The following is a 72,089-nucleotide window of genomic DNA, read 5'->3' on the forward strand; positions in this document are numbered from 1 at the left end:
ATTTAACGTTTAGTTCCGGACAGGCTTCTTCTCTCAGCAGGAGAGAAACAGGTGCTCAAAGTTTGAAAGGGGCACATGGATCAAGATCTGAAAACAAATAACTGACATGTGTTTCCTGTTGCTCTGCTTTTTTAAAATTCAGCTTGTGAGCAGATTGTAAAAGCTTGTTCTAATATGTTATTTCTTCTGTAGTAACAACTTACACAGGGACTTGTATAGTGGACATTACACGTAAAGGGATTAAAAATAATATGTGTAATTGTTGCTATGGTGAAACTTTATTTGATGAGACATTTATTTAACGCTAAGGCGGCATTCAAAATCACGTGCTGTGACAGTACTTACTGCATTCGATTCAGGACCAACTGCTCGGCCGTTGATGTAGTACGTACTGATCAGTGTACACTACCGGTCAGAAGTTTTAACACTTGACTGAAGTGTTTTTCATGATCTTAAAAACCTTTTGAACTGAAGGTGTATGATTACACGTTTGAAATCGGTGTTGTAGAGAAAAATATAATTGTGTCAACATATTCACTTCTTTCATTAGAAAACATTTTATTTACAAAAAAAATTCTTTTTAAATAGGTTACTTGGAGCGAAATATTCTGAAAAGCAGCCAATAAGTATCCAGCATAGGCGGGAACTCCTGTAATACTGTTTAAAAAGCATCTCGGGCGGATTCCTCAAGTAATCAGTTGAGAAAATGCCAAGAATACATTTCTGGAAATTCTACACAAAAAGGGTGTCTACTTTAAAGATGCTAAAATATTACATTATTTTGATGTACTTTGGATTTTTTATCACAACATAATTCCCATAATTCAATTTCTGTTATTCCAGAGTTTTGATGACTTTATTATTATTATTATTATTATTATTATTATTATTATTATTATTATTATTAAATGTGGGGGGGAAATAATAAAAATAAAGAATGAGTGTTTCTAAACTTTTGACCGGTAGTGTAAGTGTGTAGCATAGTACTACTACATAGTCACCTACAACTTAAAAAGAACCGACACGCTATCTTCTGTCCATTTTAGATTCTGACAGCTCTCACGCCAGTCCCATTGCCTTATGGGATAGCGTAGTGTCCATTGGTTCCATACTGCAGAATCTCAGCAGAAGCAGTAGGTCATCCAGGTATTTCTCACCTATTGCTTCATGAATACTGAGAATTCGGACATACTACACCTTTGGCGTACTGCTTTTCTCCTACTGTATAGTTGGATAGTAGGGATATTCGGCTGTTTTTTCTCCCCAATTTACCAAATGCCACCCACCAGCCAGCTCTCTCCAATCATACGACAGCTACAGTACCAACCCAGGAGGGTGAAAGCGAACACGTGCTACCTCCAAAAAACATGAAGCCGGCCAATTGCATCTATTTCAACTGCTGCTTATGCTGCATCAAACTCTTTTCTGTTGCATCTTTCTGGAGACCCTAAAGCTGTTTCTTTAAGTTTACTGTCACAGGAAAGTCTTCAAAACAGAATCCTGTAACATGACAAGCTAAATTATTTTGTTTGTTTTTCTCTCATTAAGTTCAAGTGAAAGAAAACAAAGAGAAGCTGGTGAGGGAACGAGGTTTATGAGGTTTGTAGCTGCTGTAACGTAATTTGTGACAACTGGAACTAACTTGTTTTGTGGTCATTCCACGACATTAAAGAGATCAAATCTATGACGTGTAGTATAAAACTGTAAACGTTGGCAAATGACTGTGGCATAAGAGGTATAAAACACTGCGGGATGTATTGTTATTGCGAAATAATCAAATTTGTTGTGGTAATATTAACTAATAGTTGATTATTTTCCTATAACAGCATGCCCCATCATGTTTCATTCTTTACATACTGCATAATTGAAAGAAATATGTGGAAATAAGGGGGCACAGAGACTTAGTGGTTAGTACGTTTGCCTCGCACCTGCGGGGTTGGGGATTTGATTCTCGCCTCTGCACTGTGTGCATGGAGTTCGCATGTTCTCCCCGTGCTTCAGGGGTTTCCTCTGGGTACTCCGGTTTCCTCCCCAAGTCCAAAAACATGTGTCGTAGGCTGATTGGCATCTCTAAATTGTCCGTAGTGTGAGAATGGGTGTGAATGTGTGTGTGATTGTGCCCTGCGATGGATTGGCACCCTGTCCAAGGTGTCCCCCACCTTGTGCCCTGGGATAGGCTCCAAGCTCCCCACAACCCTGTGTAGGATAAGCAGTACAGAAGATGGGTGTGAAAATAAAGTGTGTAATTGATATGCATTTCAAAAATCAAAGCACCAAGGTAAATGTGTGTCAAGAGTTAGCCTATATTAGGAAACCAAAAGTAGAATGTGAGGTTTGAAATATTCAAATGTGGATAGCTTTGCCTTCAAATGCATTAATGTTATGAGAACTTCAATAGTATTGGAAAGGTGAAAATTTGTTCTGACAGTTCTAGCATGCATGAAATGAATACAGATTTATGAATGAAGCGGAGACTCCAGCTCGATCAGTTATTCCATTACTCCCACCACATCTGCCGTTCCAGCACTATTTATCATAATAGGACTGAAGAAAATGCATAAAGAGGTAAACAAACAGAGAACAAATGGATAGAAGGACTGGTTTCAAAGCCTCTCAATTTAATGGGCCTCAGCTCTGAACGCACATGGGGTGAAATAATGAATGAATGCTTATTATAAATTGCCGCATCTTATTAGGCATGAGCGAGGATGCACAGATGAGTTGCTGCAGGTCTGTTTATATACACAGCAGCTCTGAGCAGTGTGCTACATGTGGTGCCAAAATACACACAGAGAAACACACACGTGTACATTTGCCACTAATGCAAATACTTATAGCAGTCCTAATGCATACTATTATAATATACAGTATTCTAACTATTTCAAATTTATATATCCACACACACACACACACACACACACACACACACACACACAGGAAGGAAATATGGTGACTCATTCTCTAGCTGATGGTGTGTGGTATTCATGTGGCACTGAGCCACAGAAATGCACTGCAGCAAAGCTGACTGACAAAACACACACACACACACACACACACACACACACAATTACGAGTACTGTATAAATACAGCGTGAACAGACTTAATGAAAGAGACCCAACAGCTCAACAGATCTTATACAGTTACAGTTTATGGCTGCAGTGTGAGTCGTTAAAGCATATGGCAGTAAGCATGTGTGTGCATGTGTGTGTTTGTGTGTGTGTGTGTGTGTGTGTGTGTGTGTGTGTGTGTGTGTGTGTGGTGTTTTTGATGATGATAGTTACAGATGAACAGATGGCCAGACAGTATCATTGCAGTGTCTGTTTAACACAGCACCGATGAAATACTGTAATAGAGACAGTGACAGAGTTTAGTGTTTGTGTGTGTGTGTGTGTGTGTGTGTGTGTGTGTGTGTCTGTGCGTGTGAGAGAGAGAGAGAGAGAGAGAGAGAGAGAGAGAGAGAGAGATATCTGGAACAGTAAGAGTGAGGGTACACATGTACATGTATGTGTCATATTGCAATAAATATTTTTAAAAAAAATGTTATGAATATAATGTAGATTTGATTAGACATGCATGCACTATATCTCTGAGTGTATGATCAGATTTCTCTCTCTCTCTCTCTCTCTCTCTCTCTCTCTCTCTCTCTCTCTCTCTCTTGTTCGTTCTTTCTTTCTTTGCTTATCTCCTTTCATCATATGGGTGGTCCTTAGACTTTTTGGGGTCAGCAGCAGCAGGTGTGTGTGTGTGTGTTCTAAGGATGTTGATTTGCAGATTGCATCTCTTTGCACATAGAAGAAATGAGTGTAACTGTTTAAGCAATAAGCCCACATTATCACTATCGCTGTGCATACTTGCTGGGTTCAAATACTCTGCCATTTCTCAAGTTCGTCTCCATCTACTGTATCTGTAGCATATCTGTGATTACCACTGACTAGAATTTTGACAGTGTTTCCTGCACTGAATTTAAAAAAAGAGTTAATTCAAAAGTTACATAATGTACAGTAAGTCTAAGGGCAGCTGTTCGATAATAAAAGATTATGCAAAACAAATCTTGTAGAACATTCTCGTCAAAGGCTTTCGTAAATGAAGTTCTAAATCTACTGCTGGAGTATTCCTTTAAAGACTTGTGGCTGTCCATGTTAGGAATAAGTATAACAGTATAAAATCTATCAATATAAATATAACAGTTATATTTAAAAGCCTTTGTTCCTTCATCAACCTGTGAAGTAAAATGCAGTTCCAGAACTTTATAGTGAAACAATAGCAGTGATGCTGCAGTCATTAATCTGCAAACCCTAATACAGAATACTGCACATCCTGCATTAATATACACTGGTAATAAAACATGCCTTTTGTTTCTTAATGAGATTAATATCTCATGATGATGTAATCCATGAATAAAATACATGGTCATGAAGTAAAGCATTTTTCACTTCATTTTGAAAGTTCCTTCCATATTTTTTTTTCTTTAATTAAATAGTATATTAGTCAGTGCTTTAATTGCTTTGGCACCAACCTAATAGTCTGTGAACATTAACAATCAAGAGGTTATAATCCCAATCCAGAAAACCAAGTATATCATGTATGTAGTATGTATTCATTCCAGCAAAAACATTTGCTAGGTGATCACATTAATCTTCATATGTGTGGTGGTCTAGTTTAATAAACATGGTGGTAAAAACAGTCAAGTTGCTCAAGGATAAGTCTAAAATCTTGCAAGTGCGATTTTGTTACACAGTGAATGTCACAGTTGTTGCATTGCTAGATGCCATAACAAACCAGACATAAGACTGATTGAAACAGTTTGAAATGACAATGCGACTGTAAAAATGTTTGTGATGCTCCTGCACCATCACCATCAAAACAAAGAGTGCTTACACATTCTGTACACATGAGACAGCAGACAACGTTTTGAAATGTTTAAATGACCTAATGAATATATGGGAAATGTAACCAACAGAACTCACTGAATTCAATTCAATATTCTTTGTATAGTGCTTTTAACAATGGACATAGTCCCAAAGCAGCTTTACAAAAAATAGAAACTCAGGGTATACATTTTAAATTGATAATTTTATCCCTAATGAGATGCGATGGTGGCAAGGAAAAACTCCCTGAGACGATATGAGGAAGAAATCTTGAGAGGAACCAGACTCAAAAGGGAACCCATCTTCATCTGGTTGACTCCGGATAGTGCAATTATAAATAATTCCCTTCTATAACTGTGTACTATGTGGTCAAAAGTGCAAAACCTGGAAGTTCATTATAGTTTTCACATGAAGTCTTTTTTGTTGAAGTTATCAGCTTTTCACTGATGGAGACTTGAGTGCAAATCTGTTTGTTGCAGTTGCAGTCCTAAAGTTATCATAGCAATTGTACAGTAGTCCTAAGCCATCGTAGCAAAACTGTTCATATCAATTGTAGTCCAATGACATCTTCATGTTTTTTAAGTGGTACCATCCACAGTAATCTCGTCGATTCTTAGGCTGTCCTTGTGGGTCCATTCTCAGCAGCAACGAGTGATTTCCAAGTGATGAGAGCCAGAAGTAGGGCATCAGGATGGATCAGGCAGGTCCAGAGAGCAGAAGGGGTCACGATCACTGGTATCTAAGAAGTAGCATGTGTAGCGTGACAGAGGAAGAGAGGAAGCGAGAGAGAGAGAGAGAGAGAGAGAGAGAGAGAGAGAGAGAGAGAGAGAGAGATTATTGGGAAATAATTAATAACTGAATTAATCAGTGATAAATTTATTTGTATTTGTATATAGTTATCTGTACTGGTGTCTTTTACTGAAACTGAAATGGAAGCTTTAAATACATTTTCTCTTTTGGGGGTAACCACATTTTGAAATGCTATGACTTTACTTGTGGTTGAGATACATGCAAAAGAATAATATGTTTCAGTTCAACGGTTTTCACAATATACAGTATAGTAGAAATTGTAACCATGTGAATTTGCGTTTTTATGACACTGACTGTTCCTTTCTTGTTTATTCAGAATTAGCAATGAGTTCATCACTGTAAAGCCAACAACCTTTCTATACCTTGCTGATACATTCTTAAGGGAACACTTCAGTGTTTTTCAACCTCATCGCTGTCTATTGCATTTGTAGTGTAGGCGTGATTACCACAGGAAAAAAAAAAAAATACATTTTTCCATATTGAGAAAAGAATGGAAAACCCATTTTCTACAGCTTCACTTATAATGGAAGCCTAAGTGCAGTTGCTGAACTTTGTCAATTAATGTTTGAAATATGTCACGGGGAATTCAAAACTAACTGTTACAGTCTGGCAGTAAAGTTCTAGGAGAAAAGCTTACCGATGGTGTTACTGTATTGTTTTATGCTTTTTTGCATAATTAAGTGGGTCCATCTGAAGTGGTCCAAAAATGGTAAAACTGGTTGCTTGATCATTTTTCAAAACATTTTGGAGTGATTACCTCTATGTATTGGCATTGCAAAACCACAATTTGTTTGTTTGTTTTTGTTTGTTTTTACTCGGTTTAACTACGGTGGCCATCTTTGTGTCATGGCACACAAGACATTTTGGTTATACTTCTGTTTATGGAAACCTCAATATCTTGGCTCATGGTGGTCCTAGCTCCATGGAACAAAAACTGATCTCTATAGTGCATTACAAGGTACAGGTACATCTATACACATTTTGCACATACATATTTCTTAGACTTAGAACTTAAGTCCAATGGTAATGCTCAAGATTGTTCACTGTTCCACTTTTAGGGTCAATTTATAATGAGAAGGGTTTCATTTTTTATGGGGTACCTAGGTAAGTATAGTGTACATGCAGAACATGTTCAGGTTTGAGACTTCTCTTATTTTTTACGGGGGTCACAATCTGCGATATTTGTTCATTTTCCCTCACTTTTGGGTTGAATATCTCTGGTGGGGGACCAGACACGCATCTGAAAAGTCCTTCATAGTAGCATTCTGTTGTAAAAATTGTGAGTTTGAGATTCCACTGGTTACACTGTTTGGCTAGTAGAAATCTGGGGAAAAGCCTAATTTATTTATGCATTTTGAGAAATGAACTGATGTAATATAAGCAGAACAAATAAAAATGAACAGTGTTTTACAATAATTATGTTTATGATTGACAAACAGTAGCTTGTGCTTCTCAATGAGGTCTAAAATGGTACTACATTTGATATTGGCAACAGTGAAGCATGATCTATCACAGGGTCCTTCAAATCTGCAGAGTTTAGCTTCAACCTCCAAACGTACTTGCCTGTAATTTTCTACTAATCCTGAAGACCTTGGTTAGCTTCTTCAGGTGTTTGCTTAAGGTTCGAGCTAAACTCTGCAGGACAGTGGACCTCGAGGGCCAGATTTGAAGAAGCCTGAACTATCATGTTGGTACAGGTGTAGAGTTGGTATGCGTGAATAGATTTTATCCAAATATGGAATTACAGTGTTCAGTTGGGTGTTTTACAAATGGATACTGTCATTTGTCAACAGAGCTATGGTATTGTTTCTCCTTATTACAGAGGAAACAACACCACAAAATTAGGAAAATTAAAAATGGTTGAGCAACCTGTATTGGACCACTTGAAATGGAATGACCCTAAGGCAAAATCCATAGTTACTGTGAGCAATGCTGACCATGCATATAAACGAATGTAAACATTCCAAAAAATATGAATGATCCAGATTCACTCATTCATCTACAGTAATCACTTTATTCTGATCAGGGTCAGAATTCATCCGGAGCCAATCCCAGGAACCCTGGCCATGAGGAGGGAATACAGATTGGATCACAGGGCATTATGCACCCACACATATTCATTAACACATAAGGGCAATTTGCATCTCCTGGGATGTTTTTTTTTTTTTTTTTTTTTTTTTTTTTTTCGGAGAAGGGAAGAAGCCAGACATCCCAGAGGAAACCCACAAAAGGAAAACATTCAGAACTTCACACAGGCAGCAATCCAATCTCAGGGTTAAACCGAGGACCCTGGAGCTGTAAAGCGGCAGCACTACCTGTCTGTTATCTAGATTTTAGAGATAACTTTACAAATACCTCTGACTGATCATTTCAACAAAAATCCATGATTCACACACAAGATTGTTGACAGAACTCTGGAGATGCCCTTTCATTTTCATTATAAGTGAGATTGGAGTAAACAGGTTTTCCATTCTTAAAATGTGGTAATTGCACATGTATTATCGATGTGGTAGATAGAGGTTAGCTTGAAAAACACAAGGGTTTCCCCTCTCTGTTCTCTGCTTGTGTCTCACTCAGTGTGTTTCTGTATTTTTTGGTAATCAGATGCATGTGCACAGCTGTAGCAGTGGCATCATTTACCCATTAAGGTTCAATTTTACGCCAGAAATGACCCTTTTGACAACTGCTTTTTATCTTCCCATCTCCGTGCACCACCCACTGTCGCACTGTTTCAGCTGATTAGCTTGATGAAGGGCTTATTATTTGATTAGCAATTCCATTTTGCTGCGATGTTTAGTTTGCCTGCGTAATTTAATTGAAGACACAGACTGTGACAGCTTATCTTTTGTGTGCCAACCGACTGATTCACATCTGGATCTGAGTGGATTTTTCCTAAACTTTCAGGATAGCGCTTGCTTTAGGAATGTGCATGTGTGTGTGTGTGTGTGTGTGTGTGTGTGTGTGTGTGTGTGTGTGTGTGGTTAAAATTAAACACTTACATTTGGGAGATCGGCAGTCGGTAATAGCCGCACTGGACGTGTGGATGCTTCTTTACCTTCTCAGAGCCATAAAGTGAAGGCACTTATGAGTTTCTTTCTTTCTTTTTTTTTGAAGCTCTTGGTGAAATAGGTGACTTTTTTAAATGGATGTGTAATAAAAGTGCACTTTTATTGGGCAGATCTATAAGAAACTAAGTGGCGCATGGATTGCAGTGGGTCAGGGGCCAAGTTCTAATGAAGCATATGGATGTGTTTTGCTATGTGGTTTGGCAAATACTTCCCCCAGCAGTACTCTGTGGTCTTTTTTTTTTTCTTTACCTACTCCGACTTTCCTAAAAGAATTGAAAACAGTTCTTATATCCCCTACAGAGAAAATCAGGTTTGGCAATTAAGGCCAATGACTGGTTGGCCAGTCATAATCAAAGTGATTTTCATTCTGTCATGACACTGTGTTTCAAGACAGATTATTCTATTCTTGTTTTTCTTTTTCTTTAATTGTGTCTTTGATTGACAATGACTGAAATAAATATTAGCTTCCCACTGATCAACTGATGTCCAATCAAGTCATTATAACAACTTCAAACTTGTAAAATCTATCACAGGCTCTTTATGATCCTTTGCATGCTGGTTTTCAGAATGCCCTGGATTTTGAAGGGGAGAAATTTGAACCTCAGCCCATATTGTTTTAAGAGGAAAAACTTATGGCATATTTGCATTAGTGTACACTGGCTGAGAATTGGATTTGGAAGCTGATATTACAAGAATATTTTCATGTTAGTGCTCCTTTCTCTTCAAAAGCCCTTAGTCTCAGAGTGGGATGTTGGTCCTCATCCAGTCCCTGTTTCCCACGCTTCTCACACACTACAGCAATACCAAGTAGCAATTCAACTGCCAATAGCTTTCGCTCATGGACAAGGTTTATTTACTATAACAGTTAACGGTTTGTGTATGGTTGATGTCAGCAATACTGGTTACCACATATTGTGTGGGATTTTATGCCATATTGTTGTCTGGGAAGTGCTAATTTGTGGCTTATTCACTGTTTAGAGAGAAAAAAAAAATCTGCTTGTTTAAGCAATTTTTGTTGTAACTTCTCCTCATTGTGCTAGATGGTTCCTCAAGGGTTTTGGGCTAGTTAAGGGTTCTTAGTGTCTGCTTGAAACAGTAGTTAAATATGAATTCATGGCTTCTGCTGAGAACTTTGGAAAGTTAAAGAGTTTTTATGTTTTACTTGGAACTTTGAATAGTTAGATGTTCTTAGCTATTGCTTAGAATTTTTGATAATTTTGAATAATTAAAGGTTCTTATTTTCCATGTATAAATTGGGGTAGTTAAGAGTTGTTAACTTCCATTTGGAATTTTGCATAGTTAAGGGTTTTACATTTCTACATGAATCCATGGATAGCTAAGAGTGCTTAGCTGTTATTGAAACTTTAACTGGCTAAGTGTTCTTAGTGTCTACATGAAACTTTGGATAATTAAGGGGTTTTAGTTGCTAATTGCAACATTGGATAGCTAAGGGTTCTTAGGTTTATACAGAAATGGGTGTAGATAAGAATTCTTAGTTTCTTTCTGAAACTATGGTTCGTTAAGGGTAGCATCTACTTGAAACACTGGCTAGCTAAAGGTTCTTAATTTCTACATGAAACTTTGGTTAGTTAAGGATTCTGAGCTTCTCCTTGAAACTTTGGTTAGTTTGGTTAGTTAGGTAAGTTCTTTGCGTTTGCTTACAACATTGGATATTCATTATTTTTATTGTATATTTGTATACAAATTTGGGTAGATTCTCATTCTCAGTTTCACTTTGGAAGTTTGGATAGTTACAAGTTCTTAGTTTCCTCTTAAAACATCGGATAGTTAGGGGTTCTTGGTTTATACTTTGGATAGTTTTGAGGGTTCTTACCTTCTACTTGAAATGTTGCATAATTGAGGGTTTTAGTTTCTACTTGTAACTTTGGAGTTAGATGCTTAAATCAGCATAGAATGATTTTGCTTTTAACTTTGGATAGTTAATGGGTAAGGGGCGTTAGCTCATACTTGTAACTTTGATGTTATTGATTATATTTGATAGTTCTACTTAGAACTGTCTTTAATATGGAATTCGCTGTTGCAGGGCTGTATGTAGAATCTATTAGGGACATATCAAATTACGCTAATATGCTCATTCAAAGGGACAGTTCATCTGTATGCTGTAAACAGCCTGACTGTTTCCTTCTCTCATTTCTCTAAATATTGTAAGTATATATCAGCACTTTGAGAACCAAAATTTTGAATGAATTGTCATCATAATATTTCTGCCTTTCACTGTACATGTGTACATTGGAAAAGAATGATTGTGATGGTGGATGTATTCTATATTAACAGTGAATTGTTTTCCTTTATTTCATTTAAGTAATCATGAATCATTGGTGTCTAATGTCGATCTAATCTGTAGCAAAGCTTATCTGTTCAGCCTAAATGAATGGCCAAATATTTCTATAGTTTCATTACTGAGTGGAAATAAAAGAAGAATCAGATGAGACAGGAGCAATCATATTTGGTTTTATTCTATTAGATAACTAATTTGTTTCCTTTGTCATTTACATAAGTGTACTGTCATAACAACTATGTGAAATTTGTCACATTTACACAATGCATTGGAGAATATGGGCTAAGTACAATTAACATTCATCCCCATTAAGGGAGCAGAGACTAATAGAGTGAATTCCCCCTTGAGAATCACCCTTGACATCTTCATCTAAGCATCTTGCCTCTTAAGAGTGTCTCTGTGTCCATCTAAAGCAGGGCAGGGTTTCAAGGGATGTGTCCATAGATTTGGCTTTCCGAACACAAACTCACATCAAGTATTGTCACTTGCCACTGATTTGATATGCAGTACCCATAGTCAAGATTTCTTTGTTAAATCATTGTTGTATTATTCTGTAAATGCATAGAATGATATAATAATAACACAGAAACGTGACAGTAGATGATAGGTTCTGCATTTTACTTCATGATACTAAGAATATATAGCATGTGTAGCTTGTGAATGTTCAAGCCCACTTCTGTTAAACTATAACCCGGATGAAATTTATTTGGATAATGATGTAATGTTCTTTAACCTTCATGACCATCTTCTCTTGACTAAAGACCCAATTAAATGTAGAAAGCATACATACAACTTACATTTTATACAGACCAGACATAAAGGAAAAAAAAAAAAAAAAGTAGAGCAAAGCGATGCAAAATTGAACTTTATGAATGTAGCTCAAAGACACCTGACATAGTCCACAGGCACTTTATGGTGCTGGATACTCTTTGAGTGTACTAATTCAATCAGTTTAAGTGCTACAAAAGTAAACTGTCTTTATAAAATTCTGCTCTGAAAAGGTAATTCTATCAAGAAACGAAACCATGTTTGCTATAAAAGAACAGGACTGGATAAAAATAGAACTGAACACAGGATAGGACAAAGTTAGCTAGCGCAACACATTTTGCATATGAATATTAATCACTAGGCTTGTGTACATTCTATACTCATCCTTGGGTGATAAATGGAAGTAAAAGCTGGTTATTGAGTGAAGACTGTACGCTGAGATGCTGAATATAGAAGTGCTTCATTGTACACTTGGAGCAATTCATAGTGGAAAATCCATGTTAGCTTCTATTCACTGTACTATGATTCTAGGAACACTTTCTTATCCACTTAATCACTTGTATTCCTTTTTAATGGTATGAAAATATCAGTACTCTGGAGACTAAACTGAAGGAACATCATGTCCTGGAAAAATTAGAGCTTCTCTTTCATTTCTCTGTTCATGCAAAGATGACAGCTGTCCTCTGTTGCCTTATGTGTTCACAGAAAAATCAATCAAGAGGGGAAAAAACAATAAAGCGACTTGTCTTTCTTTTTCACCTGTGAGTGCTTTCAGCAAAACTGTGGAGTAGAGCTCCACGCGTGAGGCAATGGACCCATAAAAACGCATTAAACTCCAACACAGCGGCTAGCTGCAGAGGCCAATGATACGCTCCATAGAATGATTTAATGGAAAGCACCCAGCTGAGTGAGGAGGACGGCTCTGAACTATAATGCGCAACAACACACTCTCTATTGCTCTGCCAGACAGGAGGTGAACACCGACTTCAGCTTATCACGCAAAGCCAAAGCTCGTATTAGCCAAATGAAGCAAAACAAAGGAGTAAAGCTATAAGGCAATGGTACACACCAGGTTCTGTCCAACTAACATCCGACCATGAAGGCATCTTTCAGCTGCTCCAAGCCCAGTGCTACAGAAATAAGTAAATGTACAGTCGATTCAGTATGCAGTACTTTTAATGTCAGCTATTTACATTAGATAAGCCTGAGTAAAATAGAAAAAAGTGTCAATACTGTGCTCATTAAACAAAGTTTGATCAATACTACAGTGGTTATTTATTGCAGTTTGAATCCCACCGCCATTCCTCAGTTTGTGCCCAATGACCTGAGAGTGATGCGTTAGATTACAAGCTCCCATTCTGGACTGTGGAGTAAACTACAAAGCCATGCAGTAGACACAGTAAAATTATATGTGTGTGTGTGTGTGTGTGTTTGTGTGTTGATGTGCTCAATGCATGTCTATGCCGCTACCGCTCATTAGGGTAATGGAGGAAGGATGTAATCCTGGGGGAGGGGGGGTAACATTGGTTGGTTTTGGTTGTTCTGTTGTGGTGTGTGGATGGTATGTGAGTTGTGAGTGTTTGCCCACTTTCACACCGCTCATTCTTGATGAGAACTCTTCCTTTCCTGTATGTTATTGATGCACCCCCAGGTCAACTTGAAGCAATTTGATAGTATGTGTAGACATTTTTATTCACTCACCCACTCACAGACTGCTAAACTATTGTTAGAGTTCACATGAAATTAAATTAGCTGTTTTGGACATCCACACACAAGGTGGCACTATACAACTATAACATGAACCAGCAATTCATCAGTGCACTTGAAGAAGAAGAGTAAGCGAGATACTCTGCTCACTTTCTTTGCTGTGATTGCCTAGTAGTTTTTTAATTATAATCAGTCCACCAATTAGACAGTTAGTCTGATTGGAATTTGTCTGATAGGAAAACACTATGTAGACAGGGTTCTACATAAAACCTAATGTAGAAACCTTCTGTTGCAGGGTTCTACATAGAACATTTGAGGGGAACCCAAAAGGGACAAAGAACCTGAAGAACCTTTAAGGGTGCTGGTTAGAAGTAATTTTTTTTAACGGCATTACCACCAGCACAGTGATACAGCACTTACAGCCAGTCATAACCACTCACAGTCCAATGATGCTGAGCTGGCTATGGAGCGCAACCACATTAGAGCATCTAATGGACCCCAGTTTACCACATGTGGCCCACTCACCAACCACGGCATGAATCATTTACCCACGGTTCTCAAAGCTGATTTAGTCAGCCATGGGGTGAAATTGAGAGAGGTAAATGGCGAACAGAAGTCTGAAGATGAATCACTGAATATTGAGCCTGGGAATTACAACAGTGATGTATTAAGCCGACTCCCTCTGATGTGCAGAATTGCAGGATTGCATCCAACTGGCCCGCTATAGTTTGCTCTTAGTGAAACGAGAACCATACAACTCAGCATTGTAACATAAACCTGGGTGGAAGTGAGGTAATAGCGGAGGGAATACAATGCACTTACAGTATGTATGTGTGGAGGAAATGAAGATTGTATGTGGGTATGTCAGAAAAAGATAGCTGCTTAGAGAGAGAGGGAGCGAGAGAGAGAGAGAGAGCGTGCTAAGTATAGATGTGAGTCATTACAAACGTAAAGGTCAGTAAATGTCACCTTTTCAAGATGTCGCCTACACTCACTGATACAGAATTAGCTTCACTTCACAAACCACCATTAGGGGTGAAAACAGCACCACTAACAGGCCTGGACTTTAAAGGGCAACCTTTCACATCTCTATACACTACTTTGAAGGAAGGAATCTGACCAACACCTCAAAGACATGCTTTTTTCTTGCCAGGGGTCAAGAATATAAAGAATATTAAGAATAAAGACTCAAAAACCAAACAAAGGAGGTTAGTGCGATTGAGGCATTCTTGTGGAGTCCATATACGGCCTATATGGGTCATAGGTCCGGATTTAGATCTCTTATTCATCTGAAAGTTTGGTGGGATCAGATCATCAGGAGCAGGAGGCAACGGCTGCAATCAGTCTGAAAAACAGACCTGCTTTCTTAGCTCTAAGAGTGTCTTTAAAACATGAAGTGGCTTTACTTGGGTTGGTGATCTTCAGTTGGTTTGAGTTGACTACCTATATGGATTAGTTTGTTAGGGGAACAAATGCATGGTTTACATACATATATTTTGGCATATACATCATTGATAATACACTGAGGAATGCTATAAGGCCATTTAGATTTGGGTGATGGTGTTAAATGAGCTGTTTTGTTAGATATCAGTGCTATATGAAGCCCAATTTAGATCAAAGTGTCATTACAGATGACAGCTGCTGGTATGATCTGAACTGGGTTTCAGCCTGTAAAGTGTTGACCTTGGGGCATGTGGATAATATGATGGCATTTCTGTAGAAGTGAAGATTGTGGCCCAAAACATCTGATCTCCAAGCTCACAGGACCCAGTGCATCGGGGAAATGTCCATACTGGGTTTATTAGGAGCTGATGGTCACAGTTAGCTAATAACCACCAGAACAGCATGCCACTTTCCTCCTCTCTCTTCCCACCACTTTGCTCTCACTGGAACTTCTTCTCCTTCATCTGCTTGATGGTGTCACCTCCTTCAGAAGCTCCCTTCATGCCTGTGATGGCGGAGAGCCCGACTGAGCCCCTCCATCCACCCTCACCACTGGGAAAAGAGAATGGGAAAGAAAGAGTTTTCTTTTTGTTTTTGACAAAGATGAATGTTACCATACTGTGTTGTATTATACAAGCATCATTCTTATACCATTTTCATAATAACATACACATCATAGATTATGGTTTTTGAAGCCTAGCTTCCACATCCTTCCACATCAGCTTCTACATCAGCCCATTTCTTTTGTATACATGACGTGGAAATAATATTGCATTTTTCTTCATAATGTGACATAGTTACAATAATACAGCATTTCTGTGGGCAATTATGTACGACTGGTTGTTTTATTCATCTGGGTTTGTGTTGTAAAAAGCAGGAGTTCCCCCAAAACATAAAAAACATAACAGTTAGAGTAAACTGGTAATCTCTTAGAAAAAAATGGTTCTTTACAGTTGTTTGTATGATTAATGGTCCTAACATCCTGAAGAAGTCTCTGATAGGGGAACCCTCTGTTGGAGATTTCTGCATAGACATTTTAAGGAACCAAAGAACCCTTTAGGGTTTTAGATTTATCCATTTTCTCCTATAGTCTAGAGTCATGTGGAGGCAGTTGTTAGTAAATTTACAGCACAACTACTTCTAAAAACTGCACAAAAGACCTCAAACTAGTCCAAAATAAAGTTGGGTATTGGAAAGGAACTAACATTTTTCTTCTTTGTCTCAGTCTTTGTATGGCAAACAAGTTCACCATGGTGTGCACACATATTTTTATTATCACCTGGTAGGCCATTATTCAATCTATAATCCCCCTTTGTTTCTCCCAAACATTTCAATACAGCTTATAGAAGAAATGCTTCTTGTACGTCACGGATACGCTGTCTGCATTTACACTTTCTCTTTATTTATTTATCTCTTCTTCTTATATCCTATGTTTGTAGAAACTGATTAGATTTCATTTTAATAATTTGATTTGTTGGCTACAAGCTGCTTAGACTAGTCCAAAAAATACCACCCACAGGCTTGCTTTTTCCACCCACAATACAAGTGCAATTAGGTGTAAAAACCCAAATCCTGGCAACCCTGTGCGAAGGACTGCACTTACAGGTTAATGTTGTTTTTTTCCACACTACCAAATAGATGGTGATAGTCAAAATTCAAAAGATGTTTAGAAGTAAGCATTGCATTTTGATTTCTGTGATCAATATTGATGATTGCTGATGACATAATCTAACACGTAACAATGTTCCTTTTTGATTTCAATTTGTGTTCAATGAAAGTGCAGTAGAAGTATATTTCGTGATTTTAAGCTTATCAGTCTATTCAGCTTTCACCTAATGGGGGCTCTCTCGAGCTGGATGCTCACCCTGGTTCCCCCCCTCACCTCCACCACCACCACCACCACTCTTTAACTGCAATCATTACTACATTCAGTACGACACACAAATGCCCCATTTTCCCACTAAACCCTTCAATCTTCTGTCAATTGTGGGGAGCCATGGAAACGATTCCAGAATGCAGAGAGCGCTCTTTGAATTCTTTGGTTCCATTTTTGTGTCTGAATCGCGGCCGCGCCATGCCGATGCAGTGGTACAACAGCGTTCAGCCATACAACGCCTGTTTATTTATCCTTTTTTTGGCCTGTCAGTGTGTGACATCATAAGTATCTCTCCATTGCATCTTTCTCCTAATGTGAGAAACAAGTGCTAATTCTCAGTTTGCCTGTGCAGCTCAGGCTGTGCATTAACATATCTGTCCAGCTAGTTTGTTAAATGCAAATGTCCCACATCCAATTTTGAGTTTTTATTTGCTTTGAGGGTTCAAACTGGGAAGGTTGAAATGGCTGGTGCATTAAAACTTGTGTAACTTGTTTAACTTTGGTTGTCTCTGTGAAGTTTATAATGGCATTTCCACTCCTAGGGCTCTACTTTAGTCTAAGTGGACAAATCACTAGCCCAGGTGCCTGGGACAAGCAGATTATGAATCCTGGCTATCCCTTTTTCATTCACAGTTGCCTGGCGGACATGCAGGTTGAATAGGCTGTTAATATAACTTTTTACTCTTTACTTCACTGATCCAGTAGCAAGAAAAGGAACTCTTCTGCCTATTGACTTTTGCATTTTTCATATGACGCTTGTTTACACAAACCACACCAATTGGTTCTTATATTTTTGTGTGACACAAAGCAACTTGTGCTGATGCTGTGTTGTGTGCTAATCTTTTCCAAACCATGCCACCTGTTGTACTATGCGCATGAAGGAAGCATGCAGTCTGGTTGCTGGTAGAAGCCATTTTTTACTCTGAAAATGAACTGGCTCAAACGGATGCTAATATTTCCAGAATCAGAATATGTGAAAACAGTGACAAAACAGAAAAATACAGTAAAGTTTAGCACAAACACACAATCACCTCACAAAAACTTCCATCCAGTCATCCATTTTCTCTACCGCTTCGCAGAGAGCTTGGAGCCTATCCAAGGGGACTTAGGGGACAAGGCAGGGGAAACCCTGTGTTTTCGATGGGGATTATCTATTCATTCTTAATCATTAGCGTAATTGGCTACCTATGCAATTCTAATTAAAATCCAAATTCTACTACCACTTATACCAGTTGTTTGGGAATTTAATTTTCTATATGAGAGATGCTTTTTTTGTAGGCTCAACACACAGCAACCATCTATGATGTTCAGTTATGTCTTTTGGCACAGTTTGCACAAGACCCCATTAGGATCTGAAGCCATTTTTGTGTCTCGTTATGGTAGGACGGGGTCCAACATTTATCACCCTTTGAGGAAAACACTGTATTACAGCTAAGAGAGTGTTTATCTAATGTCTGTGTATGAAATGTATTGCTCTATTGTACACTTTTAGTGGTCCAACGCTGTTTTTATCCCTGTTTACACATTAATGTCCAATGAGAAAGAACAACAAAGCTGTAAACGATTGGAAAGAAGTTAGAAGACTAATCGTCACATTAGAGAGGTAGGTGGACAGAATGGCTGAGATGCTGCAATTGTCAATAAGAAAAGAAACAAAGAAAGATGGAGACAGAAATAAAGAGGTTTGTGGGACATAAGAGACTAAAAGCAGAGAAGGAAAGCACTAGATGGAACGGTTAAAATTTAAACAACCCATCCCCCTGTCTGACATCCATTTATCCATCACTCCATTCCTCATGGGTCAGATAGAGCTGCAGAGGATGGAGGGAAGCAGGAGAGAGAGAGAGAGAGAGAGAGGAAGGAAGGAAGAGTGATTACTGTTGATCTTGTTGAGCAGGACTGAAGTGGGATGGTAAAGTTTACCTGAGGGAAATCTTTCCCAGTCTGAGACTAGATCAGATAGTGTGGAGTCTTTCTGCAACTTGATTCTGTCATGGTAGTTTTTTGTGTATATGTGGACAGCCAGAGGGTGTTTAGTAAAATTCTGTTTGAAACTGATATCGATTTGGAATGCAGTGCCCAGTGTTGCCTATAATTACTGTTGTCATTATCAGGACCGCACCATACATCAATTACAGCAACTACAAAACTTATCACATGATCTGTCACATGACCTTGCTCTCACACCCCAGATTTCTAATCACATACACCTGTTCCCATATTACTAGCTTACTACATATACACACTTCAAACCTGTGTTCCTTGTGAAACATTCCTTGTGAAGCATTCCAATGCATCACTAATGATGGTGCCGAGGTTTTATTGTTGTGTGCGTGCTATTCTGGTTTTGACTCTTCTTGTTTAGCGGTCAAGTTTGCTTTGGCTTGTTCTAACCTGTTTGTTGATCACGTAAACAATTGACTCTGTATCAGATTTCAATTTCATCCTGTATCTGACAGTAGGTCTTATCAAGTACTCGTGGTTGGCTAGACTTTAGTTGTCTTGATAGACTTTTTTGCTGGACTGGCTGGGGGGAAGAGGCATTTTCCCTAACTGAGTCTAGTTACACTGAAAAAAAGGTTGACTATCTGGTCAGTTTTAAGAGAACCAGTTTTAGGAGAAGTTTCTAATTACTACAGTAGTTTGAATTATGTAGAGTGAGTGTGATCAATTCAAGTAGTGTTAAGTTAAAGTGATCCAATTACATTATAAAATCTCCTGAGGATATTACTGCTAATGGGAATAAATAACTGATTACGTTTACATGGACAGCAGTAATCTAATTATTGACCTTACTCTGAGTAAGACGATATTGTGATTAAGGTGTTTACATGAGTCGCTTTTAGAATACTCCTCTCATGTACCCGTTTTACATGTTATAGAACATAGAGCGATTAACAGCAGACGTCATTACGTCACCGCGCCAGGCCGTCCGACGTTCCCTCCAGAATTTCACGTATCAACATACAGTTAGTCTTCGTTATGGTACCGTATACAGTTTTGGGTGTTTATATTTGATTTTTTACGAACGCTTCAAGTGCGGTTCATTATTTGTCATGTTGTACGTGCAAATAGACGACTGCTTGAAGCCGTGGGCTGCGTCCCAAACCGTGTACTTACCTTCTATATAGTAGTCGAGATGCATCTATTTGTCCTACTACAGGCCTATAGTAGGCAAGTATGCGGTTTGGGACGCACCTGTGCTCTCTTTTTTGCCGTAAAACGGTTGAGCACTGCCTTGTGTGATCGTGTCCTGTCGCAAAATGCGGTGAAAACTCCCACACGATGTTAATAATGTGATTAAGGTGTTTACATGTCTGTAATACACGTCAATAATGCGACTAAAACAGGAGTACTCCACATGTCTTAATTCGATTTGTGTTTACTTCGAGAATGAGCTTAATCGGATTAAGGTAATTACAAATTGCTGTTTACATGGTAGTTTCTTAATCAGAGTATTGTCTTAATCGGGTTAATAGTGGATTATTATTGTCCATGTAAACGCACTGACTGTAGCATTAAACTAACTTGATTAAAGTATGAGTGGTAAAATTGTGCAGTGATAAATGTCGCTGCCTCCCTACCCCAGTGGCCCGAGTTTGGTACTGTGCTTGGTGAGCAATTTTATTCAGGGCTTGGAAAATACAAGATCACATCATGTTGGATGTACAAGAACAAAATGTTGTTAATGTAACACAATTTATTTATTTATTAAGTAAATTCCAATAGCTTTTTTGCCAGACCGCCTAGCGGGCCACCCTAGAAGAGATGTTTTCGCTCATCTGACTGACTAGACTGACTGACTAACTGACTAACTGGCTGAGTGACTCAGTCACTTCATTGAAACACACATGAGTGAGGAGTCTAGCTCTAGCTAGCTGAATTTCAAACTTACTACTCTTAGCTAGTAAGCAGTGAGCAATACCAGATATCAGTTTACATTTTGTGCTATAAATGCATCTGCTAACACTTGTGTGGCATTTGTTGGTACAGTTGCTGTTCCACTGAAATATATGAAACATTCATTTTGCTTAATTCTATCATAATAAAAATGCATTAGAGTTATACTACATGAATTTCTTCCAAAAAGCATCAAGTATCCCAGTGATGTGAGTATTGTAATATTATACTGTATTAATCCTATACATTTATAGCTGATTAATCCATACAGATAAAATAGTAATTATTGGAGTCATGAGACATCTTTTTGGCTACAGTAGCAACCTTGTTTTTAAAAATGTTAGGAACCACTGCATAGTTGATGAGAGGAACTGAAACTAGACTGGTGAAATGAGACACTAAAAAGGTCTTCAGATTGCCAGGTCTGAGTAACAAAAGCAGCTTAATAGCTGTTCACAACCAGCAAAAAAAACAGACTAATGGTCAGTAAAACAAAACTAATAAAGAGCCAATATTAAAAACATGCAACAATCTTAAGTATTTCTTTTCTCAAGGTCATAAAATGGTCTTGTGTTATTAAACTAGAAGTGGCCATACATTAAAAAAAAAAAAAAAAAGCATTGAGAAGAAATAGATGCACAATATAATACATTTATGAAATAATGAACAAAGCTTGCATGGCCATTGGTGTAGGTTTTAATAGGAAGATAAATAATTATTACAATGTATCCAAAGGGCCTAAAAAAACTAACCTGCAACCACAGTATAAGATTTTTCAGGAAATCTGTGGGCATGGCAACATTGATTTCGGGGGACTGGATCCAAAGCAATCTCTCTCTCTCTCTCTCTCTCTCTCTCTCTCTCTCTCTCTCTCTCTCTCTCTCTCTGTTTCAATTAGATACAGCTATACTTTAGTACTTCAGCTTCCTAAACCCTCTGGTTTCTGTTAAACAAACTCACCTAGATCCCCCCTGACACCCCAGAGTGACTCTGAAAAGAAGGAGAGATAAACAGATCAAGACCTCAGTCAAGGTTTAGACAAGGAAATGTTAATTTTACTGATTTATTGAGTTTTTCCACTTTCTTTAATGAGTTGCCTAAACACAATACACAATCACAGAAAGCATGTAGAAACACTAGGAGTTTTAATAGCTTCTGATATAGCAGCCTATTTTTTGTATTTCTAATTAGCAGCCATTAAACACTGGTGTTGCGGCAAATTTTGAGCTGCCCCCATGAGAGCACTGCAATCCATCACCACACACCTACTAATGAGCCAATAAGGCAAACAAACTGCTGTGTAAAAATACAGTTTGAGACAGCTGAGGAAATGTCAGGGCAACTTGGGTATAGTTAGTGACTTACACATGATAAGTAATGATCAGTTCAGAACATGTTTAGATCTGAGAAATAAGGAAATCACAGCGGAAGCCAAAAAGTATTATTTTTCAGAGGCAATAAAATCTACCATAAATACAGACATTAATCTCAATTCTCATATCAGCTTCAAAGCTGGAGTGGTTACTTTACATACCACAGTGCTACTTTAGGCTAGTTTAATATTTGATTATTGAATATTTGGCTGTGCTGTGGGCAAACTTCACAGACACAAGCTGAAGTACCTGGAGGAAACCCCTAAAGCACGGGGAGAGCATGCAAACTCCATGCACTCAGGGCAGATGTGGAAATCAAACCCCCAGTCCCAAAGGTGCGGGGCAAATGTGCTAACCTCTAAGCCACCATGCCCTCTGGATGCTGAATTCAAGGAACACGAACAACAGGGTGATAAAGGGTTATAAACAGAAGTTCTAGGTACTGAAAATTAAAAGTTACTAATGGTCTTTCTCTCTCTCTCTTTCTGGGCTACTTGAGCATCTACTTTCATGCCTGATGGATCAGAATCCTCCAGTACACTCTCCCATCATGCATTGCTGTGCCCTCTTGGGAATGGAAATATGAAATCTTGATCCAAAAAACTATCCATCTTTCCATTCACTTCCCTCCATATCAGGTGACAGACTGAAAAAAGGTATTTACATCAGGTCCTTCTCGTTATTCTAATTATTAGACTGTAGAAAGTTTGAACATCATAATACAGCCACCCACTCTGTCTTACTTTATCAGAGCTTTGTCAGTGCTGTCAGCACCACTCTTCTCTTTCACACAATTGTCATAGTTGGTCAGAGTAGGCCATTGTGTAGATAAGGGCATGGAATAAGGCTGAAAGATGGAAAGCTTGCCAACCAGTCCTCCTGAACAGGTGTATTCCATATATCTGTGCTGACGCATTGTACACTTTAATGATTTTCTGCCTTTCAAATTCCCAGTAGCCTGGGAAAGCATTTACTTTAAGTAACTGTGTATCAGTGCTTTTTATTTATTCATTAATCATTTGCTTTTCTCCAGTGTCTTATGTAGGCAAGCGATTGGCACACACACACACACACACACACACACACACACACACACACAAACACACACAAAGACAGGAGAGCAGGAAGGTCAGACTGGGCTCTTGCTTTAAAGATAAACTTCAGCATTTTTGCAAGTTTATTTTTTATATTTTTGACCACATCTGTAGTGTATGTGCATTTACCACAGATAAAAATTTAAACACATTTCCATGTACTGAGAAAAGAACAGAAAAGTTATGGGGCAGTTGTTTTCTCAACCTCAGCAGCTGCCCTTAGACTTCCATCGTAAGGCAATTTTGGTTAAACAGGTTTATTAAAAGGTTTTTATATTTAATCTCTATTCTATTCACACATACAATACATATGAAGTGGGTGGAGATTAGATTTGAAAAATCCTGGAGTATTCCTTTACTTTCAGCATGTATTATTCTACATTAATGTACATTATACTACAGTGCTTTCCATCCATCCATCCATCCATTTTCTGTACTGCCTATCCAACACAGGCTCATGGGGAACCTGGAGCCTATCCCAGGGAACTTGGAGCACAAGGCAGTGGATATCACATGGCACAGTCGCATGCACATTCACACACTGCAGACAATTTGGTAATGCCAATCAACCGACAAGGAACTACAGTGCTGCTGAATTCTCAAACCTGGTCAGAAGGTATGAATTCATTTTTAATAACAGCACTCCACAACTCAGACAGCAGTTCCAGCTGTAACATAAATGATAGGTTTATATTGATGTGCTTGTTCTAATACATCATCAATTCTACAGTAAAAGCTCATTAGTGTATTCATTGATGTGGTGTGGGTAGTGTGGTTTCGGGTGTCAGTTAGTTTCCTGACATGGGAGAGTCTTGAAGACCGAGGCGTTTGCATTTTCCTTGTCTCCATAATTGTTTTGTCGAGGCAACGTGTCTCACGGACATTCCATAACATTAAATGTAAACTATAAATGGTTAAAAAGTGTGATGTTCCTTTCATTAATAAGGATTGTAATCATCAAGTTGACGATTCGACCCATACGGTTATAGGAAAGTAATCTACTTTGCATTGGGCCGCATCACACCACCCCAGCATGGATTATTTTTCATTTTTGTGTCCGCTCAATAACTCAGCCCTGAAGTGAATATCAAAATGGGTTTATATGCAGTTTAATTTAGTTTTATAATCCTATTAGTGGCACATAATCTAAATATGCTAATCTGATAATGGCATAGTTGATTCACACAAATTGTGAATCTTATTTTATTAGATTTTATTTTATTGCTTCAGCAGATCCAGTGAATTACTAACAAATAGCTAAAATTTTGGTGCCAAATGTTTTATTTAACCCCTCTTTTTCCATGATGAATCATTTATTATTGTAGGTATTAAATAGAAGTGTTACAACTTTTATGGCACACTGTTTTTTGCTGGCACTTTGATAGCAAACTAAAATATCATGATAATGTATATATGTTTTTAGGTATCCTTATATAATATTTTTGCCATTTTGCCCACACCTACCAGTGAGTGTGTGATTTTTGTGTACTTGTAATTAATACACTTGGGGCTATAGGGACAGGGTTTACACATTATTGCACAGCCTGGAAGGGTGATGCTTGAAATGTTCCTCTCTACTCTGATAGATAGTATCAACATACTCACTCTGTTTTGCGACTCGCTGTCTGTTGCCCATGGCCGTGTGTGTGTGTGTGTGTGTGTGTGTGTGTACTGTGTGGGTGCAATTCAAGGCCACATCCTGTAATTGTTGCATTTACTCGTTAAATATTATTTCGCAGTTCTGAGTGATTCTTCCGTTACTCATATGAGAAGTCAGGTGGCTCATGCCGAGACATATGGGCACGTGTGTGTTCCTGTGTGGTTCCCAACATCTATGGTCTCCTTGACTTCCAGTGGACTGACCATGTACACATGCAATGAAAATGTTTAATGAAGAGGGAGAGAAATGACTGGGTGATGAGGGGCAGAGAGAGCAGGGCATACAGAAGCGTTAAAGAGCTTTAAAGAGAGCGTTAAAGAGAGGCTAAGAGCAGGATAAAAGATGGACTAAGAAGGCACTGAAGAATGAAGCAGCTGAATAACGAAAGAGAGAATGAGAGGAGACACAGGAAAGGGTTGTTTGCAAGTATTTTTTTTTACAAATATTTTGAAGACGAATGACTTGCATTCTGCTTCAGTGTATCCAAGTAATATTACTTTAGTGCAGCTTTCTGAGGATGCCTTTCACTGAACATAAAGACATGAAACAGGAGTCTTTGCCAGACATTAATGGGTTGTTTAGATATTGGCCGAAATTAAAGTTTTTATTTTTAATCCGGCAATCTCGTCAGCACGATGAAACCCCTCTTGTCTTTCAGTGTTGCTAATTCCCTTTTTTTTAACCCAGTTTTCTCCCAAATTTGGTCACATGCCTATTCCCACTCACTAGCTATCTCTCCTCTGTCACATGACACATCACTGTAATTGACAGGAGGGAGAGAGAGTATACCATCCCTCCCTCCCAGACAGCATGGGCAATTTTGCTGTCTTGGACCACAGCTAATATGGCTAATGTTTTTTTTTTTTGTCGCACTACTTGGGAGCACAGTGTTGGTAATTCTTAAATGTTTAAGTGAGATTGATGAAGTTATCATGCTAATTACAGATACCAGGCTAACTAGCTATTCTCAGTCTGTCAATATTTCTGGCACATTTCCATATACCATAGCCAATCAGAATGACTTGCTCAGAAATGTGAAAACTGTAGGTCAATTGTATTAGCTTTGGTTGGGGCATCAAGATGAAGCAAAGTGGCTTCTAACAGGTTTATTCTGTGATGCTACAGTCTGTCTGCAGCTTCAATCGCGCAAATGGTTAAGAATGTGGAAATGACAACTGTTGTGGTACATTAAAATTAATATGGATTTTAAAAAGGATGTACATTATATGGCCAAAAGTTTGTGGACACCTGACCATTGCACCCATATGTGATTGAACACCCACAATTGTATAGAATGTATTTGTACGCATTACGATTACAATTTCCTTTCCAGGAACTAAGGAGTTGAGCCTAAACATGTTCCAGCATGACAATGCCCCTGTGCACAAAGCATGATCCATGAAGGCATGGTTTGCCAAGGTTAGGATAAAAGAACTTGAGTACAGAGCAATGAACTCAACCCTACTGAACACCTTTGGGATGAACTGGAACACTGACTGCACCCCAGGCCTCCTCAAACAACATCACTGCTTGACCTTACTAATGGTCTTGTGGCTCGATGTGCACAAATCCCCACACCTACGCCCCAAAATCTAGTACAAAGACTTCCCAGAAGAGTAGAGGTTTTTATAACAGTAAACAGGGACTAAATCTGGAATGGGGTGTTCAAAAAGCACATGTGCATCTGATGGTCAGGTGTCCACAAACTTTTAGCTACATAGTGTATATTTAAACATGAAGGCAGATTTTGATTATCTCAAACTTGATTAATAACAGTGTTGCAGGCTGAATGCATTCTAGCCAAGCTGGTCTAATAATGAATGTCAGTAAATGTCTTTGTCTCTTGTGGTGCTAATGCTTGTAAGTTGAAGACATTGGACGGCCTATTCAAATGTTTGCTGAAAGTCTTTAAGCAGCCGCTTATCTCGCCTACTTTATCAGTTCTTCCGGCTTCTTGTCTCCAACCAATTTCCTCCCTAATTTCTCTAATTTCACGTCATCATATTGTTTAAGATCAAGATAGAAGTCCTTGCTATGGACTCCAAACCACAACTGTTATATCATCCTGTGCTACTCTAATAATAAGATTTAGGGATGGAACAGTATGAAAAATTCATGAATTGATAACCATATAGCCTAGTATCATTGTTTCAGCATATCATAGTATCGTCTTACATTGTCAGGAGAATGACATTAAATGGCATATAACACTGCAGTACGTATTAAATGATATGGTTATAGGCAGTACTAGATTTCTATACATTTATTGTGAAGATGGTCCCTCTTATTCTTCACTAGGTTATAAAAACAATGTAGAAAAGCTGTTTACTCAGTTGCCTTCATTTTGATTTCACACTATCCTGGCTTTAAAGTCAGACCCTTAATAGATACTCATAAGAATAGATGAACTTATCAAACCTGTATACAAGCTCAGAGGAAAACATCTGTGAGCACTTTGAGGTAAAAAGGCAGTTTCTGGCAGATCTTACCGATCTGTTCAGGCACATGGAGCTGAGTTTGGGTTTGTGTGTGAGCCTCGGCCTGTGTCTGCAGCTGCTGCTGCTCCTGAAGGCTCTGGCTGTCCACAGAGATGCCACTGTCACTGTGGAGCTTCTCTCCTTCCGGAGACGGAGATGTCTGATTGGCCGTGGCCGCTCGGTTGTTGGCCGCCTGTTTGTTCTGCTTGCAGCTGTTCCATCTGAGATACACACACAATCAATAATCACACATATAAAAATGGAGAAAGTAGATTGAGTTCAGATAAGTTGAGTGAATTAATTTTAATACTAATGCTAATTCATTTTAATAGTTTTAAGTGTTAGTTCAGTTTCTTTTCCATTTTTCTTACAAGTATTTATTTTGGATTTGGGAATATATTGTTATTTGTAAGTCATTTATACTTTTTGTAACTTTTTATGTATTTTAAATTTTAATGAATGATTCTTATACATACAGTATTTCACAGAAATTAATTTATACTTGTATTGTGACTTTTATTTGTCTGTTTGCTTATTTGTGATATGGGAACTATATATGTTCCCCTTTCCTGTAAACACCTGAAGTTTATGTTTCTTGACAGGTTATTTATTTGAACATATCTGTATATATTTATTTATTAGGTTTTTATTCTTTATTATTCTTATACATATACACATGTCACAGAAATTAATTTATCATTGTATTGTGACACTTATCCATCCATCCTTCCATTTTCCATACTGCTTATACTACACAGGGTCATGGGGAGCCTGGGGTCTATCCCAGGGGACCTGGGGCACAAGGTGGGGGACACCCTGGATGGGGTGCCAACCCATCGCACACACACTCACACACACTACAGACAATTTAGAGATGCCAATCAGCTTACAAGACAGGTCTTTGGATTAGGGGAGGAAAGCAGAGTACCCATAGGAAACCCCCCGAAGCACAGGGAGAACATACAAACTCCATGGACGCAGGACAGAGGCAGGAATCGAACCCCCAACACTGGAAGTGCGAACATGCAAACATGCTAAGCCACCGTTTATACCTTTATATAAAAAATTCCCACTAAACCCCTGCATATGATAATAGAGAAGAATAACATAACACATAATATGACAAAAGACATGCCATGTCTTTGACAAATACATAACATTTATACAATATAATATCTATACAAATGTATACATGGCTATAATTTTTCAGATCATTTTGAATTACTGTTATTATTACATATTTTTACTATTATTGTAGTTGTTCAAGGTCAATCCATGAACCTGTAAAAATAAAATCATAAAAGTGTCTGTAGATGTATTAGTGATCTACTGTTCCCTGTTTCTCCTTCTGTGTCTCCTTCATCTCCTCGACCCTTCCTCACCTTTTGAAGACGATGTACGCGAGCAGGCCAATGAGCACGGCTGCCAGGGTGGAGCAGTAGATGGGGATGAGATTCTCATTGAGACCCCCACCAATGAAGCGTGGTGAGCTTGGCTTGGCCGTGGTGCTCTCCACATCCGGGCCGGGGCTTCTGAGCTCGTACCACGGCAACTCAGGAGGAGTGCTGGGAGATGCCATGGTGGGAGCCAGCGGATCTGTGGGAGGAGAAGAGAGAGGAAATATGGAGTCAGATTCAAATCCACACTCAGATCCGTGTCTAGCTTTAAGCGGGTTTGAACTTTAAGTGTGTGAATAAATTGTATAGCCGTCATGATTTGTTTTTATAACTGGTGTTCTAGGTGCCTTTCTTGTCACTGCCATTTTCTGACTTCCTATCTTTATTGATTTAATGCATAATTAATACAAGGGCAGGCATCATACATCCTGTCCTCTCTTTTATCTTATCCTATCTTACACATACAGCTAAATATGCACTTGTCTGTGTTGTGTAACATTCTGGAACATGTCCCTGAAAAGATTGCACAGGTTTTCCTGCCTTCAGAGAGACTCTAGACTCTAGAACATGGTCTGATCAACTACAAGCAGAGATGATTTTACACAGCACAGCGGTTTGGAAAGTTTCATGGTGTACAGTACATTCAGTCACAGATGAGAAAAGTCTTCCATAGGCAGTAGCTGAAATCTATTTTAGGCTTTTGCAGCTTTATACACATTTACACACACACACACACACACACACACAAACACACACACACAACCACACATACACGGCCCCTTATCTCAAGAAAACCGCTCGACATGCCAGCCATCTTAAGTCAAAGTGTATCGACCGCACGCCACCAAGAGCCACCGTTTTGTCAGCAGCACACTGTCTGTCTCTCCTTATCGCTCTTTCTCACTCTGCTTCTTCCTGTTACCTGCCATCAGTGTCTCTTTTTTCCTCTTTCTAGTCCCCCTTCCTTCTCTGTTCCTCTCTATTTCTTTTGTTTTGCCCCTTTACTTACCTCATTAAATATTTTGCTTCATTTCATCTATAAACTGCATACTGTCCAAATTCCACTCATAATATGAGTGTAAGGGTGATTTTTTTTAAAAAGCAGAGCAGTGATAGAATTTGAACTCAACCCAATTACTGTGCTTTATTACATTATATTGCACTATAATTGTATAAAAATCTGAGTAGTATAAACGTTCAGGGAGGTGCCTTATTACAGAGCATAGGGCTTCAAAGGGTTCTTCAACTGAGCTGTTTTTTTTAAAAATAGTAATCCTTTTATAGTTACTTTAAAAAAAAATACTGATTTTAATTGGCCTTTTGAATGATGGATTCTGCTTATACAGTTTGGTATTTGGGTCAAATTTCACAGCATAAAAGTAAATTCTTTTTCACTACTTATGTAAAAAAACAAAAAAAAACTGGAGGCGGGGGGGGGAGGGTTAGGGGGCACTGTGGCTTGACACATTTGCCTTGCCCTGTGTGTGTGGAGTTTACATTACATTACAGCATTTAGCAGATGCCCTTATCCAGAGCGACTTACAATTATCTCATGTATACAAGGGAGCAGATGAGGGCGAAGGGCCTTGCTCAAGGGCCCAACAGTGGCAGCTGGAACTCACAAACTTCCGATCAGAAGTCCAGCTTCCCTTTTGCGTGTTCTCCCCATGCTTCAGGGATTTCCTCCGCCAGTCCAAAGATATATGTTATAGGCTGACTAGCAGCTCTAAATTGTCCGTAGTTTGTGAATGTGTGTGTGCTTGTACCCTGCAATGGGTTGGCACTCTGTCCTGGGTGTCCCCCACCTTATGCCTAGAGTTCCCTAGGATAGGCTCCCCAATGATCCTTGTAGGATAAACAGTATAGAAAATGTAGTCTTAAGGTAGTAAATTAAGTCTCAGGTATTGAAATCCTACTTGTGTTGTCCTGTAGTCAAACAGTTATCAGCTAAAACCAATTCTTTGCTGTCCCAGATTAGCCAGCTGGCTATTTTAGCTAAGGTTAGAGTTGCGTATTGTAGTATTATAGAATACTCTGCCAGATCTGGCAACTGTGGTGTGCTGTAACGAATGCAAGCTAGTTTACTAGCAGTTTAAGCTCTAAACTAAAGCACTAGCAAAACCTTTCGTAGATACAAACACACAAATACACATACAAACTTGAATAGTCACAGCAAGTTCCATAAATAAATTATAGAGCACAATCTACACACTCCAAAAATGAATTCATTACTCTTACTTAATTTAATTGAAGAAAGTTTTTACACACAATTTAATTTTGTTCATTTAAAATAAATCAATTTAGTTGGGTCAACACAATTTAGTTGGTTACGGTCAAATTAATTTACTCCAGTATGGTTAATTAACTTTATTACATATGTCAACCTAAATTTTATGCTGGTCCAACTTAATTTTTAAAAAATGTATTTAGTGAGGTTGAATTAATTTTCTTATGTTTAAATAAGCAATTTCATTCATCATTATACACAATGTATATAATGAACAAATAAGAAAAGACCGGTGTCAGTACTGACATTAGTAAAGATCACAGAGTGCACACAGCCTAAGCACTCGCGCCACTCTTCAGCACAACGCTAACCACAAAATTCAAAAACATTACAGAAACTCCTTCAAATGTCCAATATAACTGAACATTTAACACTAACATGTCTTTCTCTTTAGTGAAAAACACATGAAATAACACTTAATCCCTAATTTTACTCTTCCAATGCAGTGCCTTGTAAAGCATGCTGGGAACTACAGATCCACTGCCCAGTTAATTATGTCAACAAAAATGATTCCTGTTCTAAAATTGTATTACTTTCGCTCATTGTACTTAATGAAACTGAACAAGAGGCAAAAAATAACTTTTCGAGTGCAGCATAAACATAATGTAGTACATAAATACCAGCCAAGCTGCTTGTATCTGCAATTTTCTATATGCATATAAATACGTAGCAAAATCATATGTATATTGACATTGACATTTGTGTTTATATGACTGTCAGATTTATTCATGAGCACTCTGACTACCACTTTCATGTTCAAATACTGTATATATGTGATTGATGTGCTGCATTTGTTGATCCTTTTGAGCTTCAGGACTGGGATCCTATGGGACTCAAGAAAAAAGTTACAGGAATGGCCAGTTTCTACTCTTATGTAGGCTGTCAGAAATGAAGCTGGCAGGACAAAGGCCACATTGATCGAACATGTGAGCATACTGGACACCACACGAGTTGCTCCATGATGTGTTTAGTGCATTCGTTCATTTATTCCATTGTCTTCATTAAATGATTTATCCTGCTCAATGCAGTTGTGGTTTAAAATCCTAGCAAACAGAGGCAAATTAGTTCATGGAAGAAATATGACAGGTGAATAAAAATGAGAATGACCGCAGGAGTACAGGACTACAGGAATGCAAATACACAATACAGCCAAATGTTTGTGGACAGTGAAGGAAAACTGTAATGCTACAGCATACAATGGACTTTTGGCCACATGTGAGCTAGATTACTAGCAGTTTACTAGCCAGCTACCATGTTTGGGATAGACATGTGGGCATTTATAAGTTATATGCTCTAGGCCATTTTTAACATTTTTCAGCATTACAAAAAAAGCCATTAAACAATTCAATAATATTTTTTTAAGTGGTTTATTATTACATTTTCATGGGTAATTTAAAGTTTGGTATACACAAAATGAAACAGCTCGTCTGTTTTCAAAAGGCGGGGCCAGAGTGGTTTGGGTGAAAAGCTATTAAATTCTTCTCTCTTTTTTTCATTCTTCCTCTTTCATCCTCAGCTCGATATTTTCAGGGTTCAGTGCCAACTTTTTAAGCGCTTGTTAACCGTGCGTCCCCTTTAATGAGCAGGCTTTATATTCACATCTTTACAGCTCTTCTTACCAAGAGGGGTCTGAGGGCTACAACCTTATAATGCTCCCTTTATCTGCCAGAAAGGATGGCCTGTATCCCTGCATCTCTCTCTCTCTCTCTCTCTCTCTCTCTCTCTCTCTCTCTCTCTCACTCAAACACACACACACACACACACACACACACACACACAGACTCACTGTCCCTTTCACTCTGTCTCACCCTGTGTAAATGCATATGTGTGTGTATGTGTGTGTATGTGTGTGTGTGTGTGTGCGCGTGCGCGCACGATAAGAGTGTAATGAAGGGGATAGAGTGAGAGGGGAGAGCGAGGGGGAGCGGGTGAAGGAGTAAATGAACAGAGGCGCTGCTGTTAAGTGTTCTGATTAGCTGCAGTAATTACGCTGCAGCAGGCATTTAACACACACACACACACACACACACACACACACACGTAGACTCTCTCACAAAGTCTCAGTGATTCATGCATCAGCCCCACTGTCTGCTTAGGCTGAAAGAGAGAATGAAGTGAGGACAGAAAAGACAAAAAGAACGAAGCACTCAATGGCAAGAGGGATAGACAGGAAGTGAGAGCGCTTCACCGAACGCTGGAAACAACAGAGCCAGAAGAAATATGAAGTGTCCGAAAAATGGAGTGGACAAATGTAGAATGAAAAGTCATGAGCATAGCTGAGAAGCACTATGCCGTGCCATGAAATAATACACAATACTACACTGCACTACAGTGACTGATGTAAATTTCTCACAAACACACACTATTAATAGCACATGCTCAAAAGTAGCCTTTTGAGTGTTCGTGTGTGTGTATGTGTGTGTGTGTGTGCACGCACGTGTGTATGCGGCAGTAATGGCCACTGATAGAGGTCACAGATTGAAACCTGATGCTAAGACAGAAACTCCAGCAGCTGTATCGACCCTGCAGTGTGAACAACTCAGCACATCTCTCTCTATTTCTCTATTTCTATCTATCTTCTTTTAAGTCTCTCTTCTGGTTTCCTCTCATTCACCCTCTCGAAAATCATTTTCTTGCCTTCCTTTTCACGCCCCACCAGGTTCATAAATCTAATAGCTGATTTTGATCATTTCGTTTCATTTCTATAGTCCATCCATCCATCCATTTTCCATACCGCTTATCTTACACAGAGTCACAGGGGAGCCTGGAGTCTATCCCAAGGAACTCGTGGCACACACAATCACACACTACGGATGATTTGGAAATGCGAATCAACCTACAACACATGTGTTTGGACTGGGGGAGGAAACTGGAGTACCCGGAAGAAACCCCCGAAGTACATGGGGAGAACATGCAAACTCCATGCACACACGGTGGAGGTAGGAATCGAGCACCCAACCCCCGGAGGTGCAAGGCACATGTACTAACCACTAAGCCATCATACTCCCCGCCCCCATTCCAATAGTCATGAGTACTTAATTAATACAGTAAATAAATCACAGAGTAATATAAGAAAAGAATCAAATCAGTCCTACTGGGAACTTCTACTGGAAATTACAAATAAATTAAAGGAAATATCGAGGTGATGGAGAATACAGTAGTGTGTTAAAATAAGAGCATTTGATTGTAAAATTGTTATTTTCCTACAACTTTAGCATGTGTGGTCAGCTGTATGGTTAAAATAAACAGAGGAAATAGAGCTTCGGGTGTTTCAGAAGTCAATAACTGTGTTCAGGAAAGTGGAATTAAACTTTTAAATTAAATAAGAGAATGTAGGAGGAGATAGATGAGAGACTGCCAGTGGGACTAAAGGCAGAGAGCTAATGTACACACACACACACACACACACACGTTCATTCATTCATTTTAAGGTCCATCACATGTTCGGGTGTGGGTGTGTGTGTGTGCGCATGTGTGCATCCATTGTCACCAACTTGCTATTAAATAAAGCACATGTAGATCAGCAAGCCAGCCAGCATGAGAGAGCGTGAGTGTCCAGACGAGAGTAATTGTAAGAGGAAAAAGAAGAGAAGAGAGAAAAATAAGAATGAAACCAACTGTAAATGTCACATATGAGGTCATCGCTGATGTTTCACTGTATGTATCATTCGGGGTGGTCTTCTGTTCAAAAACATCAGGGACTGTGTGTGTGTGTGTGTGTGTGTGTGTGTGTGTGTGTGTGTGTGTGCATATGGGTTATACAGCCCAATCACAATACTTCATTGTACTGGACTATAAAAGTACATACAGATTGTAAATTAGTCAGAGTGGACCACAGAAAGCACACAATAGTGGTGTGAGCTGATTCATGCTGGTCTAATGATCTCTCCTGACTCATTACATCATGTAAGTGTGAACCTTTGGGGTTGTTCATGTGCAAATTATAGAACATTTAATTGATACAAACTACGTTTATTAGGTACACCTATTTTAATTAGGATGGACAAAGATTTAAAAGAAAAAAGAAAACCTAAAAAGTCACTTAACCAATAAACCAAAAATGTCTTCTCTACTCTACTCTTCTCTTCTTTTCTCTTCTCTACTCTTCTCTTCTTTTCTCTTCTCTACTCTTCTCTAATCTACTCTTCTCTTCTTTTCTCTACTCTTCTCTTCTTTTCTCTTCTCTACTCTTCTCTTCTTTTCTCTTCTCTACTCTTCTCTAATCTACTCTTCTCTTCTTTTCTCTACTCTTCTCTTCTTTTCTCTTCTCTACTCTTCTCTTCTTTTCTCTTCTCTTCTCCACTCTACTCTTCTCCTCTCTTCTCCACTCCTCTCTTCTCTACTCTTCTCCACTCCACTCTTCTCCTCTCTTCTCCACTCCTCTCTTCTCTTCTCTTATCCACTCTTCTCTTCTCTTCTCTCGCAATAATTGTCTCTTCTCTCTCCTGACAGAGACATATGGACTGATGTGATCAAAGGCAAATGAACATCTGCCAATGAAGTGTGTGTGTGTGTGTGTGTGTGTGTGTTTCTTACTGAGCCTCAATAAATTGACTTGCACTTATAGAGCCTCCTTGATTTATGCCCTCCATCTGTACACAGATAACACTTAACATCTCCACTACAAGCAGGTGGCCAAATGCTCACACACACACACACACACACACACACACACTAGCCATGTGGCACAGCTAGCAAATGCAAATCCAATTCAAGCCTTTGCTGGAATGTACCGGAATAGTAGTACTAAATCCAGGAAGTCTCTTCATCCAACACTGGAGCTCACAGCCAAGCTCACTATTGAAACCAAATGCTGCCTCTGCTGTGAAAAATGCTGAAAACGTCTCACTGCAGTGTCAAAGCCAACTACGTAAGCACTTTTGTTCATGGGAATATACCCTATAAGTTAAATATAGAAGAAGATTAACAAAATCAGCAAGTATTTCTACAATTGTTGGCCAGTTCCCAGTAAGAGTACATCTAGGCTCACTATCCCTCTCCATAGAGGCCAAATTAAATCAGCAGCTGATAGTATCCCAGTCCAAGCTCTATATCCCAAAGCACAAAGCTCTAAAAATGGAAGCTCTATGTCTATCTCCATAGACTTTAAAACAAACATGGTAGCTCTGCACATCTTTTTTATAGAGTCCAAAGGAAGAGGCAGCTCTATGTCTCTTCAGAAAATCCTATGCAAAAGGCAGCTCTATGTCCCTTTCTATAAAACCCAACGCAAAAGGCAGCTCTATGTCTCTTTCTATAAAACCCAATGCAAAAAGGCAGCTCTGTGTCCCTTTCTATAAAACCCAACGCAAAAGGCAGCTCTATGTCCCTTTCTATAAAACCCAACGCAAAAGGCAGCTCTATGTCCCTTTCTATAAAACCCAATGCAAAAGGCAGCTCTATGTCCCTTTCTATAAAACCCAACGCAAAAGGCAGCTCTGTCCCTTTCTATAAAACCCAACGCAAAAGGCAGCTCTATGTCCCTTTCTAAAAAACCCAACGCAAAAGGCAGCTCTATGTCCCTTTCTAAAAAACCCAACACAAAAGGCAGCTCTATGTCCCTTTCTAAAAAAATCCAACGCAAAAGGCAGCTCTATGTCCCTTTCTATAAAACCAAAGCAAAAAGCAAGCTCTATGTCTCTTCAGAAAACCCAAACCAGTGGCAGCTCTATGTCCTGTTCTATAAAGCCCAAAGCACAAACAGCTTTGTGTCCCATTCTATAAAATACAAAGAAAATGTCAGGTCTGTATCAGGTCTATGTCTCTAAAAACCACAGCTCTATGCTCCTCTGTATATGGGACGAAGTGAAAACAGAAGCTCTATATCCCTCTACAAAAAAAGGCAGATTGTTGTCCCTTATTATGGAGCCCAAAGCAAAAATGACAGCTCTTTATCCTTCATTACAGAGTCCAAAGCAAAAAAATTGCAGGTCTTTGTCCCTCTTCATAGAGCCTAAGGATGAATCAGCAGCTTTGTGTCCGTTTCCATAAAAGCCGAAGCCAAGACAGCAGCTTTTGTTTTCCTCCACATATAGCCCAAAACAAAGACAATGGCACCTGTGCTGAAACAGAGTCCCAGTGAGCAGTAATATTAGTTCCACTTTGGACGAAAGTGTACCAGAGAAGAAAAAAATAGCATTACATCAGCAGATGATGGCTATCACACCAACGTCAGCTCAGGTTCATTCATTTCTGCTGCTGAAAATAGAAGCTAGATGAGCAATGGGAAATTTGGGATTTTACCCAGCCAAATTAGCAGTATGCCCGAATTACACAACAGATTACTACACTTGCACCTGCATGAGAATAAAGCCCCAGTGCAAAAACAGCAGCTCTGATTTACTCTTCATCGAGATTAGAGCACAGTCAGCTGCACTGACAGCTGAAGCAGCAGCTGATGCAAACTGGATCCCTGAGTTCAAAGCATAAAATTCAGCCTGGTAGTTAGCAGGAATAATCATGCCAACACACACAATTTTGTCGAACTATCCCTGTGAGGACCTTCCACTGACATAATAATTAATGCAGCTGTTTTCCTCAGCCAAATGTCTCCATAAGATCAAAACTGTTGATTCTACTATCCTTATAGGGACATTTGGTCCCCAGCAAGATATAAAACACACACACACTCACACACACACTTTATTATTATCTTGTACTGTTTTACTATCTGTATAGATTTTCTTTTATTACTATCTTCATGGGGTTTCACCTCAATTTAACCATAACAGCCAAATAAAGCACTCAAAATTGCCATGCTTTCATGGGGACAGTGGGAACTAAATACAAGCCCACCCAACAGAAGCAGATTCTCTAGATGGACAGGGTGTGTTATAGGCCGTGTTATTGGATCAGTGCGTTGTTGTTTAGGAGGTACGTCCTGATGTCTGATCACCTCAGGCATGTCAGTGAGTGTGTGTGAGGAGGGAGTGTGTGTGTGTGTGTGTGTGTGTGTGCGAGTAAGCATGAGAGGGACCATAAAACTCTGTAAAAGTACTGTTTACATTATTTTATGAAAGAGTAGTACCAGCACTTGGACTTGACCTCCTTAAACCGTCTTGCTTTGCTGACCGCATTTGCATTAACTGCATATCTGAACTTTGACTCTTCACCTGCCACGCTAGAACAGACACATGATGAAGTGATCCTAATTAACCCTTGAAACCATGGAGTCAAACAAACACTGTCAGGAGAATTTATGGATTTTTTTTTTCTTTTTTGTGACATAGAGGAGTAAACCTAATTGAAGCATCCAAAGAATGCATTAGCTTAATTACGTTTACAATTAATTATGCTATTTTATTTTGCATCACTAAACATGTTGGTACTGGCACCAACCTAGGACACAGAGTGTTCTCCCATGTTAGTTTACATCATAGAGTATTTGTTCATTAGTTTATTCATTGACATTTATAAAAGTTACCTTTTGAATGAGCTGTAAGAGTAGTGGTTACAAATAAACCAATAATTGGTTTATTTGTAGTCAGGCCTTCCTTTACCCTGATATTTCAATCATCAAATGTCACAATAAGGTAGACAGCTGTTGAGATGAATGAATTTATGGATGAAAACATTGACTGAAAAAAACGACTCGATCTACGAGGTTCAGTCAACTGAAAAGCTTAAAAGTGCGGCATAAATTAGAATTGAATAAAAAAAAAAATCATTAAGCGCTGGAAGACTTGAATTGCACAAAATGGAGATTATGTAAAATGAGGTCTATTTGCAATAAACAATGCAATTTAAAAAAAATTGAATTCATTTGACTCACCCTCGTATATCTAAACCTGTCTTCCATCCTTATTATTTTACAGAGCAGAACTTTCATTAACATGTGCATTGCATATTAATAATTAATCAAGTGGGTTTGATTAGTTTAAATAATTTTGTGTTATTTTACATTGAATTTGTGTAGTTATTGCAAAGACTGCACGAACGATTACTTCATTTTTTTAAGCACGAGTAGATTTACTCAAGTGAACTTTTTGACTGCGCTTTACACTGCTATGTCATAATTTACTCTTTATATGACAGCTCTGTTGAATTCTTGACTCTGACTGGTCAGATTGTGTTGATTGATTTACCATAACTCTGACAAGAGTGCTGGCTGCAAGACTAATCATAGGTTTATATTACTCCTTCTAGTGTGCTATTGTTTCTATAGTAACAGCTAATTCACAGGGACTTGTGTAATCTATTATACACTACTAATAAATGGATTTAAAAGGTGTAAAGTAATGTATAATCGTTGATATGGTGAAGCATTCTTTAACCTTCTTCTCAACCATTCGGTAGAGCACATTTTGAGTCACTACATCTTATTGAAAAAAGTGTTCATCTTAACTCATCTATCTCTACCACTCGGTTTAGGTATGTTATGTTGGAAACATTCGTTAAATGTTGACGTGTCTTAAAACATTGTACCTTTTAAGTTGGCCGCCTTACAGGAAGTTAGCAACAAAGAAGTCACTCCAGACATCCAGCTATGGGTTTTATTTAACTTTTTCTAAACATTTTTGGTATTTGGTGAATGTATTTATACTTTTACCATGAAGTGACTTATGGCTGATACTAAATAGACAATAAGTCGCCTATACAAAAAAAAAATTGTGGGGGCTGTTAAAAAAATAAACATTGATAGTTGTTGTTATTGCCAGAAGGAAATAAAAAAATGCGAAGAAAACAATTGCTTTTATCTTAATGAGGGTGTTAAAGGGGTAAGGACAATTTTATTCCACGTTTATTCTTTTATCGCAAAAAGGAAAGTAAGTACAGAGGATGTTGCATTTTGTGGTTTCAAGCTGTGTTATTTTGTCTTATTAACTTTAAGAGCATGTGAGGGAACAACTGTTTATAGCTGTTATAACCTAAGTGTGATGTATCATTGTTTAATAAATGAAAGAAATGTTATCTTTGGCTGTGCTGTGGTAAAAGAGGAATAAAATACTTTGAAATAAATGACTGTTATATAATAAAATAATCACAACATGCCGTCAGTTGCTTGATCAGTCCCTCCAGGATTTTGTGATTTTGCAGATTTTGCAGATTTTCCGCAGATTTGGGCCAAGATGCTTCATGTGATGTCATCACGACAGGCATTCAGCCAAAGCACTCTTTGATTCACATGCATCGAACATGAGTACAGCTAAAAAGTCTCCTTTACCAACAAACATCACTGCAAAATTTATTTGTGCAATTGAAATTTCAAGTAGTTTTTATGCAAAAAAAAAAAAGCACAAAAAAACGCTGCAAGTTTCAGTTCTGGCCGCAACAATCACAAAAAAACTCTGCAAAATCCTGAACAACAGACTGCTTGATAGAATGAAACTGATAGTATGCCAAATTCATGAGATCAAAAAACAAATAAAAACACTGCTTTATATTTTGTAGTCAAATCACTTAACCCTCTAAACAAAACCTTCTCAGTGCTAGGCTTGGTGACCCACTCTGGTCTACATTATTGTATTTTCTCTGCTCTAACATCTGACTCATCAGGTAATTATCAATCCATTCTTCACCACTCACTGCGGTGTGGTCTCCAGAACTGGAGCTAAGAATTTCGGATGTACAGCAGTTATGGTCACATGAGATGTTTGTTGTTTTCCAGTTTTCCAGTCAAGTCACCACCATTGAACAGATGATAAAAAAATAGACTTCAATTTAAAACTATAATTATATTCTAAGAATTCAGAAATAACTCTGATGCTCATATTCATATGTTTCTCCTAAGATCACAAGTTCCTGGTTACACAATTGCACTTTTTGACTATATAGTACACAGTTACAGAAAGGAAATTATTTACAATTGCACTATCCGGTGTCAGTCTTTTTTTTTTAGTCTAGTTCCTCTCAAAGTTTCTTCCTCATGTCATCTCAGGGAGGTTATCCTTGTTACCGTCGCCTCTGGCTTGTTCATTAGGGATCAATTTAGTAATGTATATTTTATATCCGGAATTTATATATTTCTATAAAGCTGCTTTGTGACAATGTCCATTGTCAAACGCCTTATACAAATAAATTTAAATTGAATTCAATATTTGTATACATTTCCGAAGTGCTCTTGAAACTGAAATACTCTGCGCTGACTGTCACTAAGCTTGCCTTAGAGGTAGATTGCTGTAGACCAAACAAAGTGCACTAACTGAATAAACACACCAGGGATTGATTCAAACAGCCTACATACCACGTTGTGAAAGCGTCCTTATAGTCTGGAAAATACAGTATACGTCTCTCACCATAACACAAGGCATCGGCTGTGGGCGAGCAGTCCCTCAGTGTTTCTAATTCTTCTGAGCCATCGTTGCAGACGGTGCAGGGTAAGCAGGGATCCAGCGAGCTCTCCTGGTCTGAGTAGGTGTCATCCTCACACGGCTCACATATCGTGTCGCGGTCAGGCTCACAGCGCACGTAGACCCCATGACCACGTGGACACACTGTGCACGGCTCGCAGCCACCCGTCACGTCACTCATGTAGTAGCCATAATCACACACACACGCAGCATCGTTTGAGTCAGTGCATGGCGTTTCCATGCGCATGAGCCCGGTGCACTCTGTACAGGTCTGACACTTGTCCGTGTAACTGTATTGGTCCGAGTACGTCTCGCCTGCACAGAAACAGAGACATAGTGATGTAGACTTTGATTTATTCATTCATAAAATAATAACAAACATCATCATGAACATAATAATGGGCTGTCGAGTTGGCTATGTGCCCCTGCATCTGAGTGGGTGTCCTGCAGGTCCACCGGTTTCCTCCCACCTCCTAATCAGTCTAAATCAGCCCTACATGTGAATGAGTGCATGAATGTGTGTGTGCGTACTGTATATTGACTGCAGATCCACTGCGACAGTGGAACAGTAATAAAGAAATCAAAGTCAATATTTGGTGTGAGAAAAAAATAAAAATAGTAGTCTCCAGTACAATTAGTGCGGTTTTATAAGGAAATGAGCTGTAAGTGTTATTGAGCATCTTGCAGAACCAGACACAGTTCTTCTGGAGACTTTGACTGTCGCACTCGCTTCTTATTTTTGCAGCAAAATAAGAACAATCCAGCGGCTTTCGTTGTGTTTTTTGTCTGAAAAGTGTCTCTTACCACTTAATATGCTGCTTTCTTTCCTGACATACAAACATTTTTCTGTAACATTTAATTTTGTGCTGGAAAACTAATGTTTGGGAATCGAAAATGTGTGTTGGTTTTTTTTTTGTTGTTGTTGTTGTTTTTTTTGTACTGATTCGATAATGTAGAAGTCATAACATAAAAAATCTATAACAAATTTTGTACTAAAAATAATAGGGTGCCTAAAATTTCTGCACAGTACTGCATATGACAGGTTAAAAAGACAAGTTCATATAAGGCATGACTTACAAGTTAATAAATCACTACAAATTAAATTGAGTGAGCTTGAGTGAAAGAAAGAAAGAAAGAAAGAGGTGTAATAGAAAGATGGATAAATGAATGAATAACTATAACAAAGTGCAATTCATGGTGGAAATACTGTGCTTCTAGAAGCGGGCTAGAATTAAATTGAGTGAACTTGAGAGAGAGACAGAGAGATAGAGAGAGAGAAATGTGAGTGAAAGAAAGAAAGAATCATAAGTGAAAAACAACAAAATTAAGTGAATGAATAAATAAGCAAATAAGCTTTTAAAGACTTCCTGAGGAGAGGTCAGGCAGGAAGGAAGGAAGGAAATGGAAAGAGAGATGGATGATGATGATGGCAAGATGAGAACACGCTGAAACTGGAGAGGAAACACAAGAGGATGAACTGAGAGAGAGGACGGGGGGAGAAACAGAGGAGAAAATGCCAGAAAAGATGGAAGAGGAGTAATGTGGATAATAGCGTTTACTGGGAGTCGCTGGAAAGGTCGCCCACATTGATCTGATTTTCTGTGTGTGTTTGTGCGGACAGTGCTTTTGTTTATCTCATTAAAGGATCGATCCTTGTGTATAGACACAAGAACTGAGAGTGAAGTACAGTTGCACTGCATTATCTAAAAACTCTGAGTGAAGTACAGTTGCACTGCATTAAGCACATTACGATCATGAATACACTGATGCACTCAGATAATCAACAAGTTCCACCACACTTCACTTAGAAATACATAAGAAATAAAACACTTCAGGGTGTGCTCTAGTAGGAAAATTATAAACGACGGCGGACCAATACAAACGTCATTAGTTCCCTGTAACAGAAAACCCTGAAGTGTTTTGCTCCTCTTATACCACTCATTATTTTATTCATCAAAAAACGTCAAGGTTTAAATTTGATCCATTTATAGTTACGTTTAATGCTTTGGGATGTCCGCAAGACAAGTTAGTTCCTGTTATCACCTATGTTATAACAGCTATACACTCAATCATTCCCACACCAGCCTCTCTTGTTTGTTTCTCTCGACGTTAATAAGACAAAAAAATGCAGCTCGGTCTGTTACACAGAAACCTGAAAGTCGCCTGTCCTGAAGTCTCTTATGGAGGGAAATTTACTGACTGTTACAAAGAACCGACACTCGAGACATCTTCACAAACTTCACCATATCAATGATTATACCATTTTCTTTGTTACATAATAACACTTTTTTTTTAAATTGTTTATTATTAGGCTTAGATTACTGGGGATTGTCCAGCACACAAGTCATACAAGTGAATACAAGTGATGCAGCTATGACTATATAAACAGTACATAATGTTTATAATGATAATGATTTTCCTTGCAGCTGCAACTACTGTCAGAGCTGCTGACCAACACCTTCTGACCAACCAGATTCAAGAATTATAAATATAATTAAGTCTATTAAACTCTACTCCTGTGCAAAAACAAACAAACAAACAAACAAACAAACAAAACAGCAAAAAAAAATCAGACGTTCAATTGAAACTGAATGTTAGTGTGGAACGTTTTTTTTTTTTTTTCTTTATCTTATAGTGTATATCAGAAAATAATTAGAGAGAAATAATGTGCGAATGCTGGCGTTAACTCCAGTTAATGGAAAGGAATTGAAATGAATCGATTAACTTTCGAAAAAAAGTTTTTTAAAAAAGGATTTGAGAAATATCCTGTAATCAAATGTTACATACAGCTAGCAAACGTTTGTTAGATTACCATTGTTTTTGATTGCCGTGATAACTAAGTTAGCTAGGTTAGCTAGCTAAGGATAAATAAATTAGCTAGCTTTCTAGCATGAAACACTTCACCAACTTAGCAAGTCAGCTAAAGGGTTGGTGAAGTAGCTAGCACTAATGTTATGTAAAAGATTGTTAGTTGTTAATTAGTCTTTCTGGATGTTTTAGGTAGCTAATGTTACAAAATAGCGTACTTTTATTTTGAAAGAGTGTTTTACATTGTCTAAACAAGGATTTTGTGCTGCAGCTAGATACTGCAAAAAATATATTGGTGACATAAAAAGGACTGCTAAAATGAAGCTAGAGTTTGTTTAAAGTAGCCACAATTTCAGTTTATTTTTCACCAACCGGAGGTTTGGTATGGTCTTCCAAAAATACAGCATTAATATTGCATATTCTTGCAGCATTATTTTCAGATATAATTAGAACGTCAATAAATTATTCACAAAGTCTATGTCAGTGGGTAAAGAGGATTTTGCAGGGGGCATCTGTAATGGTTTAGGGGAAGAATAGTTTTTAGGTAACTCACTTCGAGGCATTCAGCGGGGTTGCCAGGTAATGTGTAATTGGTCTTATTTTTACATTTTTACTTTATTTATTTTTTTAGGTAGGCTTTGCATATCGTTTTTTAATTCAAATAACTCCTTTAATTTTAATTATTTAAGTCAAACTGTAAATGTGTAGTTTACTATATTTGTGGCTTATCGTTATGATTCAAATATAACAATATAATGGGGGAGCCTGGAGACTATCCCAGGGAACTCGGGGTGCAAGGCGGGGGACACCCTGGATGGGGTGCCAACCCATTGCAGGACACAATCACACACTCACACTAAAGATTCTTCAATTAAATGAATACTGTTTGACTTTATAGTATAAAACTGTATAAGTCTAATGATCATTTTTAATGCCAATTTATAATCCCATTATTCTGTATCATCCAGAACAGGATGGGTTCCCTTTTGTGTCTGGTTTTTCTCAATGTTGTCCTCTGGGAGTTTTCCTTTCCACTGACATCTCTGGCTCACTCATTAGCAATCTAAATCTTCTCAATCTAATTTCTGTAAAGCTGCTTTGGAACAATGTCTATTGTTAAAGCACTATACGCCTCAAATTGAATTAAATTGACGTTTGGGAGGGTCAGATTGACCATTAGGCTTGTTTGGGGGTTTTAAAGGGTCACTGGAACCTACACTTGTTACCCAGCATCTTGCACAAACCCATGTGTTTCTCCAAGTCCTGTCTTGATGCACTGCAAATGTTTCCCTTGCCCAAACACACCCACAGCCTTGTTCATAAACGAGTCAGGTATGTTAGAAAGGAAAAAATGCTACAATGTTCAGTGCAGGTGGACTCCAGAAGCAGAACTGGTAAACACACACTCAGAACCACGTCTGTCTTCTGTTTGTTTTGGGGGGTTTTTTGTCTGCAAGGTTGCAACAGAGAAAGCATTTTTGATTAATGATCATAGTTAAACCGAGAAGTTGTTCATGCAGAGTTGGTAGTCAGTTTGGCAATTAGCAGGTGAATACTTCTGATGTGAAAACACCTAGAGCAAAGTCCCAGAACCACCAATCTACTCCACCCAAAACACACATACACCCTTGTACATGTAATTCATAGCTACATTTTTCTTTGTATATCTCTCTGGCTTTGATGTTATTCCTGAAAAGCATTTCATCATTGTGAAGTGAAACTGGAGTGAAACAGTTTTTTTTTTTTCCTTCTTTTTTCCTGTACTAAAACTGGCACCCTCAAGACATTTGTAATTCAGCCAAGTAAAAACTGATTTCACAACTGACTTCGAGGACTAAGTCATGAGATACTGACTGCCGCAGAATTACACAATGTAAAAACAAACAAAAAAAAAATAGCCAGCTGCCATGTTCAACAGAAACTTAAATACATGCTTTCAGTAACTCTCAGTACATTTGGTGTGAACATGTCTACTCACCTCTTACAGTAATTTTTTTTCTAGTTTGAATGCTGGAAACATAAAAAAAAAAAAATAGCTCCTCATGATAAAGATGGAGGGTGGAAGTCCATTTTGATGGACTACAATCAAATTGGGAAGGTCAGCCTGGCTGATTAGCTCAGTTGCTATTAGCTACTCCATTAGCATTTTGTAAAACATTACATTACATTACAGCATTTGGTGGACACCCTTATCCAGAGCTACTTACAATTATCTCATGTATACAACTGAGCAGTTGAGGGTTAAGGGTCTTGCTCAAAGGCCGAACAGTGGCAACTTGTCAGTGCTGGGATTTGAACGCACAATCTCACTTCCGATCAGAAGTCCAACGTCTTAACCGCTGAGCTACAACCTCCCTAAAACAATTGCTATGTCTTCAATGCCAACTGAGCCACAGCCGCCATATTCTAATACCACAGTATTCATATCTTCATTCACTCTGTATTATTATTTAGTATATGTTCCTTGGCTAGCTAATGAACCACTAGAACTACTTGCACTCTTGTGTTTGCTTTTGTTTGATCAGTTGTTGACTGTATAGGTGTATTGAATTATATCAGAAAACATGAATCTCCATCGATTGAACTACATCCATTGACAAATTCACCCTAGGTAGGCAGAATTGGCATGCAATGCTCTCATACCTTATATATAACTAACCAAATGTTTGGTTTGTGCGCATATCCTCTACCATTGCCTCAGTTTCTGGTTATTGTAGTACCAGGACAGTGGTGGACAAAAACACAACAATGAGATATGGTGCAATAGAATCGTACATAACACTCCAAACAACACAGTAACTGTTATATGCAGAATGCTCTTTTAACCGTTAATTAAGCCATTTGTTATAGAGAAATAGCTATTTTTAATATGCCTTGTTAGGTCCCGGATTGGGTCTCACAGAGAAACTTCACCATGCAAACAAATAAACCCCTTCATTGGTTTTGTTTGATTAGGGGAAAAAATGCCTGATTCTTATTTGAAACAGGCCTTCCCCGGTATTCATTTCACTAATACGGGGCTGTCTAAATGATCCCATGGCTTGTGAATGGAGGCTATTATGAACCAACATCACACATGCAAAAAGCACAAACACATCCAGGCAGTTTGTTAGCAAAATTCTATTTTTACCCCGAGGTTTAAAATGCGTCACATCGACGTGAGACATCCGGAAGGGCCTATTTACACTGAATAACCAGGGCAACACATTGATGGTAGCCATTACATCCAAACATCTGTACATGCCATGAAGCAGAAGGCTACAAGCTGCTACACAAGAGAGGGGGTGTGTGGAACGATACGGACAACAAATATGCCCTTTCATCATGTGCCACACATAGCTACAATATCGAAAGCCCTGCTTGTGGTGCAAATACAATGCCAGCTGCCCTCGAACCATACTAGTGGGAGAAGACTTTGCCCATACTCACATAAACATATTCACAGTTAGTGCTGACCAATTAAAACTGAGATCAAACTGGTCTGTCTGCTTGCTTCACATATGGACAAGGAAAACTAGGTTCTAGTGTGCTACAAAACTGTCTAGTCAGCTAACAACACACCCAACCCATCTCTTTCTCTTCATGTATCCCACTCTCTTTCATTAATTATGAATGGGTCGCTACAACATCTTACAGTTTTCGGGCTCTGACAGATCAGCACTCTCAGCTCTACAAACTAGCATTCACTTTATCACTCTGACCTACATATGACACATAGCATGCTTTTATAGTGCAAGTACTCTACTTGTGTTCTACTTGTGCTCACACTTGTGTTCAAAACTTCATGCTCAAAGAAATGTAGAAATTTTTCGCTTCCTATCCAAATAACAATAATGCTAGAACTATATATTCTAAGATCCTGGTTTGTTTCCCACCGCACTGCCAGGACAGTGACATTAACAGTACATACAGACATTTAAACAAGTCCTGATAATGAGTGTACATTGTAAAATGGTGTGTTAATTGCCTTTATTATTTTGATTGCAGTAGATTGCTCTCATGAGTAGAGTTAATGGACTGACTTTTGGCCTATGACCTAGCGCAGTATGAACCAGAAGGATCTAGATGGCCAAAGTAATTTAACCAAAAGCATTTTAACTGCTTGCAATTGCAGCTGTTTGCAATTACATGCACTTGGGCAAGTTTACTTGCAATCACAATCATTACCTTTAATTAAAAAAAAAGTCCAATTATTTCTGAAACAAATTACAAAAAAAATTGAACAGGAATAGGAGGTAAGATGTAAAAATGGTAGAAAAAATCATCTGCTAATCTGTTAGTGTGAGTAACAATGTAATTGGTTAGTTTTTAAGTACTCTGAAGTCAATCTGGGTCAACCCTTAAAGTTTCGATGTCAGGGGTATCCAATCTTCTCTGGAAAGGGCCGGTGTGGGTGCACGTGTTCATTCCAACCAAGCAGAAGCCACACCTGAGTCTATTGAAAGCCAAGATCAACTGATTAAACAGGTGGAATCAGGTGTGGCTCCTGCTTGATTGGAATGAAAACCCACACCCACACCGGCCTTTTGTGGATAAGATTAGACACCACTGCTCTATGTAGAACCCTACAACAGAGTGTTTCCCTAGCAGAAAGGAAAATAATTTTGTTCGCTAAGAAAACTTAATTATCCAGTGATAATTGGATACTGCCCGCACCTATATTTATGTGAAATTACTTTTTAAGTTTTAGAGAAAACTGGGATTTTGAGAATAATTTAATCTGTCCTGGCTAGGTCTAACTTTTTGACATCATGCTGGGAAAGTAAAAAACAATAAACTACTTTGATGTTTTGATCAATGATAGATAGGACCTTTTGTGTTAAGCATTACATATATTTAAAATTGCTTTCTTATAATTTAGGTGTGAATGTGTATGCATGGCACTCTGCATTGGACTAACATCCCATCCAGGGTGTGGTCCTGCATCAAGCCCAGTGATCCTCGAATAGACTTAGGATTCACTGAACCTGACCAAGATTAAGCGTTTAATTGAAATGAATGAAAACTCTCTGTCTCTTATTCTCTCACATGGATAAAATATGTAACAGGCAAACATCCCTGGTCACAGTTTTATCTCTCACCTGTCTGTAAATGCCTCATTAAATAAACGTGCTTTTGCCAAATTCTCACCATTACTAATCAGCTGGAGTTCCAGACTGTAAGACCGTGTTGGTGTGAAAGAGCTGCTGTACTGAACACCTTCATTTCCACTTCATTAGGTAAGTACAAAGTGTGACTGTAAACACAGACTCAAGCACAACTGGGAGGAGGTTTTGTTCAGTCTTTAGACAAGTTAAATGTGCCAATAATGATATCTGCTTAGGGAACATTGAGTGTCTGCTTAGGGAACAGAGAGAGAGAGAGCGAGACAGAGTGGACAGATACATTTTTCAGTATCTGCTGATAACTGCAGGAGGACAAGGCATGTGTGTATGTGTCTATGTATGTGAAAATAAGTTTGTTTTTTTAAATATATATATATAACCAACTTTTCTGTAATATTAAATTGCATCACCTTTCAAAATGCCAAGATTTATTTTTATATAATTTATATTGCTTTCCATATCTGTCTCACACACACACACACACACACACACATACACATATAATATATATATATTTATATATATATATATATATATATATATATATATAAGCGCTGTTATGCTATGTATAGAATTTTGCTGTCATGGTTTGGGTCTGCTTGTCCCTTTAGAGGACAACTCTAACTGAGACTAATCTAGACTAAGGGATCTAACTGATGAAACATTTCTATCCTGGTGCGATGGCCTTCACAACCACCAGATTTCAACCAATTGAACAACTATGGCAGATTTTGGAGCAATGTGTTAGACAGCGCTCTTCATCATCATGATCAGAAAATATCTACTGTGGGAATATCTTTTGGAAGAATGATGTTCTTCACTCCAGTATAGTTCGAAAAAAAAACTTGTAAAAATCTATGTTAAGGCACAGTGAAGCTGTTCTAGCAGCTCAAAGTGGAACTAACACATTACTATTCAATTCAATTATTTTTGTAAAGAATTTCTAACAATAATTGTCACAAAGCAGCTTTAAAGAAATTTGGATATACTGTACATCTAGATCACTAATTAGCGAGGCAGAGGCGACATTGGCAAGGAAAAACTCCCTGAGAAGACATGAGGAAGAAACCTTGAGAGGAACCTGACTCAAAGGGGAACCCATCGTCATCTGGGTGATGCCGAATAGTGCTTTATAAATCCTTACTCTTATCAAATTAAACAGTATCAAATGTGTTGGAAGGATATGAGAGTCATGATATTACTGATTACTACAGCAGGTCTTCCAACTTTTTTTAGGAAGTGCAAACTTTATTATTATTTATGCAGAAAGTCAGAAGAGGCAAGAGGCCTTAAAGGAAGCCTTGTTTTTGGCTTCCTATATTAAGTCTGCTTTGTGAATTATTGCCACTGAAACTGATATGCTCATAGGTTTGGACTCAGATCTGTTCAGTGCATCCTAGTGTTTTAACTTTTAATATAAATTCTGATTACCTGTGGTTGTTATATTTGAATAAAATTAGCTAAAATCATATTTTAAAAAATTGCTGTTACAACACATATGTAATAAAAATTTCCACCTCACACACGGAGGTATACGATTACCATACAGGCTTGAATTAGATTACCATACAAACTGAATGGTTAGCCTAAATTTCACTAAAAAGACAGGTGCCCGCCTTCGCCCTGTGTGCACGGAGTTTACATGTTCTCCCCGTGCTTTGGGGTTTCCTCTGGGTACTCCGGTTTCCTCCTCCAGTCCATAGACATGCATTATAGGCTGATTGTCATTTCCTATTTGACCATAGTGTGTGAATGTGCGCCCGATTGTGCCATGCGATGGGCTGGCACCCCATCCAGGGTGTCCCCTGCCTTGTACCCCAAGTTCTGTAGGCTCATCAGCGACCCTATGTAGGATAAGCGGCATGGAAAATGGATGGATGGATGAACTATGGCTGCAGATAAAAAATATTTGCACTAGGTAGCTTATCCCAAGTCTTCTTTTTAAGTCTGCATTCACACTAGCACTGTATGGAGCACTTTTGTATAGAGCATGTTGCCAGTGCTGCTATAAAAAAAAGTGGCTCACAACAACACCATTTCCAATGAGTTCTATGATAAGTACAGCACATTACACCAGGATTACAGTAATTACAATCTTGCAAAGTGTCCACGTGTTCGTGTCATAACTCATAATTACCACTTGGTCAGTCGGAATTTTCTGACAGTGTTTGTACATGACACTGTGTAACATCTAATTACAAACCAACAAGACGGAAAAAAATGGCAATGACTTCAAGACACTTAAATGCAGTGGAGAGTGTAATGTCAGGAATTGACTCCGTTTAACTCGGTACATACACTATCTATTTATAGCTCATTTAATATCATGTTTTGAATGTCCTCATACTCATCCTAATAAATGTTTGCCATAGAAAAGTCTAACCACTGAGGAGATGCCCAAGTGAGCACAAAGATGTCAAAAAGATGCATAAAAAAGTTTTTGATGATGTGGCCAAAGTTAACCACTAACATCTTTTTATAACCCAATTAAAGCCATGCTGGCCCGGTGTTGGATTTCCATGAGCATCTTTGATCAGTGCTTACTGGGTGAACAGCTTTGAGTAGAACCTCCAAAAGTGTTGTCTGGTAATCGCCATAATTCCAAGACAACATGATAACACTGTTCATTTGAACATTTTAATGTTCATGAGTCCACCATCAGGAGAAAACTGAACAACAATGATGTGCATGGCAGGGTTGCAAGGAGAAAGTCATTGCTCTCCAGAATAAACATTGCTACCTGTCTGAATTTGCTAAAGATCACGTGGACAAGCCAGAAGGGTTTTGGAAAAATGTTTTGTGGATGGATGAGATCAAAATAGAATTTTTTGGTTTAAATGGAAAGCGTTATGTTTGGAGAAAGGACAACACAGCATTCCAACATAAGAAGCTTATCCCATGTGTGAAACATGGTAGTGGTAGTATCATGGTTTGGGCCAGTTTTGCTGCATCTGGGCCAGGATGATTTGCCATCATTGATGGAACAATGGATTCTGAATTATTCCAGTGAATTCTAAAGGAAAATGAACTGAATCTGAAGGAAAAGTGGTCCATGCAGCATGACAATGCAGGAAGACAACATCCCAGAGTTGAAGCTGTTCTGTACTGAGGATTGGGCTAAAATTCCTCCGAGCCGATGTGCATGACTGATCAACATTTACCACAAACTTTTAGTTATTGCTACACAAGGGGGTCACACCAGATACTGAATGCAAAGGTTCACATACTTTTGCCACTCACAGATATGTATTATTGGATCATTTTACTCAGTAAATATGTGACCAAGTATAATATTTTATATAGTACTTTTGTCGTATTTGTTTCATTGGGTTCTCTTTATCTACTTTTAATCTGATGATATTTTAGGTCATTTTCTAAAGGGTAATTCTAAATTTCCAAGCTCCACTGTATATGCTACATTAAAGCTAAGAAAAAGGAGTTCCCTTTTCATGTAGCCTTGACTCTCAGAGAACTATTTAAATGCCTTTTTACTAAAAGTACAAAAAAAAAATGTCTGCCTGAAATCACATTCATGGCAAGTTATTGACCCATTCACAGAAGATCCAAGGAACGTGGAAAAACATTAGCTAAGGCTAACTAACAAAAGTTTATTCCTCATCTCTTTAGTTACCTAGCATGATAATAACTGACAAACCAAACTAGCTGCCTTGATAAATACAAAGTGTATTCTACAGCAGATAGATTCATACTTGCTCACATCTGTTACTTTAGAGATAAGATTTGTTAGGAATATAGATGAACCCCTTGAAGCTATCTGATGTTAAATCTCACCTCATGACTTTATAAATACAGTATATCCTGACAACAAAAATATTCTTATTATTAATATTATAATAAAACTTTAATCATATTACGGATTGGGGGTTAGAAGAAGTGTCTCCACCCTAAACCTGAATGTTCCACCGTTTAAGATGGTCATATTTCTTTCTTCACATGAATCACTCCACACCCATTGTGCTGCAAAAAAAAAAAAAAGAAAAAAAGAAAAGAAAAAACAAGTGAGCTGTCTTGGGACTGCTATTTAAAGCCTTTGTGCTGTTTTTATCTTATTCATCGATCCAATTGTTTCAGGTGCACAGAGAGCCCTATTTAGTCCCTGGTTGTTCTTTTTACATTATATCAGGAATTTATTACAGAAGAGGACAAAGTGAAGATTTCTTTATTATGACAGTGAGTAAATATACAAGAACATGCCCAACCTACTTGACATTGTCTTCACAGTAAATGTGTCAGCAGATTCTATAGAAAGCATCCCAACTCAACCACATATTATCTTCCCAAGCATCGTATCAATTAACAACACAAAAACTGGCATCAGGCATCAGGTAGGAGATCCTCCAGGACACGGTGCACTGGCCAGAAAAATGCTCCTAATGAAAGTAATCAGACACCGCGTATGCTGTTAACTGCAGCCTCACACACACACATCAAAGAGGCTGCATGAAGCCACATAATGACTGCTTTTCACCCTGTGTGTGTGTTTGTGTGTGTGTGTGTGTGTGTGTGTGTGTGTGCAGTATGTACTCACTGTCAAGGCACTGGCCACACTCGGTTTGAGTATCTCCACACGGGGTGATTACACCCTCCCCCGGTGGACACTCTATGCAGCATTCGCCACCGCTGGTGTAGTGACCAGAAGCACATACGTCTTCCTGGGGCAATTCTAATGTAGAGCCACACACTACTGCCACCTACGGAGACACAAACACAGACACACACATACAGTGTTCATCATTTCATCACACTTGAGCTTTTCTCATTTTGCTTAATGTCAGCACTATTGATAGAAATGACTAACATTGGCCTTTAAAGGAATACTCATCTCTCTTCACTGTACATATCTGCAGCATATATGTGATTACCACAAACAATATTTTGACTCGTTTCCAGTACTGAGGAAAGAACAGAACATTTCAAACGCACTTATAATGGAAGTCTAACGGCAGCTGTTGAATTCCATCAATAAACCTTTAAAATATGGAGCTACTATATATAATGAACATTTAAAGCCACAAGTTTTACACTATTCACACTAGCAAGCAACAAGTCGCACATGTTGCGTGTAGTTTCTCTCTAGTGGGTGTGTATAGACCTCTACTGTTCTCGCTTGTGCCCGTGGATTATCCAGCTTTTCTCTTCTTTTTTTTTTTAGTTCTGATGAATAACTGTAGTAGCTACTTTATGTATAGATTCTAAAGCTAACTAGTTAAACACAAAAGAAATAATGCACTAATCAGCTAGGCTTTGTGCTAGCTTCCTTGACAGATTAGCAAAGCAAGCAAACTATACTAGCTCCATATACTCATAGCAAACAGAAAATGGAAACAAGTTGCAAGTAGGAACTAAAGTTGTGAGTGGGAAAGTGAAGAAACACTGGACCACATAGATTGGTCAAAAGCAGTGGTCACCAACCCACTTCCTTGAGATCAACCTTAATGCAGGTTTCATCTGAAACCAAAATCGAACACACCTGTTTTAGTTGATCAAGAACTTCTTAAGGCAATGATTGGATGGTCAGGTGGGCATGATTATGGTTGGAGCTAAAGTCTTCAGGAAGGTAGATCTCCAGGAACAGAGTTGGTGACCACTGGTCAATAGATTGGTCTAATGAAAATCCCAATTCTATTTTTTTCCTTAATTTGGTCAAATTTCCACCCATTAGCCAACTGCCCTGTGCATCCTCCAAGACATGTGTAGCCAGCTAACCACATATTTCCAAACTGATGCTCATGCTCAGAGGAAAGTGCTATCTACCCTCTTCCACATACAACGTACACAATCTTACAGATAGCTGTGATTGGCTAGTGTGACTATGATTGACAGAAAAGAGAGTGGATGCCTTCCTTCCCAACCAGAGGACAAATTTTCTTTCTTTTCTTCTGGCCATTCATGGCTGTCGCATCATTGGGATTCAAACTTGAAAGCTCAGATGATTGAGTGTCACTTTGTGTCACTTTGTCGCTTGCTGGTGTGAAAATAAGGTTAAGGTCTTAGGATGACGCACCAAAAATGTTACCAAAAGCTGTTTTCTTTATGTAGTTTTATCCCACTTTCCAACTCGAGTAATACAGTAAAAAGTACTTCCAGCTACACACATTTTCTCTCCCTATGGTATTTGTGTGATCGGGTGGAAACTGAGGCACTCCGTTGACTCCATTAGTGACCACAATGTTTTTTTCTCTAAAAAAAAAACAAAAAACAATCCCTTCTCTGAAAGAACGTTTTTTACATATTTATATATTTTATTTCTATTCAAAGTTTTTGCTTTGTATCTAACTCTTTGAGTGAAGAATTCATGAAAATGAAAAATATGCATTTCTAATGAATATTTGTTGTTTGCTGTTCAACAATTGCCGTAAGACTTCCATTACAAGCATATTGTGCATAAACAGGTTTCCTTCCTTAATCAGTACAGTACTGTATAGTACAGGAAAACATAGAAATTACTCTGTGTGATGACTGAACACATGCTGCAGATGTGGTGGATGGAGCAGTGGAGTATTCCTTTAACTTGTACTTATTGATTTGATTTATCTCAAGGCCTTCATTACACATCAGAGGTAATAAAAGGACAGGATTAAAAAGACATCATACTTTAACACACAAATACCAAAAGTGAGCACCCACGGCCTCTCATTTTGTGGCAACTCCCTAACTCCACAGAATAAGTGGACTGTAAGTTCTTTAACTCCTTTGAGGGAACAGAGGCTTTTAAGAGCTGAACTGGAGCCCATGGAGTGGACTTTACTGCACCGCTCGGTCCATAAATTAGGGTGTGTGAAGGAGGGATGGTACACAGTTTTGCTTGCAGCTGTTTCCGTTGCACTCGTCAGAGAATACAGCCTTAATAGGCCACACACTGATACTTTCTATATGTACAGTATATGCTATAGTCCCCAAGACGATTCTTAACCCTGCTGTGAGCACATACGTGTGAAAATGATCATCCAGTGACTTAAATACTTTTGGAAGTCTAACATAACAGTCTGTACAGGAGTTTTTTTGTGATTGTTCCGGCCAAAATACTTGATTTTGCTGTGGCCGTTTAATGCTTTTTTTTTTCTTTTTTTTTGCGGAAAACTACTTGAACTTCTTGAAAACTTCCTTGAAAATCCTGGAGGGACTGACATAATCACTCTGACACACTCTCCTCAATTAGAACCTCCTGAGAAAGTGTGTGCATGTGTGTATAACGCGTGTGTGTATAAGTCCAGGGTTTGCTCGAGACAACTGTGCACAGTATGTGTTCATGATTGACAGTTAAGACTGTGTCCACCAACCATGTGCTGGATGATTGAGGGCACTCCACACACACACACACACACACACACACACACACACATGCTTTCATTTACACACACACAATCCTAAGGTTAAAAAAAAAATAAAAATACAAACACGTGCACATATACATTGCCTGAACTTTCCTTTTAGCGTGGCTTGATTTTTTTTTTAATTGATTAATTTTACTCCCTCCATCTTATTCTTTGAAAATACACACATCTACTATACATATGCATTTACACATTTACATATGGAAAAAGATTTAAAATGATACATATATAAACACAAACTGCTTTTGATACAAACAAAATTTCTCCCTGGCATAAGAACTAAGGCTGATTGCATAAGAACCGGAATAAGGAAGCAATTTTCAAGACCCTATGAAAGAAAAGCTTCTATAATTTGTACTTCTCTGCCGTCAGAAATGTTTTATATATGTTCCGTTCTCTCTCTCTCTCTCTCTCTCTCTCTCTCTCTCTCTCTCTCTCTCGGCTCTTTTTGAATACATGCACCTCACTATTGACAGACTTCTCTCTCCCTCCATCCCTCCTTTCTCTTCTGCCCCCACACTCCTCTTCCCACCCCCACTTTCTTTCAGAAGCAGATGCCCAGGCACAGGGACCAATTTAGCACCCTCATTTACTCTCTTCTTTGCTCCCCCCCTCTCTCTTTTCCTGCTTCCATCTTCTTAATTTGATTCAGTTCAGTTGCTGACAAACCCTGGTTTTGTTACGAATCTTCCAGAGCTTTGTCTAATGTACTATATGTATGACTAATCAAGCAGATATTCTTCTGTACCTTGCCATTGTCTATCTCTCTTTGTGTCAAAACACGCACATTGTTTAACTGTCTTAAGAGTCTTTCACTGACTTGTGCGTCACAGTATCTCAGTGATGCTTTGCTTATTCTTAAGCCTAACGCCTAACTGTAACTTCAGCACCCAAAAGACTGACCACTGGGCTGATTTAGGTTTTCAAATAAATGCATGCAGCAGATAGACCTGACTGTGGGTGAAAACCCTGCACACACGTGGTGTGAGTATACCGCACTAAACAATGAGACTGCATCAATACCCTTTGCTGATCAGCTCTATCCTGTCAAGCTGTTCATTTTGCAGTAAAGCCCACCATGTGCACACACACACACACACACACACACACACACATACACACTCCCCCATGGGGACTTCTTCAGTTACGCCATGCAGGATCAGGTTTAGCTGATCCAGAGCTGAGCACACTACAGCTTTTTGAATCGTGAATGACTGAATAAAAAACGAATCCAACACTGCACAAGAGTTTCAGAGCACAGTTCCACCACTTGTATCTGAGTGCACATGCTATACAAAAGAGTGATATACACTTACTTTCACACAGCTGAAGCAGCACTCTTAACACTATGCAAAGGAAGAAAGGTGGTTAAAAAAAGGTGTGCTACACAGCAAAATCCCCAGTGTTGATTTAACACCCAGAGTGTTGAATGCACACCCTACAGTGTTTATATAAGTCCATTGGACACAAATGAACACAGTGGGTGTTAATTCAACACTAGGGATTTTACTGTGTAGTTAACGACTTACGATCACGTAACTAGTTAGGTTAAGCTGATGAAACAGGCCTCTAAATATATTCGGGTCTCAGTAGATGATTATATGCAGCGCGCGCGCGCCTCTGCCATGCAGAGATGCTGCGCGCGCGCCGCGTGGTTCAAATCAGTGCACTGGTTTATGTTAACAGCGACAACTCTTCTTGACCCCTCACAGCTTCCCGCTAATGTTAAATATCACCGCCATCCGCACATACCCCTACTGTACAAGGAAGAGCATTGGCACTGAGCACAGTGATGTGGAAAACATCAACACGCAGGACTTGTCTAGTAGGAGAGTGTACAAGACATCGACTTGGTATGGACCATAAAATCATGTTGAGGCACCCAACTCAATATAAAACTAAAATAAATAAATAAATAAATAAAGTCTTTTGTGCAGTCTTAATTGAGTCAGTTGCACTGGCATTGAGCACGACGACGTGTAAAATATCTTTAAGCAGAAAAAAAAAAAACCCCCGACTTGTCTGGTAGGAGGGTCTACAAGACATCTAACCTGGTATGGAACAAAACTGCATGTTGATGAACCTGGACCAACTTTATCAAACTCAAAAAAGACCAGTCTTAATTGAGTCAGTTTACAACATGATTATAAAATGGGATTAAAGGACCTGTCCCCAGAGCCGTGGTCTCATATAACCTGCTTGTTTACTTTCCCTGCTTGAACATGATTTTGTTTTTGTTTTTTTGTGTGTCATCCAGATGAATATAACCTAAGCGTTATCAAATTAAAGTGTACATGAATGTGGTCGGATAGTGTCCAAGACGTCAACCAAAGTATGGAGCATAAAAAGCATATACTTAAACACCAGGTCCAACTCAAAGTAAAAACAACTGTGTCTTCCATTTTAAGTGTTAATTGTAAGCAGCAATTAATAATTTCTCAACGTTCGTTTGTTTGTGTTGTTTTGCCATAAGAGGTGATTAAAGCACCTGTCCTCAGAGCCGTGTTCCCTTATATAAAGTGCTTGTTTACTTTCTCTGGATGAACATGATTTCTTTTCATCCAGATGAATAAGTGTTAGCAAAAACAATTTACCTAATTATTTCTTTTATTTAAAAAAAAAAAAAAAAGGCGGGGAGAAGAAGAAAAGAAGGACGGTTTGGGATTACGCAATGATGTATCAGCATGCTAAAACGAGTGAAGAAATCGTGGGAATATATGGTATGGAGGAACAAGTTCTTCAACAACAGGAGCGTGTTTACTGTATTAACGCAGCAGATCTAAAAAGCCTGAAATGTGCAACTCCCTGAGGGTTGAACTCAGTCCTACACTCTTCATCTGCACTTACTGTAGAACTGTATGAACACTGCTGATGCTGGTGTATCACTGGAGATAAAAGCAGATCTGAATTCTATGTTTGTTGTAAAAGTTGAAACAACACACAAAGTGTGTGTGTGTGTGTGTGTGTGTGTGTGTGTGTGTGTGTGTAAACCCATCCATTCCAAGAACCAGAGAATGGTTAGTCACTTGGACTCCTCGCCTAGAACATGTTCCCTTTATAATTTTCCGGGTTTTGTTTGTTTGTTTGTTTGTTTTTACAGTATGGTTATTGGATAAACAGCCTCAGGGTTTTTAGACCAGCCTAAAGCCAGAAAGACAGACCCTGTCCAATAAGCAAACTGGAGGATGCTGTTGCTGTCATGTGCTGCAAGCTGGAAAACACTTTAATTGCATCCCATCGTGCGCATCGCATCGCGCTGCAAGTGTCCCGGTACTTACCGCCGCGCAAAACACCATCCACGCTAAAGTGTCCATGACTGAAAGGCTGTAAGGCTGAAAGGCTTTCCTGCCTCGTTCCTCTCTGAATGCGCAGCAGCTAACGGTCACCGAGGCGTGAGCAGCTCATAGTAAGTCCCGTGTGGAAGACGAGGCGAGCTCAGTGCGTGGGACTTCAGCACCGGAGTGCTCTCCTCCTTCTGCGCGCGCCCGTGCGCGCTCCCGTACCGTGTTTGTGTTTGCGTGTGTGTGTGTGTGTGCCGATCCCGTCTACTGTCCCGCGCACTGCTTTGTGTGTGTGTGTGTGTGTGTGTGTTCGAGTGTGTTCGAGTGTGTCCTGTCCCGTGCTGTGCTGTCCGCCAGTGCACTGCGGAGCTGAGAGACGGGCACGAGGAGTAGATAGAAGAAGAGGAGGAGGAGAAAGAGGAGGAGGAGGAAGAAGCACGACATCACCTTCATCCTCACCTCTCTCTCTCTCTCTCTCTCTCATCCCGATCTCTCTCTCTCTCTCTCTCTCTCTCTCTCTCTCTCTCTCTCTCCCTCTCATACTTTCTTATGGTTCTTTTTTAGCTTATATTCCTGTTTTGGAGTGATCATGATGATGAAGATGATGATGATGATGATGCTTATTATTATTATTATTATTATTATTATTATTATTATCATTATTGTCATTATTGTTATTGTTATTATTATTATTATTATTATTATTATTATTGGTGGTGGTGGTGGTGGTGGTGTTTTCATCATAATTATAATCATGATGATGATGATGATCATCATCATCATCATCTCACGTTCTCTTTTTGCACCACCTCTTTCGAACTTTTTCCCTCTTCTTGCATGTTATAGACTTGAAAAATGACTAGTCATCTAATATTAATTTTACAGCGTGTAATGTTTTCTCCCTTTCTCCTCGTTAGATCTTTTAGTTCATTAAATCTGCTTGTTGTTAATTCCCATATCCTACTTTAGCGTGAGATTGTATTTGTTTTTGATACCACTTTCTTTCACTTTTTTTAATATCACTCCTTTTACTGCGCTGATAATGTTTATGCTTATGATACTTGTCACAGTTATGATATGTTTATGCTTCTTCAAGCTTGAGCGTTATTATTCCTTCATGAGCCTTTCACATTGCATGTTATTGAAAACAAATGTCTAATATTTTTTATAAGCCTTTCTACCTGTAAGTTAACATACGGGGTAATTACTTGGACGAATTATGGGGGGGCGGGGGGTTGCAGTGAATGAGTGTAACTGGCATGACGTCACGAGACTCCTAGAAAGCGCGTGGTTTAGCTGTACTAATAAATAATTACTACTAGGGGGCGCGCAGAGGCTCGCTCTCTCTCTCTCTCTCTCTCTCTCTCTCTCTCTCTCTCTCTCTCTCTCTCTCTCTCTCTCTCTCTCTCTCTGTGTGTGTGTTTACGTGTGTGTCCTAGTACTTACATGCTCTGACGTGTAAATACTTCATGCAAATAATTTTTGGAATACAGCCCACTGCAGTTCATTAACCCCTTCAAACCCTGTGTGCACTACATGTCACATCATTGCTTTTTATTTTGTTTCACAACATATACCAGCATCTTCCCATTGCATTGGAAAAAAAGAAAAAGTAATAATGTAGTGCACTTAACTGAGGCATGGCAGCTCTCCAGGCAAAGTTGAAGAGGAAGAGGTTTTATTATTATTATTATTATTATTATTATTATTATTATTATTATTATTATTATTATTATCATCATCATCATCATTATTATTTTATTATTTTTTTTCTGTTCTAACACTATTTAGAGGAATAATATCCATTACTTTGAAATGTGAATGAATGTTTAGGTGCAGTGTTTTGGTTCCATGTTGCCCAGTGTTCCTGGAAGAGGCTCTGAATCCATAGCCTGAACACACAGTTGTTGTTGTGTTGTTTATTTTTGTGTTGTTTTTTTTTTTTCTAAATGTTTCTTCTACTGACCATTACAGTATTTTTCAGGCTATACATTTCCCCTGCAATCATATTTTGTTGTGGATATTAGAATGAAGATGTAGATGAATATAAAATTAAAATTTGTTTTTGTCAATACTGAATATTATATTACTGAACAGTATAATAATAGAAAATAAAAGTTTCTTATACACTATAGGACCATATACACCTGACCATGACACCCGTATGTGCTTTTTGATCATCCTATTCCGCATGCATGGTGTTAATATGGATTGATATTGCTGTTATAATAACCTCCATTCTTCAGGGAAGTCTTTCGACTAGAGCGTGGCTGTGGGGGATTTGTGCTCATTCAGCCACAAGAGCATTAGTGAGGTCAGGCACTGCTGTTGGGTGTGCAGTCAGCTTTTTGGTTCATCCTAAATGTGTTCAGTGGGGTTGAGGTCAGGGATTTGTGTAGGCCACTTGAGTCCTTCTTTGTTCCACTGAAGGGAAATTATAATGCTACAAGACACAAAGATATTCTAGACAATCAATGTGCCTGCAACTTTGTGGCAAAAGTTTGAGGAAGGCCCACATATGGGTGTGATGGTCAGGTATCTACATACTTTTAGTGAGATCCATAAAGAAATGGTTTACCAAGGTTGAAGTGAAAGAACTTAAGTAGCCGGCACAGAAGCCTTACCTCAAACCCACTGCACACCTTTGGGATGAACTGGAACAACAAGCCAGCACAGAACCCTTACCTCAACCCCACTGAACACCTTTGGGTTGAACTAGACCAACAAACCTTCTCGCCTGACATCAGTGCCCAACCTCTTGTGCCCTTGTGGGTGAATGGGCACAAATCCCCACTGCCAAGGTCCAACTTAAAAGGAATGGAACTGTCAATCTTTCCAGATTCATTTATCGAGTGGCTCATTTACACAATTATTGATTGATAACTGGTACTAGCATACTAGCAAACATAAAGTTTGGCAAGTCTAATAAGAAAGTCATTTAAATATTTACCCACAGCCACCCACACCCCCCTGCAATTCCCAAGTTTGTTTGAATATCTCTAAGATATCTAAGATATCTTTGAAATGATAGAAAGACTTTCAAACATTACAAACCGCACTCTTAAGACAGGGTTAGATACGGTCGGGGTGTGTGTGTGTGTGTGGGGGGGGGGGGTTATAGCAGATATGCTAACCTCTGTCTGACTCTGGTCCTAATCAAAGTGCCACCGCTGCTTTCCAGCTCTTATTTGCCATGTTTCCTAACTACACTGGGTATTTAACATCAGGACACAAGTGCAGTAGTGCTTTCTCATTTGTGGCTGGAAACATGAAAGGAATTCCTGGTGCTTTTTCTGTTCTCCAAGGTGTAATATTACCTCAAACTTACAGTATGTCTAAAACTACAGTACTTGTCAAATCACAAATAAACATTAACTCAGTGACATGTACAGTTAGTCAAAAGGAGCAGATACTGTGCTGGCAAACATAGAAAGCAGACTGGAAGCTGGTGAATTTGTTATTATTTGGGGAATATTGTTTTTTCAGTATTCTTGAAGATATGTATTTTTTTCAATAAAGGAAAAAATTAATGAAGATATTAAAGGTCAGAAAAACCCAGAGTTAGCAAAATCCAGGGTCAGCCTCCTGCAAGTGGACCTAATATATTGAGTTTGAAGCAGAATTTGACTATGGAGAATGTGTAATTAGAAGTCAGGGCTGGTTTCTATACATCAGGATCTGTAGGACTGTCACCCGCAAGTGCAGGTATGGCAGTTTAATAAAATAACAAGTTCAAAGGATCAGGCAGAAATCAATACACATAGACAGGCAAGGGTCAATCAATCAGGCAAACAGTCCAAACCAGGCAAGGCAAAGAGACAAGGTCACGAACGTGAATAAAGTCAAAATCAGATAAACAAACACGGTATCAAGGCTTTGTAACGACAGAGACAAAAGGCAACTGAGCGTATACTTCACACCTTCAAAGCTCTTCCTAAATGATTTTTGAAGCTATCAATAAAATCCAATTCCTGCATATTTAGCTAGTATTAATTAACCATTATACAATTATACATTGAATGCACACGTTTGTTCATAAACGTCTGAGCCCACTAGTGAAAACACTTCTACTTTGCATTTAATGCTTCTATACATTTAATTTAGAAAATGTATTCATTTGATCATTTTATTTAATTGCAGTATATTGTCAGCAGTAACCTGAGTTAGAAATGAATTTCAGAATTTCTTACTATTTGGTTTGTCCTGCTTTTGCTATAATGACAGTGCATTTGAACTGGCCTGGACTCCACTAGTTTGTTAAACCTGAAGATTCATGTTATATCAAATCCATTGGAGTGCCGTCTGAACACATTCTTTAATAGAATGGATAAGATTCAAGAAAAACATGACCTTTTGTGCCAAGCAGTTAACATGGTCAAATCTCTACAAATTTGCTTACATTAAATTAAAAGCCAGTGACTCCATTTCCCAGAATACTCCACTAACTACAAACATGGCCAAAGACAACTACACTTCTCATACACTCACACAAACATGTTCACCTTCTCCGGAGTTCTAATTAGAGACACCTGTTCCCAATCACACTGACAATCACACCACACTATATAAGAGACTCTCAGACACACGCCACACTGTGAAGTATGTGCTCAGTTGAGTATTTTTCTCTGGTGTTACCAAGCTTTGAATCTGTGTTTGTTTATCTGGTCTTGACTTTGATCACATTCCTGTGAAGCACTGTCTTTCATGTGTTTATTGTTAATGTTCTTATTAGTTAGGTGGCTCCTTGCTTAGTATTTGTAAGGAAAGTGAAAAGCAAATATATATATATATAATCCCCTTTCTTTGTTTTAAATATTTAAAAATTCTCAAACTTTCTATTTATTTCCACTATTAAATGAGAAAACAAATCCCAGATTTTCAAAGTGGTCTCAGAATTTTGGACCCTGATGTATTACTATGTTACATGATCTTTTAAGTGTAAGCCGTGTGAGTATAAAGAAAAAGCTGCTGTAGACATTCGTGCCATGCCTAGAATTAGGCCATAGGGAGGGAAAAGTGGTTTTAGTAGGTGTTTTTAAACAATAGAAAAGATGACTATTGTGGACAAACTTGGCAGAACTGAAAGTAGCACACATGTTTAGGGGTCACATCAAAAAGTTTTTATGAGCCAGTTTAACTGATTAGATTGGCCTGCTAATGGATGTCTGTAGTCAGTGGGAGTGGTTTAGTTCATCATAGAAAATGGAGTACACTCTTTTATAAAATATATATTAATTAAAGGGTTCTTTGGTTTGTCACTTTGGGATTGTTCTATATAGATTCCTACTACAATATCTTGAGAGGGTCCCAAATAGGGCTGTCAGAAGAACTCTTGAGGATTGCTTTAATCTTTAAAAAAAAAAAAAAAAAAAAAAAGGTGTTTTTGCTGGATGAATATGTTCACACTAGATTACATGATCTGCATAAATCATGTAGTTTCCCAGAGTCTCTTCATTGATCCCATCTGGTAAGTCTGTTAACATTATATCTACATTTACCTAATATTGGCAGTCCTGGGAACATCCAGAGCCTATCCTGGAACCACTGGGTGCAAGGCAAGCGAATTCACTCCTGATGGAACACACACACACCTACAGGTAGATCTATCCTGTAGACAATATTGGGTGTAACGTGTTACCAAGTGACACATTAGTATAAATAAATTACTTTTCACCTGGAAAAAAGTCAAATAAGGGATTACTCTTCATTTTGAAGTAATTTAATTACAATTACTTATGACGTACTTGCATTACATACTGTATAGACTTTCAACAATTCTGTTTAAAACAATACTGAATTTAAAATCTGAAGTAGTAGCTCATGTTTTTGGGAGATTATATCATTTGTTAACATATTTGTATTAAAAATGGTTCAATAAAGCTGTGCTTAATAGGCTAAACTATTCCATGTTTGGCTCAAATTTAAAGAATTAAAAGGCGAGTTTCATTTCTATTGTCTGTGGTCAAGGTTGATATGGATTTTAAGAAGTCATCAGTAATGAATAATGCAATTACTTTTCAGAGTAATTAGTCATTTAAATACAACTTTGATGATGTAATTAGTCATTTAATTACTTTGTTGAAGTAACTCACCCAGCACTGCCTGTAGATCAGAGCAATGATAGTCTCTTAACCCATATATACTGAAGAGGGCAGTTAACATCTCCATTCAGCTGCAATATTGGTTCATGAGCAGCAGTTTGAAAAGTGCAGTGACTTTATGTGTTTCAGGGGCAGCACTCACACACTTGTAACTATTGGCAGTAGGTAAGGACCACCTAGTTGGTAGGAATTGGCCAATTGGGAACAAATGGGTGTATAACTACAGCTATATGTGCTGCACACATTTACTTCATACAAGCAATGAGATTTTCCAGGTGTTCTTCAGAGATGCTCTGGTGTGTGCATGCTGCGTGAACTCCCAGTGGGTTGAAGAGCTGGTTAGACTTCACTCTTAAACCTTTCAATCTAGTTTGATTGGGTTAAGGTTGGAGGACTGTTCTGGGTGTTCCATTCTTCCAAATGGTGTGTCCTTCCTCTCCAAATCTCAGTGCAGCTTTGACATGTGTTGGGGGTCATTGAAATGCAAACATGATTCTGAACATTAAAAAAAAAACTTTTTACAGGCAGTGGGTTTATAATGGTTGGTTGCCATTTATATTGGTTGTATAGTTAAATAGTTTTTGTGAACTTTAACATAAGGGGGAAAATGTCATCCGTATTTGAATATAATGTAGTGGTCTCTTTGCTAATAAAACCTGATCCCTTTTCCATATGGTGGTACAGGTGTTGATGCTCTTGAGCCTCACTGCAGGAACGATGAACTAGAGGTCCAGTAGGAGGTCCATAACTCCACAGCGGGTTGCATATGTCAAGACCCCATGCCCTGACTAGGGTGTATAGGGCCTATCTATTAAACCTGAGCACTTTTAAGTACTGACATGGATACTTGGTGGTTTGAAGAGCTTACAAGCTGAATCAGCAGTGTAACCATAGGAACTCTCATCACTGCCGTATCCACTTACCTGCTTTAGAAAAGCTCAGCACAAAAACAATGTCATTCTACATCTCCTGGTCACCCAGAACATGACCGTGCTGTCTTACTGAACATCTGCCTCATGCCGTGAAAATGTCACCCTTTTTGGAGGTGTAAGGTTTTTCATTCTGACAGCAGTTTTACATTTTATTTCAGCAAGTGTATCAAATTAGCAGTTTGGGTTTAAGACCACCACAGGGCCAGATGGTGCTAAAGTAGACATGCTGAGAAAGGTGTGCATGTTTTAAATTGACCTTTTACTGTTTTCCAGTCGAATGTTCATGGTGTCACATATGCAATAATGCTCTCATTCGCCATAAATTCAACACTGAATTAAAAAGACAAAATTGGACAACGATGAAGCAACATCAGGACAGAAACTGTTGAAAATGCTAAAAAGCAATGTCTGGACTTGATTATAGAATAAGCAACAGACCATGCACAAAAAGTGCAGAAAAATTCTTCAAAGTGTTTAACTTTATTTTATTCCCTGACACAATTTTTTTTTATTAGTAACTGATTAGAAATGATTTTGTAAAAACACTTCCAGATTTCCCGGCCTCATATGCATCTGTATATAATATTCAGTTTATATGTCATCTAAAACCTAAGCTAAGCTAAGTCCCTGTGACGTGACATTGATTTGTAAGCCCATGGACATCTGCAGTGTAGCAGATGTCAGCTCTCGTCCCAGCTTGCTCTGCAGCTCAGAGGAACTATGACATATAAGCAGCCACTTCAGGTCTGCAGGGGAAGAAAGCCCAGGTCATGAGGAGTGTGTGTGGACAAGTCACGCCACGTGAATGTAAGTGAGGTCTGTGTCAAACTCCATATGTGTTTGTCTGCAAGGAAGAGAAAATGAGAAAAAAAAAAAGGCTTTGATAATTCACTGCTTGCATCCATAACCTTATAACCCCATCGAAAGGCATTTAGGGATTTTTTTGTAAAAGGTTCAGAGCATCACCTGTACTTGGTTATTGAAAGGGCACGTGGCACTGTGTGTGTATGTCTATGTGTGTGTGTGTGTGTAAAATCTAGGGAAGCCGTAGGGGAGAGTGTATTTGTATTTGAAGTGCATGTGTTACTGGCTCAGTTTATACTCACTGTCCGTCATCCTGTCGTTTCCTACCTCTTGCAGAATGCCTGAGTCACTGTATACCTGTCAAGAGTTTAAACAAGAAGAAGACGGAGTTAGGAAAAACGGATAGAAAAGAACAAAGGAAGAATGCAGGAAGCCGTGATCCCACCAGGACGGTTTATATGGCCAGTCTCCAGTATTCTTTACAGATGGAAAAGAACATATCCCCTTCCAGCCATCGTTCTGAACTCTCTCTCTTGCTCTTGCTCTTGCTCTCTCGCTCTTGTCATCTTACTTTTTTGTGTCTGACTCTCACTATTTCTGTGTCTTTTCCTTTCTTTGATCAGTTAATGTCTCTGTTTTGCTAAAATCAAAACAAATGCTGTTAAGTCACATGGTGCGGTAATGAAAAGGAGAATAACAGCAAAGCCATATGGGGTTTATGTGCTTTCTAATTTATTTTGTGCCTAATAGGATTTGCAAGACTTCCACATACTTTAAAAATCCCCCATTAAGAAGTCTCAGGCAGCAAAATTTTGCAAACACAGTTAATTTCTTTTGAATGGAATTTGCATTGCAATTAAATTTGCAGTATTTAGCAGATGCCCTTATCTAGAGCGACTAACAGAAATGCTATTGAATAACAAATCCTAGGCCATGGTCTAGGAATACCATTAAGTTAAAAATCTGTCAGAGTTGTTAGAGAGGAGTTAATATGAGAGTTAGTGTACAACAGAAAAAATGAAGCACAAGTCAACATTTCTTTTTACATGTAGATTTAGTGCTTACTTAAGTGCTTGGGCCTCCACGAAATCCTGAACTCTAGTTACTGTCTGTGCACAGTTTCACATCATTCTGGTTCTCTGGTTTCCTCCCACCTCTCAAAATATGTATGTAGGTGGATTGGCTATGATAAATTGCCCATAGGTGCAAATGAATCCATTAAGTATCCATGGAGTATCCATCCTTCCTCGTCCAGTGTTCCCAGGATAGGCTCCAGTTTTTCCTCAATGCTGGGCTATGATAGACAGTCACTGGATGGATGGATGGATGGATGGATGGATAAATGATTGGATGGATGGATGGATGGATAAATGATTGGATGGATGGATGGATGGATGGATGGATGGATGGATGGATAAATGATTGGATGGCTTGATGGATGGATAAATGATTGGATGGATGGATGGATTGATGGATAGATAAATGATTGGCTGGATGGATGGATGGATGATTGGATGGATGGATGGATGGATGGCAAAATGAAGTGCTAACTGAAGAGGTAGAGCTTCAGGGTTCTTTTGAAGTTTATTCTACCAGTTACATGTTTTCCTTGTATCTTAAGGGATGGTGGATCTCATCGAGCTTGTGGCTTGAAGGGAATGTGGTGCAGATGGGGTTTTAAAAGTGCCTTTGTATAGGTGGGAACTGTTCCATTTTTGGCTTTGTAAAAAAATTTAGTGGAACTGCATTCTGGATCAGTTGCAGGGATCTTATGGCATGCAAGGGAAGTCCCACCAGGAGTGAGCTCCAGCAGTTCAATGTCAAGATGACAAGGGACTGAATTTGCATCATCCACCTGGACAACTGCTTATATAAATTTACTAATATAAAATAACACTGTTATTTTATATAGTGATTTTTTTTTTTTAAAAAAAATGTGGCATGGTGCACAGTCAGTAATCAGGAAGCGGGATTAGATGGTATAACTATCCTTTACTTGTGTTTGTACTGTTTACTGTTTATGGTTGTCAAGCTAGGTAGCTCACTAGCAATCTACTTGGAAACAAACAGGTTGGCAAGTTAACCTTCTCTTTTCAAATGTTTCTTCGTTCTGAACACAGCTAAAGTACTATATGCTGGCAAAATTACTAACTGCACCATCTTGGTCAAGCCTACTTACCAAGAACACGCTGAAAAGTTGTACTGTTAATGCAGCTTAAGAGTGCTCATGTCGCATCTGCTTCTGCCTATTGAAAATATCTGTTATGGTATAAAGATCTGATCCTAAATCAGCACTTGGCATTTTGTCAGCGCTAGCCACATTTTCTGACAGTGTGGCCAGCATACATCTGAATCTAATCACAGCTTTACATGATATACAACCCTTACAATAATTATTCATTTTCTGCATGTTCCATCTCATTTATCTGTATTTTAACCCATGAAGAAGAATGTGGTTTGTATAAATATGACAACCAAATACTCCATAATTTGCCCATTTCTCCCTCATCAGCATAGTGTGCTTTTTTCTGGAGTAAATCAAGAATTTGTATGCAGGACAGAGGAAGGCCACATCAAACACTTGTGTCTCTCTGCAAAGAGCACACACAGCATGAACTGTTTAGGGTATTATTATTGATATTCTTTTAGCATTGGTTCATGCCTTCAGTTGTGGCAGAGTAAAAATAGAACATAGAAAAAACCTAGAGAAACAAACATTTCCCAGAACAGATTCTTCCAAATAATGACATGTACATAAAATACAACAGAATAGAACAGAACAGAATAAAATAGAATAGAAAATAAATTATTGTTATTATTATTGGGATGCTGTAAAATGTAAATAAAAACAGAATGCAATGATTTGCAAATCATTTAACCCGATGTTTAATTAAAAATAAAACAAAAACAATATATCAGATGTTCTCTGTGGCTTAGTGGTTCGCACATTTGCTTCTTACTTCCCGGGGTTGTGGGCTCAAATCCCGCCTCCACCCTCCATGCATGAAACTTGCATGTTCTCCCCATGTTTTGGTGGTTTCTTTCCCCAGTCCAAAGACATGCATTGTAGGCTGATTGGCATTTTCAAATTGCCCACAGTGTGGGAATGTGTGTGCAATTGTGCCCTGTGATGTGTCCCCCACCCTGTACCCCGAGCTCCATGCGATATGCTCCATGCTCCCTGCAACCCCGTGGAGGATAAACAGTGTGGAAAAGTGATGAATGGATGCTCATTTTGAATTTGCCAACAAAACATAGGAAAAGTTGTGCAATGTTTAAAACAAATCACCTGGTGGAACATCTCACAACTAATTAGGTTAATTGCCAACAGGTCAGTAACATGATTGGGTGTAAAAAGGTCATCCCAGAGAGTCTGAGTCTTTCAGAAGTAAAGATGGGGAGGTTTTCACCACTCTGTGAAAGACTCCATGGGCAAATAGTTCAACAATTTAAGATTAACATTTCTCAACATAAAAAAGCAAAGAATTTGGGGATTTAATCACCTACATAATATTTGCTTGTATTTTCTCATTTTTGCTTGTATTTTCTCATTTGTAAGTCACTTTGGATAAAAGCGTCTGCTAAATGAATAAATGTAAATGTAATATCATTAAAAGTTTCAGAGAACAAGGAACAAGGCTGAAAACCAATATTGAATGGCCATGATCTTCAGACACGATTCTGTAGTGGAAATTACTGCATGGACTCAGGAACTCTTCCGAAAACTATTTTCAGTGAACACTGTTCATCGCTCCATCCAAAAATGCAAGTTAAAACTCTGCTATGCAAATAAAAAAACATATATAAACAAGATCCAGAAACTCTGCCACCTTCTCTGGGCCCTAGCTCATTCAAAATGGACTGAGGCAAAGTGGAAAACTGTCCTGTGGTCTGAAGAATCAAAATTTGAAATTCTTTTTGGAAATCATGAACACCGCATCCTCTGGGCTGAAGAGCAGAGGGACCATCCGGCTTGTTATCGGAGCACAATTCAAAAGCCAGCATTCGTGCACATGGCATGGGTAACTTGCACATCTGTGAAGTAGTGATGGGAAGTTCAGATCATTTTACTGACTCGGATCTTTGAATCTCGTTCAGCAAAATGAACGAATCTTTTTTCAGGTCATTTCATTAATTTCAGCAGAATATAATCTCTCTCTCTCTCTCTCTCTCTCTCTCTCTCTCTCTCTCTCTCTGTGTGTGTGTGTGTGTGTGTGTGTGTGTGTGTGTGTGTGTGTGTGTGTGTGTCCGGAAACAACTCACTCTCTGAGACAACTCGTTGTTCCCGGGTCATAGTAAAGATTCAAAATGAACTACTGTGAAGGCACCATTACTGTGGAACGTTTTGGAGCAACATATGCTGCCATCCTGATGACGTCTTATTCA

The 72,089-nt window shown here is 38.6% G+C and overlaps 1 protein-coding gene across 1 annotated transcript; it reads right to left on the reverse strand.

The window, feature by feature from the left end:
• Window positions 1-13,340: 13,340 nt before the first annotated feature.
• On the reverse strand, window positions 13,341-60,337 carry ngfra (nerve growth factor receptor a (TNFR superfamily, member 16)). The gene is made up of 6 exons (XM_053614266.1): window positions 59,864-60,337; window positions 53,780-53,942; window positions 41,264-41,632; window positions 28,727-28,940; window positions 27,357-27,565; window positions 13,341-15,516 (listed from the first exon to the last, which is right to left on the reverse strand). Exons 1-6 carry the CDS (start codon window positions 59,897-59,899, stop codon window positions 15,464-15,466), a joined length of 1,044 nt encoding a protein of 347 aa, XP_053470241.1. The 5' UTR covers window positions 59,900-60,337; the 3' UTR covers window positions 13,341-15,463.
• Window positions 60,338-72,089: the final 11,752 nt, after the last annotated feature.

Source organism: Ictalurus furcatus, chromosome 2 (genome assembly GCF_023375685.1).
Source record: "Ictalurus furcatus strain D&B chromosome 2, Billie_1.0, whole genome shotgun sequence".
Taxonomy (NCBI): Eukaryota; Metazoa; Chordata; class Actinopteri; order Siluriformes; family Ictaluridae; genus Ictalurus; species Ictalurus furcatus.

Excerpts from the sequence above, each read along its gene's own strand:
- ngfra (XM_053614266.1), bottom strand. The coding sequence starts at position 59,899 with ATGGACACTTTAGCGTGGATGGTGTTTTGCGCGGCG. Across the intron at positions 53,943-59,863 it reads GGATGGTGTTTTGCGCGGCG|GTGGCAGTAGTGTGTGGCTC; the intron begins GTAAGTACCGGG and ends GTGTCTCCGTAG. Across the intron at positions 27,566-28,726 it reads GCGTACATCGTCTTCAAAAG|ATGGAACAGCTGCAAGCAGA; the intron begins GTGAGGAAGGGT and ends TGTGTATCTCAG.